The 72,089-nt window shown below is 39.2% G+C and overlaps 3 protein-coding genes across 6 annotated transcripts; 1 reads left to right on the top strand and 2 right to left on the bottom strand.

Annotated features, from left to right (window-relative positions):
• The first annotated feature begins 46,825 nt into the window (after positions 1-46,825).
• Akip1 (A-kinase interacting protein 1) lies at positions 46,826-56,180 on the top strand. Of its 4 annotated transcripts, none has more exons than XM_026409608.2 (6): positions 46,826-46,959; positions 47,175-47,402; positions 47,852-47,932; positions 50,781-50,885; positions 52,504-52,584; positions 54,756-56,180. In XM_026409608.2, the coding sequence occupies exons 2-6, from the start codon at positions 47,181-47,183 to the stop codon at positions 54,897-54,899; spliced, it is 633 nt and encodes a 210-aa protein (XP_026265393.1). In that variant the 5' UTR covers positions 46,826-46,959; positions 47,175-47,180; the 3' UTR covers positions 54,900-56,180. The 4 variants fall into 4 exon arrangements, with proteins under 4 accessions (XP_026265393.1, XP_026265392.1, XP_026265391.1 ...); XM_026409607.2 differs by having other exon boundaries at positions 46,826-46,964; XM_026409606.2 differs by lacking the exon at positions 46,826-46,959 and having other exon boundaries at positions 47,026-47,402.
• An 89-nt stretch (positions 56,181-56,269) lies between these two features.
• Positions 56,270-65,311, bottom strand: C4H11orf16 (chromosome 4 C11orf16 homolog). Its single transcript, XM_026409610.1, has 5 exons — positions 65,136-65,311; positions 63,501-63,657; positions 61,733-61,967; positions 60,277-60,918; positions 56,270-56,490 (listed from the first exon to the last, which is right to left on the bottom strand). The coding sequence occupies exons 1-5, from the start codon at positions 65,300-65,302 to the stop codon at positions 56,288-56,290; spliced, it is 1,404 nt and encodes a 467-aa protein (XP_026265395.1). The 5' UTR covers positions 65,303-65,311; the 3' UTR covers positions 56,270-56,287.
• A 3,417-nt stretch (positions 65,312-68,728) lies between these two features.
• Positions 68,729-69,554, bottom strand: Ascl3 (achaete-scute family bHLH transcription factor 3). The gene has a single exon (XM_026409611.2). The coding sequence runs from the start codon at positions 69,545-69,547 to the stop codon at positions 69,002-69,004; it is 546 nt and encodes a 181-aa protein (XP_026265396.1). The 5' UTR covers positions 69,548-69,554; the 3' UTR covers positions 68,729-69,001.
• Between the last annotated feature and the right edge of the window lie 2,535 nt (positions 69,555-72,089).

Below are 72,089 nucleotides of genomic sequence, written 5' to 3'. Positions count from 1 at the left end.
CCAGCCCTGGTGATAAACCACAGAAAATAATGCTGACTCACTAGGACAGAAAAGGGAACTGAAACACCCGGATTCCAGGTATGGCTATGGTGCAAACTAGTTGTGTGCCTTTAGACAAGTCTTTTGCCTCTCTGAGCTCAGTTTCCCCTTCCATAAACAGAAAGGTTGAAAAGTCTTTTAAAAATATATATTCCTGATTCTTACATGCCCAACAAAATCCAATGTTTCCTTCAAAGTTCTTTCTAGCTCAGTGCTTTCTCCATAGAGGCACAAGGAAGAATCAGTATATGCAGTTCTTTTTTATTATTATTATTTTCAGTTATATATAAACACAATCCATTTATTTTATTTATTTATTTTTATGTGGTGCTGAGGATCAAACCCAGTGCCTCATATGTGTTAGGTCTACCACTGAGCCACAACCCCAGCACCGCACCACCTCCCCGCCCCACCGCAGGACCAGTTCTTGATGAGACTTTCACCAAGTCAGAGCCTCATATCCTGAGATCCACCCCTAACCCTCCAGGGACTAGTAACAGTGACAACTACATGGGAACTACATAGGCGATTTAAATGTAAACAGAGCTGAGAATGTAATACTGCTCCCAAATTGAATTTCTTGCACAAATCTAAACCTGGAATATACAAAGATGTTATTTTTATCAACTAATTCTCTTTTTAACTAATTTTGATCCTGAGCCAATTATGCAAGTTTTAAAAATGGTTCACCTGAAACAAGATATAAGGTGGCCTCTGCCCATCTCCCATGACTCTTGCAGCAATTACTATACAAACACTGTGGTCCTAAAATACTACTCAAAACACCGATGTAGGTCTGGAGTTGTGACTCAGTGGTAGAGCACTTGCCTAGCATGTGTGATGCACTGGGTTCGATTCTCAGCACCACATAAAAATAAATAAATAAATAAATGTCCATCAACAACTAATAAAATATTTTTTAAAAACCACACAGATGTAGGGGGAAAACTGCAAAACAGAACACTTACAACTGATCTTCACACTGAGGATTTAAATGAATGTTTTGATCTTAAGTCCTGCTTTTCCATGCTTTTTCCATGCTAACCCTAACCCTCTGATGTCCACTAAGAAGCAAAAAACTTTGATTTTCCTCCCATATAAGTACACAATTTTTTGTTGATTTGTTTTGCATATTAGGGATTAAACCCAGCACCTCACACATGCTAGGCAAGTATTTTACCACTGAGCTACACCTCTAGCTCCCCCTCCCCCCTCCTTTTTTGGAGGGACTGGAGCCAGGGGGTCACTGAGCTATATCTCCAATCCTTTTTGTTTTTCTTTTGAAATAGGGACTTGCTAAATTGCTGAGGCTGTCCTCAAACTTGCTATTCTCCTTCTGAGCCTCCTATACCTAAACCTAGGATGTATAGTGTTTGCCATCCAAGTACACAATTTTTGAAAGAACTTCCATTCCCCTTAGACTCCCAGTATACAGAAGCCTTTGGATTTAAGCACTGAGAATCCATTCCAGACTCAACAGAAAAGAACAGACTCAGGAAAAGCTTTTCCAGGCACTCTTTCCTACCAACCACTGAGGAGCACCCCCTAATGCAAGGGGATATCATGCTAACTAGAGTTCCCAGAAACATTAAATATACTCTAATGTGACTAATAGAAAAATAACTGACTAGGCCCTGTTTACTCACTAGAAAATACATCTATTTAAGTTGAACCCCTTTATCACAGCACCAGGGCAGACACCAAAGTGATGTAAAACAGCCCCTTGCCAATAGCAGCATTTGAATTGGGAGTTACCCAACCCCCATATTAAAAAGTAATTTCCCACCTCATTTCTTAACTTCACCTACTCACTGATTTATCAAACCCCTAATATTATGTTCACTGAGGAAAAGTAATAAGAGGATAAACAGATGCTCATAAGCACTAGCTCAGTGCTTTCTCCATAGAGGCACAAGGAAGAAACAGTATAGTGCTTCCCAGCAGGTCAGTCTTCTCTGACAAAACCTCTCAGGACACCAACCCTCATTAGAAACTGTCTCTGTGCAGCTCTAATTAGCCTCTCCCAAAAGGAAAAATAGGGAGAAGGGAGGAAATTCACAAATATCTACACTCAAACTTGCCCTAGCTAAATTAATATCCAAGACCCTAATTTCACATCAGAAAAAGTCAAAAAGCTAGCCAGGCACAATGGCACATACCTGTAATTCCAGCAACTTGGGAAGCTGAGACAGGAGGATCACAAGTTCAAGACCAGCCTCAGCAAATTAGTGAGGCCCTAAGCAACTCAGGGAGACCTTGTCTCAAAATTTTTAAAAATTAAAAATTAAAAAAAAAAAAGGGGGCTGGGGTCAGATGCAGTGGCACATGCCTATAATCCCAGTGGCTCCAGAGGCTGACACAGGAGGAGCACAAGTTCAAAGCCAGCCTCAGCAAAAGCAAGGCACTAAGCAACTCAGTGAAACCCTGTCTCCAAATAAAATACAAAATAGGGCTGGGGATGTGGGTCAGTGGTCGAGTGCCTCTGAGTTCAATCCTCAGTAACCCGCCCCCCCAAAAAAGCTGGTGGTAAAACACCAGTATCGCACCCCCTGCCCCACAAAAAAGACAAAAAGTCACCAAAATTGACCCTTGCCCACTCAAAGTAATTTCCAGAACACAAACAGGGATATACCTCCAGCATATTCTAATCACTATGGTCCTTTATCACAAGAGGCCCAGAAAAGCAGGTTTACCTCTTATGCCATTAACAAAGGGTTAAGCAGATTGTTTCTATCATATTTGAGTGGGGATCCTAAATTCCAGTTTAAACACATGATTCCCACACTTCTAGAAAGGCCTTAATTGGGATAGTCTGTTACTTTCAGTGCAATCTTGCAAAGGCTGGATGCTTGTTAAGCCCTTAAAAGACTTGGGTAGAATTCTTTTGATGATAATTTTTTTAAAAGATCATCTCCAGAGTTTATATATGTCCCACGATTACTTATGCTGGTGGTGGGAGGAGAACATTTTATTCCAAAAGGCTCCTTCCAAACTGAAAGCTCTAATTGCCAACATATCTGATATTGACTTCCTGTATAAAACAAAACACAAAGCAACAAGTATACGATGTAATCATAGGTCTAAAAAGCAAAGCTTACAAAGAAAAACAGAGAAGGCTCAGCTTGTTTAGCCCAGAAGGGATGGGTACAGATGAGACAATCTGTACATTTCCTAGCTGCCACTGGGGTCCAGGAAAGACATGTTCACTGTGAACATCTATGCACAAGAAGAGGAATAAGAAAGCAGTAAAGGTGGGCTGGGGCTGTGGCTTAGTGGCCTACCATGCATGAGGCACTGGATTCTATCCTCAGCACCACATAAAAATAAAAAACAAATGAAATAAAGGCATTCTGTCCATCTACAACTACAATTTTTTTAAGCAGTAAAGGTAAGAAACAGTAAAAGAAAACAGGCCACCTACAAGGAGATGAATTGTGATCATATATGTAGAAACCTTAGATAGCATTGCCCAGGGAGGTTGTGAAATTGCTTGAAGGAGCTCAAATCTCTTGAGAAAGATTTAAGGATATACGGATATGTCCTTAAAATAGTAAAAAGTTCTACACTAGGAGATTATATCTAAGTAACAAAGGGATATTCCAGTCCTATTTTCTAAGATTTTAATTGTTTTAAAAAACCTAAATGACTTCTGTAATAAATTATAAAAATGACAAAGGCTTACCACATAAAAACATTAACTGTGTAAGCAATGCATCAAAAATGCAACCAAATAGGGCTGCAGTTGTGGCTCAGTGGTAGAATGCTTGTGTAGCACGTATGAGGCACTGGGTTCAACCCTCAGCACTAGATAAAAATAAATAAAGGTATTGTGTTCATCTAGAACTAAAAATATTTTTTTAAATGCAACCAAATATTTATGACATTTAAAAAACAGCATTGACAAAGATTCTTTCTGTGATACACCCCCCACCCCTCCAATCTCAAAACGAAGCTTGAGAGCATTCTCACATAAACTTTGACCAAAAGCTCATCAACCAAGTGCTGCCACTCTCTGGAGGAAACCCTAGACAGTTTTCCTTTCTGATCTACAATCAGCAAACAGAGGCTACAGATAAAACAAAATGACTTTTAGGGGATATGTGATACAAAATGGCAGAAGAAACCCAGGGGCTAATTCTGGCATGAATTCCAATGTCCAGTCCTAAGGGATTACCATGGTCTAGAAGTATAAAAGTATAAAAGGAGATCTCCTACTCAGGTAGGAGATCCCTCAGACATTAAATTCCAGAACCCTCTAAATAAATGGCTTTTGAACTTCAAAATCCCTACACTAAGAGAGGTCAGGTTGTTCACAGGTCCAGGACCGAAACTGAATCATGTCCTTAAGAGTTGCTGGTGATCATTTCAAAACCCCATTCAACAGGCAGTCCTCCAGGGGTAGGGACTCCTGATAGTAAAAACAGTTCTCCTGAAGGAGAACTAAAAGCACACCTTGGTTTTGCATTTTTGCAAAAAAAAAAAAAAAAAGAACTTTGACATTAGTTAAAATAAACTTTTCTGGTTGACAAATTTTAGTTTTCTGCCTGTCAGCTACACTTTTCTGTGCAACCTCCTGTTACCTGACATTCCTCTTCAGAGCACAAACAAGAGGAAAAGGACTAGAGGTTGCACAAGGAACAGCAAGAAATCCAGATTGTATTCAAAGTGGCAGACAATTCTAATAAAATGGTTCCACCCATAGCTGCCCTTCCTGTGCCCATTATCTGCAGAGAATCAAAGGTCTGAGCTATAAATTTGGGTATTCAACAGTTCTGTAAGCTCCCCAGCCACATACATAAAGGACAAAAGTCACTGGTAAGAAATGTGGAGAGGCAGAGAGAGCTTTGCACATCTCTAAATCCTGGCATTCATATTCCTTCTAAATTCCCACACAGTAATTCTCCAAACGCCTCCTACTGTCCCCCCATTAAAAAAAAAAGTGGGCTGGGGATATGGCTCAAGCGGTAATGCGGTCGACTGGCATGCGTGGGACGCTGGGTTCAATCCTCAGCACCACATAAAATAAAATAAAGATGTTGTATCCACCAAAAAACTGAAAAATAAACATTAAGAATTTCTCTCTCTCTCTCTCTCTCTCTCTCTCTCTCTCTCTCTCTGTCTCTTTCTCTGTCTTCTCTCTCTCTCTTAAAAAAAAGTAAAATAAATGCACATTTTCTTTAATTGGCCTCGGTAAGAAAGAAAAGGTAATCTCAAATCATTTTTATTTTGCCAACTTTTAAAATTCAGCATTTTTAAGAAAAAAGAGAATATTATATGTGTGTTGGTGGGAATGCATCTCAAATAAAATGTTTAGGCAAAAAAAGGCTCTTAAACAAATTATAGCATTGATCTACCTCACAGTATAGTTGTTAAAAAAATAATAATAATAAATAAATAACTTTTACCAAAGCATTGTGAAACATGTGGAGAGCATAAAGGGCAAGCCACCAGTCATGTTGTTCCACATACACATTCCTTTTCAATGTTTGCCGGCTAAGATACAGCGCTGTGGTCACTGCAACTAGTTCTTACCCAGTGAACCACACTACTTACTGCAGGGTACTGTAAATGAGGCAGAAACTGAAACACTCAAACATCTTGGCTATACTCCCTTTTATAACTTCCCAATTAAGAACTAGGACTTGCATGTGATTGTGAAGTGCATATCACATTCCTGTACACAGATGTCACATTAATCTTCTAAAAACACTGCTTTGCTCATCACTCATTTTCTCAAAAATCTTTAAAAGCTAACCAATGTCCATGGGATAGAGTTCCAACCCCTGAGCCAGAATTCAAGCTGACCACAGTAGGCTTCAGCTGAACCTCCCACTGCTCACTAGAAAGGCAGCTGTAGAAGCACAAGCGTCAGGCAACCAGGCACAAGAATTCCAGCTCTGCCACTTACTACAGGTCATCTTAAGAAGGCTACTTATCTTTCTGATATTCTTTCTTTAAAACAAAAACTCCCTCATCTTTAAAACATGAGGAACAATACCTGCTTCACTGCAGTAAAGGATGAAAGAGAATGGCATATGGCAGAGAATCAATACCCTGTTATTTATCCCTAGTTCTCATCCAAACAGCCAACTCTCTGCTCTGTTGAAACTCTCCCCAGCAACTCTTCACTAGTTTCGCCACCACACTTCCAAGCCCAGTTGAAAGCTCCTTTCTTCTTTGAAACCACCCTGCCTCATCATCATTTTCTCCTTGAATTTCTATCATTCTAATATTCTAAGCCATTCAACCAGAAATTCTCTTATATGTCAGTCTTCTTTCCCTAACAGGTCCACAAACTCAAAAGCAAGGATTTTACTAAATTTTTAAGTCCATCACAATCTAAGTGTTGGGGGAAAAAATATTTTGAAGATAAAAACTGCCTTGGAGTTGTCTACCAAAAATGGGTGCCCTTCTGGTCCAATTAGGGGACAACACTTCCCATACACATCTGAATTTCTTTCAATATCTCGGGGGAGTTTTTCCAAAGATAATATTTACTGGGTAAATAAAAAGGAAAGCTAAACTTGTGTGAGTCACCTGGTAAGTCTCTGCCAGCCCAGCAGAATCCAGGAAGCCTTTGCTTCACTTCATGTGTCCAATAGGCTCTTGAAGTCTTGCTTGGTTTTTCCTTAATTCAGCATGGGAGACAGACTATGGTAATTCAGTCTCTATCTTTGATCAGCTTTCTAGAACCTAGATTATTTCTGATCCTTTATAAACCCCTATTTTAGGGCAGGAAGATTGATGAAGGGATTACCTTTTGAAAACTATCACTTATAAAATACAAAACAAAGCAATAATGCAGTTTGTTGGATTTTATCATTGTGGCCCTATCCTAAAATGGTCTGTTGAAGTGTGTGCACATAACAGGTAGCTCAAAACTGTCTTGGAGATGGGATGATGACCTCTTCATTACTAAGACCCTGCTGTCCAACAGCAGAAATACCTGAAATGGAGGGGGGGTGTTCAAGAGTCAGGCTGAGTAAGCATCACAGGCTTACTCATTGAAGAAGTTATTTTATTCATACTTAAGTAATTATAAACTACATTCATACAAAAATCTCAGGAAAATGTAATAATTCCTCTTCAGAAACACTTGAAAACATCCAGTCTCTTGAACTCTATTCAGTTACTGTATTATTGGACAAGGCAGCATTAAACACTGGCTAAAATGTGTTCCTTCAGTCCTGGGTCACTGTTTTAAAAAACAACTTTAATACTTTGTGCACATTAGAACAAGGGCAAAAATGAAAAGTATTCATCCGCAAATAAACACATTTTAAATGGTTGAAGGGATAGAGTGAAAAGTTAATGTTCCTTTGTTTGAGTTCAGTGCAGAGTCTGTGTGTGTGTTCTCTAAGAGTCTGCACACGAGCACAAAACGACTCCAGGTAAGAGCAGCTTGGGTGCGTAGAGGGAATACGATTGAAGGCTGAGCCCACTCCCAGACTGCCCGCCGCTCATCCTCCGTTCGGCTCCCAGCAGCTTCCCACTGTCCCAGATCCTCGCCGCGAGGTTCCCCACCCCCCACCGCGCGGCCCCAGCCTGGCGGAAGATGGCTGGCCACGACCACCCGGAGGGCAGTCCCCACCACCCCTGGGAGCCACCCACGGCTGCTCCACTCTGCGCTTTCCACTGCCCCCATGCAAATACTCACGGAGTTGGAACCTACCAGGACAAGGAATCAGGAATAGCGGGAAAAGGGCTAGGAGTGCAGGGGTGGGGCAGGGCGCGGCCGAACCAGAGCCTGCGCCCCCTCGGAGGGCCACCCACCCCCGAGCAAAGGCACCAGGGCCAGAAGGCGACCTCTGGGTGGAGGGCCAGAGGCACTCACCTCTGCACTCCCCAGCCAGGCCGCGCGCTCAGCACAGCGCTGGGCTCCTGGAGAACCGCGCGTGGCCGGGAGGAGGAGCCGCTCCCGCAGAGAGGGCGGGCGGCGGGCAAGCATCCGCGCCCTGGGCTGCGGCCCGGCTGCAGCCGGAGAGGGGAGGGGGCGTGGAGATGTGTGCCTCCACCCAAGACAGAGAGGGTGGGCTGCTGGAGCCTGGCGGAGGGGTGTGCTCCTAGGCACTGGGGGGGAGCGAGGAAGCCGCGCAGAGACTGCGCGAGGGAAGGTGGGAGATAGGGGTGGGGAGGGGGCGGGGGAGGCCAGGATGGGAAGTTGGCCCTCAAACTGAACAGCCCTCACCTCCGCACCATCCGACCAAGAATTGTCTGGGTCTGGAGCAAAGCACAAGCGGGTCTAAAACTTTATGTCATTTTCTCATACACACGTGACCCCCCTGCAGTCCAGATGGTTTCAATCACTGGAGGAAAAAAGCGGCTCTTCTGGTATGCAAGAAAAGCCGGAGCTGGGAGAGTCTGGGAAAATGCTGCCTGTCTTCATACAAACTGATGAGTTCTTTCCGTTCTTTCAGATCTCGGCCTCGGGAAGCCCTACAAAACCAAATGGCAAGAAGTTACCTTGGGTACTGCAGCAGTAGCGAACTCAAAAAGCATTAAGGTTCCTAGATTCCTGGTCTGAGCCAAAAGCTCAAAGGGCATTTTCAGAATTTAAAATGTTCCATGGGCTTATAAAACCAAAAACTTGAAAACGGTGTCATTTAATAATAAAGCAATGAAATACTAGCAATGAGAATATGTGCCTTATTAGTGGAATTCTGAAGGAAAATGTTAACCCATTATGACAATCGGCTTGAAAAACAATAAATCACTGAAAAATCCAAACCCCTATATACTTGGTGAGATGTAACCCAGTTTCTCCTCCTATATAGTGATATTTATAAATAAACCTTGGTACTGAAATGTACAAATCTGCAGAGCAATAATGAAAATTGACTTTCGAAGTTTAGAATTTCAAAATTTACAATTTTACATGGACCAGGAACCAAAAGCAAAGCTGTGGCACATGCCTGTAGTCCTAGCTGCTTGGTTGGCTGAGACAGGAGGATCACAAGTTCAAAGTCAGCCTCAGCAATTTTGTGAAGTTCTAAGCAACTCAGGGAGATCCTGTCTTTAAATAAAATAAAATTTAAAAAAGAAAAGCAAAGCTGTTTCAAAACCCAAACCAATTCAATTGTCATATATCCTAAAGAGCTATTTACTCAGCTGCAGACAAGCATCAAAAACAATAAGGAGTTTAAGGTTCAGCCAGCAAATAACTTAACCTGTTCATGATCAAACACAAATAGTGGCAAGAACCACTATTTGATTTCATAAAGTCTATTGTGTCTTTGCCAAAAAAATAAAAAATAAAGGATATTATACATGAATTACTAGTATTAACTCTTTGGCTACCTAACATTGATGTCAGAGGATATTATATGCAGTTATATGCAGTGTGACTCAGTTATCTACGTGTGGAAAATAAACTGATTCCTGGTAAACTGAATTGGTTCTAAATTAAGAAAACCCATGATTCCAGCTATTGTTGAAGCACACTGGAAAACACAGGAGACAATTTGAAACTAAGCGAGTCAGAACAGGTTTTATTCTAACTCAAAATTTAACACTTTCTACTGTAGTTCACCCACATTCTTGAACTCCTTAGGAAAACTGGGTCATATTTAGATAGATTTAACTCTCCAACCTTCTACAATCACAAATTATGGTGGTTATAATCCCAACACAGAAGGAAAGAATTCATGGATGTGAAAACAAGCCACAGATTTTAACAGAGCTCCAGGTAAATTCCACCTGCAGCTTACAAAGCGCTTTACAAAGCTTTTGTTTTGTTTTGTTTTGTTTTGTTTTGTTTTGTTTTGTTTATGGAGACCGAAGGGAGGCATACATAGCATGCTAAGCACAAGCTCTACACTGAACTAGTTTCTTAAGTTTCCATTTTTAAAACTTCTGTTAAAGTCCTGTTTTTCTTGTGACATCTGTAAAGAAAGACTATTCAACAGAAGGCATCAAGATTTTTCACTATTCAGACCCAGAAGAGTAATTATTTTCATCTCTGAAAGCTATTGCTACTTCCTCTTCTGTGTGATGAAATAATGTAAGAAGGCAATAATGAGATACAAATAATTAGTTTTGTCTGCCAATTCTATTTGCAAATTATGCATGGGACTTTTTAATTGCTAAAAAAAACCTTTATTAAATCTACTCTTGATGTTAATTTTCTAAATAATAATCTAATAATCTTTTGTAAATATAGTCTTGTGTCTAAGACCCCACTTTATGAATATTAGTTAATGTTAATACTAGCCAAATATTTATTAGAGACACTGACATCTAAAATATTTTAATGCCATTTTGAGTGGCATTAACTTAGTAATTTGCATTAACCTTATGTTCACATCATTTAATCAACAAGGCCAACTATGTGTGTATACAATGCTAAGAAAGATTGTAAACTCTTTAAGGACACAATCCTGTTCTATCTTGCTAATAATTACATGCTATATTTCCAGCATAATGCCCAGCATGAAATAAATGCACAATAAATACCTTGTCTGAAAAAAAATGAAAGATAAATAAGCCAAGTACAGAGGCACATTCTCTCCTGAGAATGGTTTCTCAGGAGGCTAATAGAATTGCTTGAGCCTAGGAGTTCCAGGCCAGCCTGGGCAACATAGGAAGAATCTGTCTCAAAAATGGAAAAAAAAAAAAAAGTAGTTAGAAAAATAAATAAAAACACTCTCCATTTAAGTTACAATCCTGTAGAAGCATGTAACTTGTAAACAACAGAATGAAAAAATAATAGCTATAGGGAAGATACTAGCAACAAAAAAGCAAGAGAGATAATTAGCATTAGCCAGCTGTGGACTTTAATCAGAATATATATGCAGAAATATACACAGACTATTGAAAATATGAAGCACTTGGAGGAGGAATTTAGTATATTTAATGCCTAATTTAGGAACTTCAGAGATACACTTTCCCATGTCCCCATTATTCAGTACCCGCAACACAAAGCCAAGACAAGATTTGAGCATAAACATCCTGACTCTAATTTGGATAGCATGAATACTGTTCCTTTCATCCTCTCTCCTCCACCCCCAAGCCATTTCCTCTGTACTGTCTTCTGTCAGTCTAATGAAAGTTTCCTAAGCTTTAGAAGCAGTAGCTTTGGTTCTCTTTGTATAGAGAAGTACAATGCACCCTGATTACACGGTAATATTCCATACAGATGCCTGGCAACACATCTAGCTAAGGGTCTGTTTAATATTTAACTTTGAGGGACTTAAAATTATTATATACCAAAATAGAACTCGACATTACGGAGATGGGCTTTACTTCCTTTTGCTATTTTAAATACCGCACTTAAGCATAGTGAGTTGTTTGGGTTTTCAGGATCATGGATTTTGCTTTGGCATGGTTTTTTGTTTGTTTTTTTCTCTTGAGGGCTAGAAGGGTTGATTTTCTAGCAAGACTTTAAGGTTTGAAGCTTTAGTACCCTCAAAACAATTATTTCCTCTTAGGTATTCTGCCTGTATTATTATTATATATAGTTATTAAAGGGGGCAACAGGAAATTATTTATGCCTCATGATCTAAACCTCAAGGTTTCTCTAAGGCAGGCACTGGGAGAGGTGGTTGGCCTAGATGACCTTTAAGTTTTCTAGGCCATATGTTTCCAAACATCCTTTCCTTTTTTATTTTTTTAAATAAAAACATTGTTTTATTGAAACAGATAAATGTAAATGCTAAAGATTGAATCATCCCAAAACATTTTTTGAAAAATAATTACTGATCACTAATTTATAACCTCAACAAACACTAATTTTTTAAAAATTTTTTTATAGTAGATGGACACAATTCCTTTATTTCATTTTTATGTGGTGCTGAGGATCGAACCCAATGCCTCACACGTGCTAGGCAAGTACTCTACCAACTGAGCTATATCCCAAGCCCTCAACAAATACTTTTAACCTAATTCTGCTTTTCAATCTCCCCTGATTAGAGTAGAACTTCATTTCTAAAGCAGCCCATATTCATTCTTGAGGCTTTATCATAAGCTTTAAGACTTTGAGCCAGTTTAGGCATCAAATACCTCTGATCTGTAATCTCCGTGAGCCCAGCACAATCAGAAATACCTGTCAAAGGCATAGTGCAAAGGGATGGCCTTGTCATCCTTTTGGTTTTTGTACTTTCTTCTTTTCCAAGCTCCTCAAAAGGCAAATAGGGCTTACATTCACTCGGATGCAACTAAAGCAACAGTATGAATCCCCATGACTAGTTTTTATAACCAATAAAGAAAGCATAATAGCATATACAAAATCACTGGTTCCTAAATCAGAATCAAAGAAGTTGTCAGAAACACCGATTCTTGGGTCCACTCGGAGACCTACTAAATTAGAACCTCCAGTGTTAAGAAATGCTCGACTAAATTCTAAGATCTTTAAGTTATTGGTTCTACATGGGGTGATTTTTCTTACAGGAAAGTCCCACCACCACCACACATTCCCACAGGCCTTCCAAAAGGAATCGAGCAGATATTATGTGAATTGAAATGTAATGCACTTCTTCACAATAAATAACTTACTTGGGCAAACTATCTTCATGGTCTACCTCTAAGACAAAAAAAAAAAAAATCCACAAGCTAATTTTTAAACTTAATTCCTACCAAATTAAGTCTAAGTGAAGTTAGACTAAACTTGAATGGATCACTAGATCACTAAGAAATCAGTAATATTTTTATAGAATATAATAGCATTAACAGATCACTGAAACTATCAATTACATTTCTACTTTTTGTAATCCATAATAATTTACTAGATGTAGACTGATCATTATGTAATCCCAGCTATTCAGGAGGCTGAGGAGGAGGATTATAAATTCAAGACAGCCTGCACAACTTAGTGAGATCCTGCCTCAAAATAAAAATTAAAAAGACAGGGTTGGGCTGGAGTTGTGGATCAGAGGTAGAATACTTGCCTAGCATGCATGAGGCACTGGGTTCAATCCTCAGCACCACATAAAAATAAAAAATAAAGATATTATGTCCACCTACAACTAAAAAATATTAAAAAAAAAAACAGGGCTGGGGGTGCAGGTCAGTAACAGAGCACTTATGAAGCCCTGGGTTTAATTCCTAGTACCACTAAAAAAAATTAAAAAAAAAAAAACTTGACTAAATGCATATCTAATTAAAAGTCACTTAATTTTTTAAATTGCAAGGGCTAGGAAACCCAGAACTCAAAATTTTATATATAAATTTTGACATTGTGACTTAAAAATTTTCATATACTTTATAGGGAAGATAAATACCTGATTATAAACTTCAAAAACGATATTTAAAATAAATATAGAGAAAAATAATTCCTTCCTCTCACACTTGCCTTCCAGTTCCCCTCTCTTGAGGCAATCACTGCAGTTTCTTGAGTATTCATCCAGAGATGTCCAATGGGAATGCAAAATTGTTTATATATGTAGAATTCATTTGGGGGAAGAAAGGACCATAGCTTTTAACAGAGTCCCAAAGAAGTTCATAATTTCAAACCAGTTAAAATCCTTAGCCTTAGCCTTGCTCTAGAACTTAGAGGATTTGTACTCTACTCAATCTATTGGTAGGATTAAGAGAATTGCAACCTGGAGTTTGCTTTTTAGTGTTACTATGTTCAATTCCAAACAAAAAAAACACATCAGCAAATAATGTTGGTTAACATGCAGATGTGGTTATATAATACCACATCTGTTTTATTTCTGTCTTATTTTTATCCCTTCAAAGAATAGTTCTTTCTGTTACTGTATTGACTGACAATGAAAATCTGCAGAAAAGTTCTAGTATATACACAAATACAACAGATATTTTTCTCTTCCAACCTGAAAATTTTCTGTTGAGAAAGGTAAGATATTACTTAGATTTGCACTAAATTGAGTAAAAAATTAACTTAATACGCCTTAACTACATTAATTAATCAATTAACATAATTTACATGGTTATTAATAAGAATGTTAAGAGAAGAACCATAACCTTTAAGATATATATTCATCTTATCTAGTAAATCTCATTTGGAGTTCAGTGATTATTCTTTTTATTTTATTTTATTGTAGTTTTAGATGGACAGCATGCCTTTATTTTATTTGCTTATTTTTGTATGCAGTGCCAAGGATTAAACCCAGTGCCTCATCCATGCCAGGCAAGCGCTCTGCCACTGAGCCCCAGCCCCAGCCCTCAGTGATTATTCTTAAGGGTTATTCAGATTTTAATATAAAATTAAAAATAAGTTTCTTAAATTATGTATGGTATAGCTGAATTGTCTTACTTAACTCCTTTTTCATAGTAGAATTTATTTTCTTGCCTGGATTTCATGAAAGCCTTTCAATCTCCCCTTCCAAATTATACAAAAAAAAAAAAAAAAACAGTAGATAAAATCAAAGCTCTCTTTCTGTAATCATCTCTCAAAAAAGTTCAGTCAAACCTAAGTCTGTTTATTTGTTTTTGTTCTATAATGCTTGTGATTGTATTCTAAGTACTGGACTATTTATTAATAATTTAAAAGAAAGCGTCAGGGCAACTTGACTGATGATACTGGGTAGTTGACGGACGATGTCAGGAGAGAGCAGCCTCTAGAAAGGCTTCCTAAACTTGGACCATTTTTGTCTGTCTTGCTGAGTGGTCTTTTCTCTTAGGAGCTAAAGGTAATTTTTTTTTTTCTTTTTACTGGATTGAACCAAGGGGCACTTTACCACTTAGCTACATCCCCAGTTTTTGTTTGTTTTTCATTTTGAGACAGTCTCACTGAATTATTGAGTTTGTGATCCTCCTGCCCTGAACCACCAGAGTCACCGGGATTACAGCCATGAACCACCACTACAAGCATGAAGATAATTCTTGATTGGAAGAATTTAAAGTCTAAAAATGTACTAACTTGAAAGACTAGTTATCAACATTTGTTCCAATATTATCAGTCTATCTCCAGATTAAAAAATATTTTACACTTATCCCTGAATTCACTGACTCTACCCAACAAACAACCAAGAAATCAGAATTGTAAAAATGTAGTATCTTCTTCTTATTCTTCATATTACTGGCAAAAAAAAAACTACACTACCCTCTCTCAAAACACCATGGTTGTATTTATAGCCATTCATTACTTTATTTATTCATTCAATAAAAATTTATTAAATATCTCCAAAAAGTGGTTCTGAAAAATAAAAAATAAATAAACTGTATAAGCAAATTAAAATCTAGCAAGGAAGATATGTATATAAACCAGTCAGAATAAAATAAATGACACAAAACATTAAAGAAGAAGAAATGTGAGAATTTGCTGAAGTAACAGAGATTCTTAATAGAATTAAGGGAAAAGAACTTTAAATGAGTTAGAATTTTTATCTTAGTAAGTAGAAAATAAGGGGAGATAATTCAAAACCAAAGGAATTGCCTAAGCTATTAAAGTGACAAACTAGAAGAACAGCTACTTTGACTGGTCCTCATTTGACTAAAGTAACAGGTTGAAAAGGTAGACTAGATGGAAAACAGTTTGATGGTTTCTCAAAAATGTAAACACAGAACTACCATATGACCCAGCAATTCTACTACCAGGTACATACTAAAAAGAATTGAAAACAGGTTGTTCAAACAAATATTTGTATACAAACTTTCTTACACAACAGCAAAAAAAAAAAAAAAGAAAAACCCCAAATGTCTATCAATGGATTAATGGATAAACAAAACATGGTATATTTACACAATGAAATATTTTTTTGTTTTGTTTTGGTTTTTTGTGTTTGTTTTTTTTTTTTTGAGAGAGAATTTTTTAAATATATTTATTTTTTAGTTTTTTTCGGTGGACACATCTTTATTTTATTTTTATGTGGTTTTGAGGATCGAACTCAGTGCCCCGCACATGACAGGCAAGCATGCTACCACTTCAGCCACATCTCCAGCCCCCACAATAAAATCTTATTGGCAATAAAAAGAAATAGTCTATAGATAAATACTATAATGTGGAAGAACCTTGAAAACCTAACTTAAATGAAAGAGGTCAGGCACAAAAAGTTTTATACTACTTGATTCCATTCATTTAAACTATCCAAAATAGATAAATCTAGAGAGACAAAAAGCAAATTAGTGATTGACAGGGATTCAGGGGAGAGAGAAGTCAGAATAACTACTTAACACGCACCTTCATCTATTTTATATTGCTATAACAGTATACCTGAGGCTAGGAAATTTATAAAGACATTTATTTATCATAGTTCTGGAAACTGGGAACTCTAATATCAAGGTAATATTAGACTTCTAATATCTGCTGAAGGCGTTTGTGCAGTGTCATCCCACAAGAGAGTATGAGAGTACAACTGAGCAAGCAAGCAGGGGCCAAGCTCACTGTACAACATTCAAAATCCTCTCTATTACTATTTGAAATATTCACTTCACTGTTCTTACAGAAAATTTGTCACTTTCCCAGCTCAACTTATGGAAGGCACTGTCCTTTCCCCAATGTATAGACTATATACTTGTTACTTTTGTAAAAAATTTAATTGGCTGTGGGTTGGGGTTATAGCTCAGGAAGAGAGTACTTAATCCCCAGAGAGTACTTAATCCCCAGTACTTCAAAAAAGGCAAAAAAAAATCATTTGGCTACAAATAAGTAGATTTATTTCTGTGTTCTCTATTCTATTTGATTGGTCTACGCATTTGTTTTTATGCCAGTGCTATGCTGTTTTGGGTACTATAGATTTGTGGTATGTTTTATAATTAAGTATTGTAATGACCTCTAAATTTGTTCTTCTGGTTCAGAACAGTTTTGGCTATTTATTGTGGTTCCTTATAAATTTTGTGATTATTTTTTTCTAGTTCTGTGAAGAATGTCATTGGTATTTTGATAAGAAGTACACTGAATCTGTAGACTGCTTTGGATAGTATGGACATTTAAAAAAATATTTACTTATTTTTTAGTTGTAGTTGGACACAATGTCTTTATTTTATTTATTTATTTTTATGTGGTGCTGAGGATCGAACCCAGGGCCTCACACATGCTAGGCAAGTGCTCTACCTCTGAGCCACAACCCCAGCCCTGGACATTTTTTTATTTGTTCTTTTTAGATATACATGACAGTAGAGTATATTTTAACATACTATATATATATGGAGTATAACTTATTCTAATTAGGATCCCATTCTTGTGGTTGTACATGATGTGGAATTATACTGGTCACATATTCATATATGAACATAGAAAATTTATGTCTGATTCATTTCTACCATCTTTCCTATTCCATCCTCCCTCCCTTCCCTTCATTCCCCTTTGAGTATAAACATCTTTAAGAATATGAATTCTTCCAATCCATAAATATGGAATGTCTTTCCTTGTGTGTGTGTGTGTGTGTATGTGTGTGTGTGTCCTCTTCAATTTCTTTTATGGTGATTGAAATTTTCATTATAGAGATCATTCACTTTGTTGGTTAAATTAATTCACAGGTATTTTAATTTCTTTTGTAGCTATTGTGAGTCGGATTGCTTTCTTGATTTCCTTCTCAGCAATTTTGTTATTGGTTCATTAAAAAGCCACTAGTTTTTGTATGTTGACTTTATCCCCTGTGATCTTACCGAGTTAGTTTATTAGCTCTAACAGTATTTTAGTGGTATCTTAAGTTTTCCTATATACATAAAATCATGTTGTAAATAGAGATATTGTGCCCTCCCTCCTGTTTTCTTATTTGGATGCCCTTTTTTGTTCCTTCTTTTGTCTTATTGCTATAGCTAAGACTTCCATACTACATTGAACAATAGTGGTAAAAGTGAACACACCCTAGCTGAGAGTGGTGATGCACGCCTGTAATTCCCATGACTTGGAAGTGCAAAGGCCAGACTGCACAACTTAGTGAGACCCTGTCTCAAAATTTAAAAACTAAAATAAAAGAGCTGGGGATATAACTCAGAGTAGAGTGCTCCCTAGGCTCAAAACCCAGTTTAACCAAAAAAAAAAAAAAAAAATCCTTGTCTTGTTCCTGATCTTAGAGGAGACAATTTCAGTTTTTCTTCATTCAGTATAATGTAAGATATGATCTAGGATATGGATATGTCATATGTAGCCTTTTGAGATACATTTCTCCTATACCTAATTGTTTTAGAGGTGTTACCATGAAGGGATGTTGAATTTAAAAATATATATATATTTTTTTAGTTGTAGATTGACACAATACCTTTATTTAATTTATATAAGTGGTACTAAGGATCGAATCCAGTGCCTCATATATGCTAGGCAAGCACTCTACCACTGAGCCACAACCCTAGCCCCCCAAGGATGTTGAATTTATCAAACACTTTTAAGGAGACTGACATGATGTGCACTTGAGGAAAATAACTCTGGTACATTGTATAGAGTACTTTTAACTGTTACACATTAAAAAATATTAAAGGAAAATCATACTTTCTTCTAATTCCTTTTCACATTCCATAAACAATAAAATATTCATTCTCTGGGAGGAAAAAAAATCATCTGAAATGCTTTTCAAAATGCAATGTTCTAGTCTAAGATATCTCCAAAGATCCTGAGTCAGAATCACTAGAGGTGGGATCTAGGCACATATAAATGAAAAAAAAAATTATATGGGAAATTCTAGACTAAAGATTAGAGGCAAGGAGGAAATGCTAAGTTAAGAGATTGCCAAATTCACATAAATAGTACAATAAAATAAGGGAATGGGGGTATAGCTCAGTTGGTAGTGTTTGTCTCGCAAGCCCAAGGCCCTGGGTTCAATCCGTAGCACCAAAAAATAAAATAATTATTCTTCTTACAAATAAAATGATAAATGCTTAGGGAGTTTCTGTTAACACAGTAAATTATGAAAAGGTACTCACCTTAACATTGATTGTCAACAGTTATGACTGAAAACTTAAACATCAGTAAAATGGGGGTAGCAGTTGGCTGACATTCTACTGCTAGGTGATACGTACCCCAATATTTCTTTTATACTAGAAAACATGGTTGATACCAGAGACAGAGGACAGAGCCATCCTGTTTCCTATATCACATCTAACTTTCACTTTTTCTCTTTTTTTTGCACTCCAGTAGAATAACTGGCATTCCATACTGTCCTTAGTTCCATCTTTTTTCATCAACTTTCAATTAATCAAGACTTAACAGCCAAGATACTTAAAAGTTCAAAAAGCCAAGTTACAAATATATTGGAAACTTAGTTGCTTGAGGAGGAAGGGTGTATGTGTGGTTTTTACTATCAATGTTATATTTACTATATATAATTACTAAGAGCTTCTTATTTCCAGCATAGATACTCCAATATTGTAAAAGCAATAATCCTTTGATAACAACCATTCAATTTGTGTGGCAAAAACCCATCTTCATCTCAACAGAAAGTGATCTCTAATAAACAGTAGTACTCAAGCTGACTGACAGAAAAAGTACCTTCATCACTTCTGAAATCTTGCCATAAGGTATAAGAGAAACTAACAGGCTTCACTGCAAACCTCCTCCATACTCCTCAACAATCCTTTTTTCTAACTTCATTTTTTAAATTTATTTTTTATAATTGAGGTTTGAACCCAGTGCCTCACACAAGCTAGGCAAGCATTCTTCCACTGGGCCACAACCCCAGCCCTCAACAATTTTTTTTTAAGTGCCTTTTTAATTTATTTTTTTAAATTCTTTTTTTATTTTTAGTGTCTTTTTTTTAAGGGGGGGGGGAGAGAGAGAGAGAGAGAGAGAGAGAGAGAGAGAGAGAATTTTTTAATATTTATTTTCGGTGAACACAACATCTTTGTTTGTATGTGGTGCTAGGGATCGAACCAGGGCCGCACGCATGCCAGGCGAGCGAGCTACCGCTTGAGCCTCAACAATTTTTTAATTCTTAGAGATTTCGGTTCTTTTCTTGTTCCTCACAGGTGATGTTCCAAGCCTCTCTATTCTAAAAGTTTCTAACTACTTGCCGCCTGGGGGCAATTGAACTTAAGGTCGCTTGTGTGAATTTCCAGGGACTCCAAATAAAACACAGACACACACTTTACCTTTAAATAAGCTTCAGGAAGGCTTCTCCGCTCTTGGCCTCAGGCTCCCCAAATGGAAGAGCAAAAGAAAGTCTTGAGAGGGGAGGGGAGGGAGAGAGAGAGAGAGAGAGAGAGAGAGAGAGAGAGAAAGTATGTTAGTTCAAAAGTGGGCTTTTACTGGTGGGACCCTTGTTCTTAGAAAGTTCCATCCAAAAAAGGCCAGAAGGGGCAGAGTTATAAGGGACACAAGAGTGTAATTCAACCCAAGGGGCATCACCTTCATCTGAAGACACGCCCTCAACTTCCTGAACCAGGACAATGCCCAGATCACTATGAAATGTAGTGATGGTCAAAACCTCTCACTTCAGGATGGAAGGCGATAGTCATTCAGAGTGGCTCCCTACAACTACTCACTGTTGGAATGTAACCCTGCCTTTGCCACTAAGAAAAGAGAGGTGTAAACTCCTTCAACTCTCCTCTACCTGCCAGAATGTATCTTTCCATGCCTACTCCTTTTGAAGAATGATCTCTATTTGTTGATTCTCCTGTTTCTGGCATTTCATATCTTCCTCTTTCTTGTTCTACCCCCTTATTTTGTGAGCACCTCCTCTTATGGTCTTCTGAGAAAGGATGTATAGGAGGTAATTCTTTTTGTTCCTTTGAAAGGCAGAAAATTATTTCATTCTATTGTCCCACTGTATTTGATAGTTGGGTTGGGTAAAAAAGTATAAGTAAATTAAAAAATGTCAAGATTTTAGAAGGCATTGCTCTACTGGTCACAGACTCATATACTTTCTAATATTGCAGCTGGGGAATATATTCCTCAGTAATTATTATTATTATTATTATATACATATATAAAATTTTACATACAATTTTTTTTGTCTTGGGAAGCTTTATAGGCTCTGAAATTTCATGATGATGAGCCTTGGCATGGGTACTTTTTCAAACACTGTCCTAATGCACTTGGTGGGCCCTTTTAATCTGGAGGCTCATAACCTTTAGAGACAGATAAGTAGATAGATATGACTTACTTGATTGATCTATCCACCTCACTGTCTTTTTATTCTACTTTATGGGAAATTTTGTAAATTTTATTTCTGGGCTGGGGTTGAGGCCCTGGGTTTGATCCTCAGCACCACATAAAAATAAAGATATTATGTCCAACTGCAACTAAAAAATAAATACATTTTTTAAAAAATTTACTTCTGATTTTTCAACTCTCTACTCTATTTTTTATTTCAACTATTATACTTGGAAATTTCTGGCTCTTTTTTCTTTTTTCTATAACATCTTGAGCTTTTTGCTTGTCTTTCTTTAGGCTCCTAGTCACTATCAACTCCTTTTCCTATTTCTTTCTTTCTTTCTTTCTTTTTTGTGGGGGGGGGTGGTATTGGAGATTGAACTTGAGGACTCAAGGGCATTCTACCCCTGAACAACACCCCTAACTCCCAAATCCTCCTTTCTTTTTTTTTTTTTTTTAATCTTTTATAGCGAGACAGGGTCTAAGTTGTCCAGACTGGCCTCCAATTTGTGATACTCCTGCCTCGACCTCCCAGGTAGCTGGGATTATAGGTGTGTGCCACCACATTTGGCTCACCTCCATTTTTTAAGGAAAAGCTAGTTTATGGACTGTAGTAGGTTCCTTCTCCTATTTTTATGACCCCTCTTTTTCAGTGTCTCTGTCATTACTACCTCTTTTTCTGCAAAACCTTTAAGTGGAAGATTTTTTTCTTGGTGTTTTTCTACATACAGTCTCTCCCTAGTCATCTTATCTGCTTACATGGTTTTAATTAAATATACTGATATTATCAAACTATTATAATCTACTATTGGTAGCTCCACTTTTCTCTTTTAAGTTCTAGACCTGAACTTCTGATTACTTTCTCTGATTTCTTTCTGATCCTCAGCAGAATAGATTCTTCCCTCTCTTGGCACCCAAGGTTCAGTTTAAACCCTGTAATACTTGTTCACAAGAATTGTTTACCATGACCCAATCTGTAGATTGCTTACTGTGAGCCTCTTGAAGACATGGAATAGTCATCTGTTGGCCTGAGCTTCATCCTCAACATCTAGCAAATGACTGTTAACTCCATAATAGGTGTTGAATTATAGTAACTTTAAATGAATTTACAGTATAAATATTTGACAATGTAATTTCTAACTAAGTATAAAATGTAACCAGAACCCTAAATCAGTAGTACATAAGTTTCAAAATTCATCTGTGGTTATGTTAATCTTAAAAGAGTATGATTTTTAAACCAAACTTTCCCAATCTTATCCAAAGCACATTCTTCATAGTCTTTTGCATATGTGTAAACTCAGAATTTGAAAAGCTAATTCAGTTTTAAATCATCTCCTCATCCAAACAGGTACCTGAACAGTTTCCACAGAATACAGAACACATTTTTTTTGTTGTTGTTTGGGATAAACATAAAACCAAAAAAATGACCAAAAAAAAAAAATCTCTTTAGAATGTATCACCCATATAAAAATGCTGATAATGGGTAACCCACTGACATGCCAACTCTGTGATAATTTTTTCCAGAAATATTAACTGATCAAAGAGTAGGGAAAAGAAAGATATCCCTGTGTTCTACCACAGTATTGCTGCTAAGGGCCCTATAAGGCTGAATCAAGAATTCTCGTTTATATGCAGGGATTAGACGTTTCGGGTTTTTGTTTACTTTAGTTTTGGTTCGATTTTCTTTTCTAAAGTAAGCCTTAATGCCAAATCTTACATTTTTTTTCTTTTTCCTGTTGAACTGATGCTATGTTAAGATATAAGCACAAACATCTCTTAAGTGTTTTAAATCCATCCAATTGTTTGAGAAGGCATACGTGCTGGGCCACTGCAGCCAAAACATTAGAGCTAGGAATTTTGATGAAGATAATAATTGCTTACAGACCAGCCTGTTTTAACTTGCTCAACAAAGAACAATCTTATACCATATTCTCATCACAGGCTTTTTTACTGTATAATCACTACTATAATGAGCACTTTAAAAAGGGAGATTATCTGAAGGTTAAGTTGTACGGAAGTTGTCAATTAGATTCCATCATCTTCAAAATTTCACTTACTCAAACTTTATATTAATAAAAAATTTTGGCTGACTTAAGCTTTGTTCTAACAAACCATTTGTTTAGTGTATGTAGCATTAGTCTAAGAACGAAGGTACCTAGTTCTTCTCCAGTGCTGACTGGAATGTTTCTGTATCCTTGGGTAAGTCAAGAATTACCTCATACCTTAGTTAACCTCTAGAACAATCCTGAGTTCCATCTCACATCTGAAAGCCATATTCAGGCTCTGTGCCTAGGCTGGGAAAGTCTCCCTCACTCCTTCTCTCATTCAGTTACTTTCATTATTTGTAGAGCTTCTAATTCAATATTCAACCAATGTTTACTAAGAGCTTCCTCCATGACAGGCACTGCAGGGAGGGTGGGGATGAGCTCATTTCCTAAGAGGACACTGGTTTACTAACTTACAGAAAGGACTGTCTCAGTCAATCTGCTGGTTTCATCCTGACTCTGGATTTCCTGTTCTTTGTTCCTCTAGAATATGTAGCTGGAAGTCCTAAAAATTGTTAGATTCACAGGACTGAGTTAAAGCAGTCACTCAGTGATTGGAATTATAGGGCCAGGCAATCTAGAAGTCAACATGATTCTGAGACAGAGATAAGTCCTAAAACAGACCAAAGTCACCTATTCATAAGGCCAAGATAACCCTTTTTTGTGTGGTACTAGTGGTGACCTTGGGTTTGCTGAATCTTTTGCCCTTTTAACTATAGTCTCAAAGGCAGAACTCTCAAGGCCTCATTCAGCAAGATCTTGACCTCTGACCCTTAAAGCAGGGAACCATTCATGTTGTAAGCCTTCGGTATCCGTGTGTGAAAGACACAATATCTTCCAACTAAGTCTGAAACCTCATGAAGAGTGGGATGGTGGGTGAGAAGTGAGATAGCTATATTGTAAAGAGATTCTAAAGGGACAGGTTCTAATGGTAGACCTAAAATGTGAGAGTCTAAATTGTGGACATTTACTCACTCAACTCTACCTACCTATCTCATTGGTATTTGTGTGACAATCTCCTCTACTTTTTGTCTCTAACCTGTTGCTTTCCCAGTTCCTTGTCATTCAGAGGTCACTTGGCTCTGATCCAAAGGCTTGTTCTGATCCTGGGTCATTGATATGCTCCTAATCCGAAACCCTTAACTGGCTCCAGAAGCCCTGGCTGATGCCTGATCACAGACTAAGTTCATTCTCTTGCCACCGGTTTCCATGCCTTTCATTTCCATCTTGTTAGAGCTCTGGTCCTGTTTCCCCTGACGCTGCTGCCTACAGTTCTAAGGCTGGCCAGAATCATGGAATCTTTTTTAGATCATTCTGGAAGGACAAAATTATTTGTTTATTTAACGATATTACACAAAGAATATATAAATTTGCTCACAACTAATTGTAGTATATGCATCTATTTAAATTTTTACATATGTCACGTTTCCCATCATTTTTTAAAATAATATCTTTATTTATTTTTATGTGGTGCTGAGGATCGAACCCAGTACCTCACACATGCGAGGCAAGCGCTCTACCACTGAGCTACAGCCCCAGCCCCTCCCATCTTTAAATTAGTATATTTTCCACTACATTTTCTCAAAGATACATTTATACTTATTAACATGCGATCTGGGATTAACATAAAGCTATAATACACTTTTGCATTCCTAACTGTATAATGGTATTAAAAGCATCTAGAAACAAATTGGTTCCATAAAAGGAGTGAAAATTTTGAGTAATTTATTTTACAAATATAGTATCAACACCCCTTCACAAAGTATTTCAGAAATGTTACATAAAAGAAAATATTATAAGTGAATTAAGTAGAAGATACTCTTCTGAAGAAATCCAATGGTGGGTTCTTCCTCCTGGTGAAACAGGATTTTGGAATTGTGGACAACTACCCCATAATTGCCAGGTTATGTATCTTCAGATATAGCTGCAGTGAGATTCCTGAAAGACCTGAACAGCCTTATGAGAAAGGAATATTCTTCTGAATACATTTTATTGGACTATCTCACTTTAAGGCTCGAACTTTTCTACTAGCAAATTACTAAAACAAAGTAATTTATGACAAGCATAAATTAAAGACAAGCATTTTGATTGTTCTAACATAAAGAGTAATTGGGGAATGTTACATAAATGTATTTCTACAATTTGAAAGAGTTAAAGGAGATCCCTCATCTCAATTCCTGGGAGATGCTGTTATCCTGGAAAGGGTAAACAGAAGAAAATAGTTCCCTGAAGTTGTGCCAGGGCTGCATGTCAACTGCCTGGCAGGAAATGCTTTTGGAGGACCTAGATAAACAGACTATCATCTTTTTTAGGAAAACATTCTCTTCAACTTCTTACAAAACAAATGTACTGAATTTAACCAGCATCATAAACACACTAAGTAGAACAGGGATCTGAAAATGTTTAAAGGTTGGTACCTGTAGGGTCTGTGACAATTAAACTGTCTGCACCTACTTCAAATTCACATGAACCTAACTGCTCAACAAGCTAGTATCAATGTTGCTTACTGAAATTTTGTAGTAAACCTTTCTACTAGTTTTCATCATGATTTTAGTGAAACTTTTTCTTATGAGAAATTCTCATTTAGCAACAGCTCTTAAATTCTTTAATATTATAGAATGGTAATTCTTTCTTACATTTATATAACAGTAAATTTTTCAAAATATTTTATAGCCATTATCTTAATTTTTCCCTACAATCTCATTGCATAAGGGCCAGGATTGACACTTAGGCATAATAAATAATTTGTTTAAAAAATAAATAAATAAATAAATAGATAAATAATTTGTTTGTAGTCAAAGATTGTTAGGTCTAGAACCAATTAGTCCCAAACATTTTCTAGAAAATTTCCCTTTGTCTCCACTTTGTATCAGAAAATAGATCTGAAAATCACACTACCATCTTTACTAAATTAATCCTCTACCTCATCTCATTTTAAATGTCTTTAACTGTGAAAGGAAGATGGCAATCTAAGTGCCTAGTGAGAAGGCCTCCTACCGACCAAAGAATCTGTCTACTCAGCCTTTTTGCATCTCCTTTTTATCTCCACCTGCCAACAGTTTTATTCAGCTTCAATCCCAACCCCCCATCTTTTCTTCTTCCTTTCTCACATAGGAAGCAGCCTCTGCTCCACCCAACTTATGCTCAATCTTGCCCAGTCACAATGGGGAGCAAACTTCCATGACAAAGTGCTATGAAAGATAACATATCTGCCTACCTGATTTGCCTCATCCAATGATCAAGGCACTCAAATAACAACTGGATCCCATCTCAACATCAGGGTCCCTCCCTGGGATCCACAGTTACCAGCCATTACTTTAAATATCCAACCAATGTGCCCTTCCTCCCCAATAGTACATACTTGCCTTAGTTACTATAGGGATTGAAAGGAAAAAATAAAGAAACTTTGTGTAAAGATGCTTTTATGCTCTCTTCACAAAATTCAGAAGAAGAGAGAATTCTGGGAAGATGGTGGAACCACCAGAAATCTATTCCCTAGTCAGAAATTGCACAAGCAGAATCTATCTGATGTAATTATTTTGAAACTCTAGGGTCTATTGAGGGCATGCAACTTCCAGGGAAAGGCTTGGACAGTAAATTTCAGTCAATCACAACTCTCAGAACCATAGGAGATATCCATCCCCCATCCCCATGGCAGGTAGCATGTGTTCCTGAAGCAATGTTCATGCAGCTTGCAGGATCCAGTTTGCGCAAAAAGGACTTAGTCCTCCAAATATCAGCATCTGTGCTATGACTGCTGACTGCACCTTCTGATCACTGAGGTGCAGACATGAGGCAGTGCTATCATTTGGATCTGGAATATCACTCAAAGGCCCATGTTAAAGGCTTAGTCCCCATCTTGGCACTATTGGGAGACAGTAGAAACTTTAAGAGGTGGAAGGTCTTCCAGTCATGTGGATGTGTCTTTAAAGAGGACCATAGACCCCAATCTCTTTCTCTCTTTCATGATCTGGTCATGAGGTAAAGAGCTTTGCTCCTCCACACATTTCTTAGCATGATGTGCTACCTTGCCAGAGGCCCCAAAGCAACAGGGCCAACCTACCATGGACTGAAATCTTCAAAACTGTGAGCCAAAATAAACTTTTCCTCTTTATAAGCTGCTAATCCCAGGTATTTTGTTACAGCAATAAGAAGTTAACACAGGAGGGCAAGAATAAATTTGCAACATGAAAGTCTAAAAATAAAACATACGCAAAATTTTCAAAAAAATTTGACAATGATGTCTTGGTTATAATACAAAGGCAAATGCAACAGAAGAAAAAATAAACTGGATTTTAAGAAATTAAAATTTCAGGCATCAAAAGACTATCAGCCAGGTATGTGGCACATGCCTATATTCCCAGCAATTTGGGAGACTGAGGCAGGAGGATCACAACTTCAAAGTCAGAGTCAGGAGAATCACAGCCTCTGGGACAGGAGTCCCCTGTGTTTCTCCTTTGCAAACAAAGCAATACAACTTCTTCCTTTTCTTAAAACCATGTCCTTATTATTGGATTGGCTTTGGGGACAAGGACCAAGGTTTCAGTAAAAAATTTGGTATCCCAGGTAGGACCCAGAGCAGCTCCCTCTCCAGCTTTCTTGGGCAGCTCTGACTCTCCAAGGAACCCCATTTCCCTGTGAGGATGCAAGGTGGTTGGCAAACTTGTTGAAAGCCAACTGCAGAAGAGTTAGGAGATGGGTGAATTTGCCTTGGGTCAAACTGGAGAAACTATTCCTGTGAGTAAAGGTAAGGACTGAGGGACCATCCCAACAGCTGCTGAAGTTCCTTTTGCTTTCGGGGAATCCCACCTTCTCTCTCTGAATGTCACTGAGAGAAAAAAACAATTGAACTCATGAAAGTCACGACACCCTTGGCCTTCTATAGGTCCCCTGGTGTGCACGCGGAGACCTTTGATTCCACACATCTGGTTCGTCTTCATGGGAGTATCTGGACCCACTTTGTGGGGACTTCTGTGGCACCACTGGTGTAGGAGTCATGGTTAAGTGGGACTTGAGAACCTAGGGATATTTATTCCCTTTTGGTCTGTTCTAGAGTCTCATCTGTTGGCGTTGGGTTTGGGAATTCCTTTTAGTTGTCTGTCTGTTTTTGTTTTATTTGTATCTGTTAATGCCCCTTTTAAAACATGTCTAATACTGCATTGATCATATAGATAGTGTTATTCTGGAATTCGGGACCCCCAAAAGACCACCAGAGACCAAGATCGATGTAAGCAGCGAAAAGGTGTTTATTGTGAGCTAGCTTGGTCCTCCATGCGCACACAGCAACTGGTGACGCTGAGAGGCCCTGAGCCCAGGGTTTGCAGAAGTTTTATACACTCTTTGGGGAAGGCAGGGACTTCACATACATCATAGAATCATAAAACAACTCTAAAACATGATTAGCACATTCACTGGTGGGAACAAGTTGGATAAGGGTGATTGGTTAGTACAAGAGGGGGATTCGTTTGAACTGATTGGTTTAAGCCATGAGGGGAGTACGTACTGAGCTATACGGTTTCCCAACATGTTACCACCACCATAAACTACGTACATACTGAGCTATATGGTTTCCCAACATGTTACCACCACCATAAACTACTGGGAGGGTCATCTGGCATTCCAGGTATTTTCCCTGTCTCTTGCTAATTGGTGGTTGCTAGAGGGTTGCACATACCTCACCTAGCCTGACTGAGTCAGGAACACCAGGTGCTGCAGATCTCTCCTGTTATTTGTAGATAAACAACTCAGCAGGGTGGGTATGTGTCTAGGAGTGCTCCTTGGGTCTTTCCAAGGACAAGGGTCACGCCCTCTTCCTTGGACAGGCTTTGCTCTGAGGTAGAGGCTGGTTTCTCAATAGTGTCTCAGGAAAGATCTCAGCTGGTCAATTTAAGGTTCTTGTCTGTTGGCCATGGTGTTGGGGCTCTTGTTACCTCTCTTTCTTTTTTGTACAGTCTTGCATTTGGAGGTTTACTGCAAGGTAACTAATAAGTGCTCTCCTTTATACATTGTATCTAACATAGAAGGGCCACACTGTCACTTGTCTTATATCTTTTTGCTTTGACTAAATCTATTTCTGATCAGTAACACTGTTTCCTAAATTTATAAGAGATTTAAGGCTATCCTTTGATTTTTTGCTAGTACTGCTAACCCATGCAGACCTGCGATTATTGTTATGGAACACTATGGGTTCTAAACTGTACTTTAAAAGTTAAACTTAGTTAAATGTTGGGGGTTGGAGTTGGGGCTCAGCGATAGAGTGCTCACCTAGTACATGTGAGAGGCCCTAGGTTTGATCCTCAGCACCACATAAAAATAAATAAATAAAATAAAGTTATTGTGTCCAACTGCAACTAAAAAATAAATATTTTAAAAAATATATTCCATTAAAAAAAAAGTTAAACTTAGTTAAATGTAAAGCTTAGAGGAGAGCACATTATCAATTTGATGTTCTCCAAACTAAAATTATCTGTAGCAATAGTCTCAGGTTTGTATAGAAATAACAAATTTGGGTGGCATGTATTCATGTCATTTGATGTTTTATAGCTGAATACAGTAACATTGTCAATAAGTTATGCATATATTTTTGTGTTACTCTTCACACTTGAATAGGAATTTAAATGTATTTTTGGAAGTTAGTAAGGACAGCCTGATCTGTCTAAGGGTGACACTGTAAAACATGGAAGCATTTTGCCACAAAAAGAAAGTTACAAGCTCTCTTAGCCTTTGTTTGATTTATGTTTCAGATATAATGTTGTGTTTTGTTATTTGTCAAGAGCCCCACCTTACCTGAGATAAGGCTCTGCCTCCCACCTTACTCCTTGTTAGAATGGCTCCAAAATAGATTAGATTTCAGCTTATTTAAAGTTGTGTTCAATTGTTGTAAATATTACTGTGATCTCAAAATAAACAGAAGATATAATGTATAATTAAGTAAATTTGAAGATTATAAAAATCATTTTTCTTGGGGCTAGAATTGTGGCTCAGCGGTAGAGTGCTCGCTTAGCCTACACAGGGCCTTGGGTTCGATCCTGAGTACCACATAAAAATAAATGAATGGGGCAGGTCGGAAGATGGCGGCGGGGAGTGAGTGAGCCGCTCTGTGCTCCGCGCCACCGCCACCGCAGCATATGTTGCTGCTTCTTAAAAGAAGAAGTAAAGATCATTAAAGGAGATCTGTCGACAAGGATTCAGCACCGTGTCAAGAAAAGGGCCTAGATGGAGTGAATCCGCCACGACTTCAGCGCGAGCAGTAAGGCTGCAGCCCCCGAGCTGCCCGGCTCCCTGGGCCCCTTCTCACTCCCCTCTCCGCCTCTCCGCTTCGCTTCTCCCCCGCCATCTCTCCTCCCACGCTCACTCCCTAAATCTAGATCTCAATCTCTTTCCCCCACCCCACCCGCTCTCTCTCGTGCCCAGTACCCGGCCCGCGCGGCCCCGAGGCGCTGCCTCCCCTCCCCCAGCCCGCACCCCCTCCACGGGGGTCCCAAAGGCCACAGCTTGGCCGCTGCCACCGCCGCCGCTGCCGCCACCGCTTTCCGCGGAGCACCTTAGAACAGACTCTTAACCGTGAGAGTGAGCTGCTTAGTAAAATGGAACAGCTGATAAGATGAGTGACAATTTAAAATCTAAATGATCCAACATGGCGGCGGACGCGGAGAGATCAAGTCTCTAACCCCTTCAGCTGCACGGGCATAGGGAGAAGTAAACTGTCAAAATACTGTTCGCTCAGGACCACTAGGCACGGTTGAGCTGAAGTGGACCCCGGGCGAACAGTCTAGCCTTCTCAGAACACACCGAGCCCGAATTGGCTGCATTCTAGCTCCGGTTCACCTGCTTCATGTGACTCAGCACTAATGATCCCACTGAAATAACTAGTCGGCCCACCTGAACTCAAAGAGGTAAAAGCCAACTGAGCACCACAGCCAGACCCAGGGAATCAGGAGTGACGCAGGACTAGCGGCGCAGAACTCCCAGCTATCCCTATCACCAGTGCTGACAACAGGTCCCTTGCACCAGCTATCAGGGGAGTTGCTGCTACCTGAGGGCAAACAAATTCGCTGGGGGCCCTCAGCCCCAAGCCCTACAAACTTAGGGTCTGAGGGAGGCAAACAGAAAGGGTGTGCCCAGGCACCCATGAAAACAGGGCTCCCAGGAGCAGCAGACCTGACGTGTAGTCAGTATTGTGGTGAGTATCACAGGTGAGCGGGGCCTGGCTTGAGGAACCACAAGAGAAGGCCCTAGGCACTCAGAATTGGAGACCCGCACAGTCTGGGAAGAAGAGCTGAGGCACAGTGATTGGTTCCCACCTATCAAGAAGAGAAGCCTGGCCCAGTTGGCATAGCTCCACCAACTGGAAGAGAAGTTAATCGAGCTATATGACTGCATGTATTATTATTATTATTTTTTTTTAATGATTATTATTAGTATTTTTTTAATTTTTTTTTAATTTTATTTTCACTTTTTGTTGTTGATGTAGTTGTTGTTCTTTAACGTTCTTATTAATGGTTTCAATTTTTTAATTCTTTTTATTTTATTAGTATTACTATTATTTTTTAAACTTTAATTTCCATTTTTTTACTATCATTATAAAATTTTTTCTTTTTTTTTGGTTTTAAATTTTTATTTTTTGCGTTTCTTCTTTCTTTCTTTTCACTTTTTTTTTCTTTTGTCTTCTCACTTCTTTTCAATTTTCCTATTCCCCCTTCCTTGAATTCTACCTGCCTACACTCATTCTCTTTAGTGACTTTTTCCCTCCCCTTCTAATATCTCTCCTCCCCAGTGCCTGCAAGCTAGGCAAACCTGCAACCCACGGGTGGGTCAGGTCCAGCAAACTGCCGAGTGACAGAACAGCTACACGTGTCTGCAGGGAATGCGGACAGGACCCACAAGTAGGACAGGGCCGGTGGCTTGCTGAGGGGCGGAACCGACCCCTCCCCCAGTGCCTGCAAGCTAGGCGAACCTTCGACCCATCGGGAGGTTAGGCCCAGCAACCTGCGGAGTGACAGAGGTGCCCTCGTGCCTGCTGGGTAGGCAGACCTTTGACCGACCAGCAGAGCAGACCTAGGGCCTGCCAGCGTGGTAGACGGATCACACCAATTGGAGGAGGATCACAGCCACTACCTGCCCTGCAAGGGTGATTTTTCAACTATACAAGAGCAATATAAATAAATAGAGAGAAAATTTCAAAACACAACAGTTTTACCAAGCAGAAAGAAACGCCAGCAGTATGAAAAGACAAGGAAAGAAAGGATCACAGGCAATGCAGGTCAACTCAACTTTAGAAGAGGTAATAGGTGCAACAGATGGAATGTCAGATAGAGAGGTCAGGATATACATGCTTCAGATGATCTGGAGTCTCAAGGAAGACATGAGACAGCAAAATCAGATAATAAAAGATCACATTGACAAACAAATCCAGGAAGTAAAAGATCAATTTCACAGGGAGATAGAGGTAATAAAAAACAAACAAATAGAAATCCTAGAAATGCAGGAAACAATAAACCAACTCAAAAACTCAATTGAGAATACTACCAGCAGAGAAGACAAAGTATTTCAACTGGAAAAGAACATAGACAGCTCAGCAAATCTGCTAAGAAACCATGAGCAGAACATCCAAGAATTATGGGACAATATCAAAAGACCAAATTTAAGAGTCATTGGGATACAGGAAGGCACAGAGCTCCATTCCAAAGGAATAAACAGCCTATTCAGTGAAATAATACGAGAAAACTTCCCAGACTTGAAGAATGAGACAGAATCCCAAATCCTAGAAGCCTACAGGACGCCGAATGTGCAAAATCATAAGAGATCCACACCGAGACACATTATAATGAAGATGTCCAACATACAGAATAAGGAGAAAATTTTAAAAGCTGCAAGAGAAAGAAAGCAGATTACATTTAGGGGTAAACCAATCAGGATAACAGCTGATCTCTCAACACAGACTCTGAAAGCTAGAAGATCCTGGAATAACATATTTCAAACACTTTAAAAAAAAGGGTTCCAACCAAGAATCGTGTATCCGGCGAAATTAAGCTTCAGGATAGAAGATGAAATTAAAACCTTCCACGATAAACAAAAGTTAAAAGAATTCGCAGCTAGAAAACCATCTCTTCAAAAAATCCTTGGCGGGCTGGAGATGTGGCTCAGCGGTAGCGCGCTCGCCTGGCATGCGTGCGGCCCGGGTTCGATCCTCAGCACCACATACCAACAAAGATGTTGTGTCTGCCGAGAACTAAAAAATGAATGTTAAAAATTCTCTCTCTCTCTCTCTCTCTCTCTCTAAAAAAAAAAAAAAAAAAAAAAATCCTTGGCAAAACATTACAGGAAGAGGAAATGGAAAATAACATTGAAAACCAACTATGGGAGGTAGGACAGTAAAGGGGGGAAAGTAGTCAAAGAGGATAACAAATCAGGTTTAGTAACATTAGTAAACAAATATGGCTAGAAGAACAAACCATATCTCAATAATAACCCTAAATGTTAATGGCTTAAACTCACCAATTAAGAGACACAGGCTAGTAGAATGGATCACAAAACAAGACCCAACAATATGCTGCCTACAGGAGACGCATCTGATAGGAAAAGATATTCATAGACTGAAGGTGAAAGGTTGGGAAAAATCATACCACTCATATGGACTGAGGAAACAAGCAGGAGTGTCCATACTCATATCTAATAAAATAGATTTCAAGCCAAAGTTAATCAAAAGGGATAAAGAAGGACACTTCATACTGCTCAAGGGAACCATACACCAACAAGACATAACAATCATAAATATATATGCCCCAAATAATGGTGCAGCTGTGTTCATCAAGCAATATCTTCTCAAGTTCAAGAGTCTAATAGACCACCATACAATAATCATGGGAGACTTCAACTCACCTCTCTCACCACTCGACAGATCTACCAAACAAAAGTTAAATAAGGAAACTATAGAACTCAACAACACAATTAACAACCTAGACTTAATTGACATATATAGACTATACCACCCAACATCAAGTAGTTATACTTTTTTCTCAGCAGCACATGGAACCTTCTCAAAAATAGACCATATATTATGTCACAGGGCAACTCTTAGACAATATAAAGGGGTAGAGATAATACCATGCATCTTATCTGATCATAATGGAATGAAACTGAAAATCAATGATAAAAGAAGGAAGGAAAAATCAAGCATCACTTGGAGAATGAACAATAGGTTGCTGAATGATCACTGGGTTTTAGAAGACATCAAGGAGGAAATTAAAAACTTCCTAGAGTTAAATGAAAACACAGACACAACATATCGGAATCTATGGGACACATTGAAAGCAGTTCTAAGAGGAAAATTCATTGCTTGGAGTTCATTCCTCAAAAAAAGAAAAAACCAACAAATAAATGATCTCATACTTCATCTCAAAAACCTAGAAAAAGAAGAGCAAAACAACAGCAAAAGAAGTAGAAGGCAAGAAATAATTAAAATCAGAGCTGAAATTAATGAAATTGAAACAAAAGAAACAATTGAAAAAATTGACAAAACTAAAAGTTGGTTCTTTGAAAAAATAAATAAAATTGACAGACCCTTAGCCATGCTAACGAAGAGAAGAAGAGAGAGAACCCAAATTACTAGCATACGGGATGAAAAAGGCAATATCACAACAGACACTTCAGAAATACAGAAGATAATCAGAAATTATTTTGAATCCTTATACTCCAATAAAATAGAAGATAGTGAAGGCACAGATAAATTCTTTAAGTCTTATGATCTGCCCAGATTGAGTCAGAAGGATATAGACAACCTAAACAGACCAATAACAATAGAAGAAATAGAAGAAACCATCAAAAGATTACCAACTAAGAAAAGCCCAGGACCGGATGGGTATACAGCAGAGTTTTACAAAACCTTTAAAGAGGAACTAACACCAATACTTTTCAAGCTATTTCAGGAAATAGAAAAAGAGGGAGAACTTCCAAATTCATTCTACGAGGCCAACATCACCCTGATTCCGAAACCAGACAAAGACACTTCAAAGAAAGAAAACTACAGACCAATATCTCTAATGAACCTTGACGCAAAAATCCTCAATAAAATTCTGGCGAATCGGATTCAAATATATATCAAAAAAATTATACACCATGATCAAGTAGGATTCATCCCTGGGATGCAAGGCTGGTTCAATATACGGAAATCAATAAATGTTATTCACCACATCAATAGACTTAAAAATAAGAACCATATGATCATCTCGATAGATGCAGAAAAAGCATTCGACAAAGTACAGTATCCCTTTATGTTCAAAACTCTAGAAAAATTAGGGATAACTGGATCATACCTCAACATTGTAAAAGCAATCTATGATAAGCCACAGGCCAGCATCATTCTGAATGGAGAAAAATTGAAGGCATTCCCTCTAAGATCTGGTACAAGACAGGGATGCCCTCTCTCACCACTTCTGTTCAACATAGTCCTCGAAACACTGGCCAGAGCAATTAGACAGACGAAAGAAATTAAAGGCATAAAAATAGGAAAAGAAGAACTTAAATTATCACTATTTGCAGATGATATGATTCTATACCTAGCAGACCCAAAAGGGTCCACAAAGAAGCTATTAGAGCTAATAAATGAATTCAGCAAAGTGGCAGGATATAAGATCAACACGCATAAATCAAAGGCATTCCTGTATATCAGCGACAAACACTCTGAAACGGAAATGAGGACAACTACTCCATTCACAATATCCCCCCAAAAAATAAAATACTTGGGAATCAACCTAACAAAAGAGGTGAAAGATTTATACAATGAAAATTACAGATCCCTAAAGAAAGATATAGAAGAAGACCTTAGAAGATGGAAAAATATACCCTGCTCATGGATAGGCAGAACTAACATCATCAAAATGGCGATATTACCAAAAGTTCTCTATAAGTTCAATGCAATGCCAATCAAAATCCCAACAGCATTTCTTGTAGAAATAGATAAAAGAATCATGAAATTCATATGGAATAATAAAAGACCCAGAATAGCAAAAACAATACTAAGCAGGAAGTGTGAATCAGGCGGTATAGCGATACCAGACTTCAAACTATACTACAGAGCAATAGTAACAAAAACAGCATGGTACTGGTACCAAAACAGGCGGGTGGACCAATGGTACAGAATAGAGGACACAGTAACCAATCCACAAAACTACAACTATCTTATATTTGATAAAGGGGCTAAAAGCATGCAATGGAGGAAGGATAGCATCTTCAACAAATGGTGCTGGGAAAACTGGAAATCCATTTGCATCAAAATGAATCTGAATCCCTATCTCTCGCCATGCACAAAAGTTAACTCAAAATGGATCAAGGAGCTTGATATTAAATCAGAGACACGGCATCTGATAGAAGTAAAAGTTGGTTATGATCTACATACTGTGGGATCAGGCTCCAAATTCCTCAATAGGACACCCATAGCGCAAGAGTTAACAACTAGAATCAACAAATGGGACTTACTCAAACTAAAAAGTTTTTTCTCAGCAAAAGAAACAATAAGAGAGATAAACAGGGAGCCTACATCCTGGGAACAAATCTTTACTCCACACACTTCAGATAGAGCCCTAATAACCAGAATATATAAAGAACTCAAAAAATTAGACAATAAGATAACAAATAACCCAATCAATAAATGGGCAAAGGACCTGAACAGACACTTCTCAGAGGAGGACATACAATCAATCAATAAGTACATGAAAAAATGCTCACCATCGCTAGCAGTCAGAGAAATGCAAATCAAAACTACCCTAAGATACCATCTCACTCCAGTAAGATTGGCAACCATTAGGAAGTCAAACAACAATAAGTGCTGGAGAGGATGCGGGGAAAAGGGCACTCTTGTTCATTGCTGGTGGGACTGCAAATTGGTGCAGCCAATTTGGAAAGCAGTATGGAGATTTCTTGGAAAGCTGGGAATGGAACCACCATTTGACCCAGCTATTCCCCTTCTAGGTCTATTCCCTAAAGACCTAACAAGAGCATGCTACAGGGACACTGCTACATCGATGTTCATAGCAGCACAATTCACGATAGCAAGATTGTGGAATCAGCCTAGATGCCCTTCAATAGATGAATGGATAAAAAAAATGTGGCATCTATACACAATGGAGTATTACTCTGCATTAAAAAATGACAAAATCATAGAATTTGGAGGGAAATGGATGGCACTAGAGTAGATTATGCTAAGTGAAGCTAGTCAATCTTTAAAAAACAAATACCCAATGACTCCTTTGATATAAGGGGAGTCAACAAGGACAGGGTAGGGACGAAGAGCTTGAGAAGATTTACATTAACAGGGGTGAGAGGTGGGAGGGAAAGGAAGTGAGAAGGGAAATCACATGGAAATGGAAGGCGATCCTCAGGGTTATACAAAATGACATATAAGAGGAAAGGAGGGGTAAGACAGGATAATACAAATGGAAGAAATGATTTACAGTAGAAGGGGTAAGGGGAGGGGAGGGGAGGGGAGGGGAGGGGAGGGGGGATAGTAGAGAATAAGACAGACAGCAGAATACATCAGACACTGGAAAGGCAATATGTCAATCAATGGAAGGGTAACTGATGTGATACAGCAATCTTTATACGGTGTAAAATTGGGAGTTCATAACCCACTTGAATCAAACTGTGAAATATGATGTATTAAGCACTATGTAATGTTTTGAACGACCAACAATAAAAAAAAATTAATAAAATATCGAAAAAAAAATAAATGAATGGAATAAAGGTATTGTGTCCAACTAAAAAAAATTAATATTAAAAATAAAAATAAATAAATAAATAAAAATCATTTTTCTTGGTTCTTAGCTATTGTGCAAATTAATCTTTTTTTTGCTCTGTTAATTTCATTTTGTATTTTCCTTGTAAACTTGTTGCCTGTTAGTGTTTTGCAGAAATTTTGCATCTAACAAAACAACTTGAGTTAATTTGAGATAATAAACCATCACCAATAGGACAGATAGTATATAATGCAGACTTCCAGTACTAACACTAACCCCAATTAAATGAAAGAGATAACTGTAAAAGTATAGATATTGAAGTTATAGCCCGTTACTTCCACTATAAGACTGGCAACACTGGCCTGCTGGGTGTTTAAAACCAAAAATTTGGAGACCAAAGTCAAGGAAGTAAAAGGGCAAAGGACAAAGCAGCCAACATTTTGGCTCTTGCCCTCTAAGGTCAGCCAGGACCTAGAGAAGGATAGGACCCCTCTCTGGGCCCTGTAACTCTGGTGGATTAACTGATCTGCCAATCCAGGAGATCAAGAGGACCCTGCCGAACAGGAAGCCAACCAGTACATATTCTGCAAACAGGAGGGTCACTGGAGATAGAAATGTCCCTGATGTTTCCAAAGGAAACCAAGTGGGCTGGGGATGTGGCTCAAGCGGTAGCACGCTCGCTTGGCATGTGTGAGGCCCGGTTCGATCCTCAGCACCACATACCAACAAAGATGTTGTGTCTGCTGAAAACTAAAAAAAAAAAAAATATTAAAAAAAATTCTCTCTCTCTATTCACCACCTATTTAAACAAAAAAGAAAACTAGAGATCAAAATACCTCATGAATGTATACATTAAATTCCTCAATAAAATATTAATAAACCAAATCCAGCAACATGTAAGAAGGATTATACATCATGTAATGGGATTTATCTCTCTTTTTATCTTGGTCAGTCTAATAAAAGTGTCAATTAAAAAAATCTTTTGAGGGCTGGGATTTGCTTAACATCTAAACATCAATATACTATAATAAAAGACAAAAAATACATTATCACATCAATAGATACACAAAAAAAGTACTTAATAAAATCCAACTATCATTCATAATTAAAAAAAAAAAAACTAACTCTGAACTAGGAATAGAAGGGAACTTCCTCAATCTACCAAAAGAGATTAAAGAGACTCTACAAAAAAACAAAAAACAAAAACCTAAAAACAAACAAACCCTAATATCATTCTTTCCCTGTACAATTGGGAAGAAGAAAAGGATGCTCCCCTTTGCCACTTCTTTCTATTTTTTTAAAAGGTGTCATATTTAATATTTATTCTTTTAGTTTTCGGCAGACACAACATCTTTGTTTGTATGTGGTGCTGAGGATCAAACCCAGGCCGCACGCATGGCAGGTGAGTGCGCTACCGCTTGAGCCACATCCCCAGCCCTATCTTTTTTTTAATATTTTATTTTTTAGTTGTAGTTGGATACAATAACTTTATTTTACTTATTTATCTTTTTATGTGGTGCTGAAGATTGAACCCAGGGCCTCATACATGCTAGGCACTGAGTGCCCTACCCCTGAGCCACAACCCCAGCCCTCCTCTTCCTCTTCTTCTTCCTCCTCCTCCTCCTCCTCCTCTTCCTCCTCCTCCTCCTCCTCTTCTTCTTCTTCTTAATATCTTTTAGTTGGAGATGGACACAATATCTTTATTTATTTATATTTATATGGTGCTGAGGATTTAACCCAGTGTTTCACAGATGCTAGGTGAGTGCTCTATCACTGAGTTACAACCTCAGTCTCCTTTCTTTCTTTCTTTCTTTCTTTCTTTCTTTCTTTCTTTCTTTCCTTTTCTTTTCTTTTCTTTTCTTTCTTTCTTTCTTTCTTTCTTTTCTTTCTTTCTTTCTTTCTTTCTTTTTCTTTTACTTTTTGCAGCACTGGGGATAGAACTTATTACTTTTAAATTTTATATTTTTAAAATTTTGAAAAAGGGTCTCACTAAATTGCCCAGGCTAGCCACAAACTTCTGATCCTCCTGCCTCTATCTACTGCTGGGATTACAGGCATGTGCCACTGCATCCAGCTCCTTGAACACTGTAGTGGTGGTTCTAAGCAGTTCAATCAAGTGAGAAAAAGAAATCTGATTGAAAGAAGAAGAAGAAGAAAAAAGGCTAGTCTTCCTTTATCCACAGATGATCTTATCCTGTAAGTAAAAACCCCTAAAACTTCAACAACAATAAAATACTAGAACTGGATAATGAGTTCAGTAAGGTCACAGGATATATTATCAATATGAAAAAGTTAATTATATTTCTATATATTAGCAGTAAGTAATCTAAAAATGAAATTGAGAAAACAATTCCATTCACAACAGCATGAAAATAATAAATTTGTTAATAGAAATGCAAGACACACACTAATCATTATACAATATTGCTGAGAGGAACTAAAGAAAATTGAAACAAATGGACAAATATTCTATGATCATGAATTCAAATATTCAATATTATTAAGATTGCAATTCTTCTGGAACCAACTATAAATTCAGTGCAAACTCTACCAAAACTCCAATAATCATTTCACAGAAGTTTACAAATATTTCGGAAATACAAATACTCTAGCAGATGAAAAAAAATTTGAAAGTGAAAAACATAGCTGACGTACTTATACTTCCCAATTTCCAAACTTACTATAAAACTACAATAATCAATACAATGTAGTATGGCTTGAAGACAGACATATAGAACAAAATTAAAAGTCCAGAAATTAATTCTTAAACTTATGGTCAAATTACTTTTGACAAAGGATAGTCTTTTAGAAAAATAGTGAGACAATTGGACAACTTCATAAAAAGAGATGAATTTAGACCCTTGCTTTTTAATATACTTATAAATTAACACAAAATGACATATTCTTTTTGTTTTATGTATTGGGGACTGAACACAGGGACTTAACACATGGTAGGCAAGCACTCTACCACTTTTTATTTGGAGACAGGGTCTCATTAAGTTGCCCCAATTGGCCTGGAACCTGTAATCCTCCTGCCTCGACTTCCCAACTTGATAGGATTATAAGCATGTCGCAACTGCCCAACAAAATGACATACATTTTAAAAATTAAAATATAAAACTTAGGAGAAAACAGGAAAAAAATTTTTATGACCTTGGGTTAGGTAAAGATTTCATAGATATGACACCAAAAGCACACTCAAAAGAAAAACATTAGTTGGACTTCATCAAAATTTAAATGTTTATGTTTCAAAAGAGATTGTTAAGAAAACAAAAGACATGACAAAGACTGGGAAAAAAATACTTATAAATCATACATCTGATAAAGGATCCTTGTCCAGAATTTGAACCCAAACTGGATTGAAAAACAGCAAAAGCTCTGCATAGACATTACACAAAAGAAATAGGAATGGCTGATAACTACAAGAAAAGGTATTCAATATTATTAGTCATTAATAATAAAGGACAGCTGGGCATGGTGGCACACACCTGTAATCCCAGCAGCTTGGGATGCTGAAACATGAGGATCACGAGTTCAAAGCCAGCCTCAACAATGGTGAGGTGCTAAGCAACTCAGTGAGACCCTGTGTTTAAATAAAATACCAAAAAAAAAAAAAATTGGGCTGGGGATGTGGCTCAGTGGTTGAGTGCCCCAGAGTTCAATCCCCTATACCCCCAATAAATAAATAAATAAATAAATAAATAAATAAATAAATAAAGGACAATAATAAGTATCAGGAAGGATGAGGAAAAAGTAAAACCTTCATACGTAATTTGTGGGAATATAAAATAATGCAGCTACTTTGGAAAATAACTTGGCAGTTTTTTAAAATGTTAAACATAAATTTATTATATCCCTATCCATTTTACTCTTAGGCATCTACACACACACACACACACAAAATTACCAGCCAAAAAAAAAAAAAAGCATCTACACAAGAGAAATGAAAACACATATACATAAAGTCTTGTATGCATTATCAGAATAGCCCCAAGCTGGAAAAAATTTAAATGGTCAACTGGTGAATGGATAACAAAATGAAATATTATTCAGCTATAAAAAAGGAATGAAATACTGATAGATGCTACAATATGAATAAACTCAAAAAACATTATGCTAGATAAAAAAGTCAGGTGATAGAGATCATATATCATATATTCCATTTATATGAATTGTTCAGAAATGGCAAAATTATAGAAGCAGAGAGCAGAGTACTGTTTGCCTGCATCTAGAGGTAGGTACTGAGATCAGGTCACATATGGTGGGTAATAAGCATCTTTTTCAGGAAATGAACTTTCCAAAACTGAACTGTAGTGGCATTGGCACAACTCTTAAATTTAGCAAAAATTATTGAGTTTTAGGATATGTATATTATACTTCAAAAGTAGTTTTTAAAAAACTGAATGGATTTGTTCAACTCTTCATGTCTTCCATATATTATTCTTTTAATCTCTGCATTTCAAAAATGATAAAACTTTAATCACTCCTGCTCTGCAACCAATTTTTTAACTTATTGTTAATTTTTAACAGATTGTGAAAGCTAATTCTCATGAATTGGATTTAGTTTATTTAATCTTTATAATCAAGATGACACTTTCGATAATGGGTTTCTTTCATTCCTCAATAACCCAGTAAGTTGACGTAACCAGGGAAACTGAATGACCTAATGACTCAAACTTCATACTACTTTTCAAAACTATAATAATTCTAAAGCCTCTAAGTCGACTGAAGAAGCAAAAATACTGTCAAATAAGATGATTTGTACATTCCCTGGTATGTACAGTGTTAAGTCATTGTTTTAATTCTGACATGATATCTGCTTCTGCATCTTGGGTTTTTAACCATTTTGTCCCCTTTCACATGGACTTATTTTTCCTCCTAAAAAAGTTCCAAACAAATATATTACCAATCTTTTTCTTCAGAGCTTAAGAATAAAGATTTTTTCCCAATTCATCTATATACATAAAACATATAGACAATGAAGAGAAATAACTTAAATAACGTTTATCTGTGCTCTGTAGAGAATTTACCCTTGTAAAGAGAGAGATCATGCAGATTCATATTTCTCTGTAGTCCCAGAACATTCCCAATTAGTTATCTTCCCTCCATTTATTTTCCCAAGACTCACCAGTGGCTTTTAGGAGTACCTGGCCTGGGCTGTATCTGACTCACAGGGGTCCTGATAGTAGGTCATATCCCATCACTATTCCCAATCAAACTTAAAAAAAAAGAGAAAAAGATCTTGATTTGTGGTTTATAGGATGGACTTGAAATTATAAATATAAACATATAAATATATTTGCAAGTAGAAAAATAAAAATAAGTGCAAAGATTTAATTTAGTATCAGTTTTAGGCTTTACTTTCTTTAAAAAAAAAAAAAACTTTATTTTATTTATTTATTTGTTTTTATGTGATGCTGAGGCTCAAACCCAGCACACTGCACATGCTAGGCAAGCACTGTACCGCTGAGCCACAACCCTAGCTCTCTAGGCTTCAATTTCATTCCAACCACTTTCTTTCCTATATATTTCTTTTTTTATATATATTTATTGTTTTTTAGTTTAGTTAGACACATTATGTTTATTTCATTATTATGTGGTGCTAAGGATCGAACCCAGGGCCTCACATGTGCTAGGCGAGCGCTCTACTGCTGAGCCACAATCCCACACAATCCCAGCCCTCTTTCCTATATATTTCTAAATGTTAAATTCTGAGGAAATGTAGTTATAATTGAATAGTCATTACATTCAGTTTTTTAAAGAGAGAGAGAGAGAGAGAGAGAGAGAATTTTAATATTTATTTTTCAGTTCTCAGTGGATACAACATCTTTGTTGGTATGCTGAGGATCGAACCAGGCCGCACACATGCCAGGCGAGCACGCTACCGCTTGAGCCACATCCCCAGCCCAGAGCCACATCCCCAGCCCTCATTACATTCATTAAAGAACATGTAGGCAGATTTTTTTTTTTAGTCAGCTCTTCTTTGGCCTAACAAGGGTATATTTAAATTAAAAATTAAATCAGAGTAATTTTTAAAAGTGTGTATTGAATACCCACTCCTTAGCAAACCTTGGAATATTTGGACCCAATAAGGAACAGTCACACACCTTCAAGCTGTTTATAGGCTATTGGGAATGAACCATAACTATACATAATTTAAATTAGATTGGGATAAGTATCACAATGTTCCAAAAGATAAAACAACAACAACAAAAAAGCAACTGGAAAAGTTTTCAGAGTTGACCGAACACAAAGAAAATGCCTTAATGGTAATGAATGGCATACCCTGGAGAAGAGTAGTAATAGAATACAGAGAAGAGATATAGAATACAAATGAGGTGAGGTGTGGCTGTAGTATTGGGTAAGTGAGGGCATATTGAGAAACCAGGCTGAAGTTTGATTAAAATTGTAATAGTGGCTAATATTTATTGAGCATTTACTATGTGCCAAGTACTATTAAAGCACTATACATGTGTCAACTTGGTTGATCCTCAAAACAACCTTATGAGAAATGTACTATTATTATTCCCATTTTATAGATGACAATATTGAGGTATAGAATAGTTAAGTAACCTACTCATGGTTACATAGTAACAGCCAAAAGTTACAGAGCCAGGATCTTTAAATGAATACATAATAAAGACCAAATTCTGTTTCACCCTCAAACACACTATTGTAAGAGAAGTTCATGGGTACCTTAGCTACCTCTTTTCTCATGAATTCCTATGCCAGTTTTCAAGGTCTAGCTCAAATACTGCCTTTACTGCAAAGCCTTTCTCTATCAGCTGAATACAGTTTCTTTCTAAGATTCATAGCACTTTATCTGTATCAGTCTCATGGCATGTCATAATACTTTGTTTCTGGTGTTACAGACTTTATGTGCATCATCTCTGCTTTCTTATTCTCCTTTAGTCTGATTCACTTTCTACTTTCCACAACTCCCAGGACAGTGCCTAGCATATAATAACACTAGCTAAATTTATGGAATGCCTATTCTTTCCAAGGCATTGTTAAGCATTTTAAAGGAATTATCTCATAAAAACCTTACAGCAACCCAATTCAATAGCTATTTTAGTCTGCTACTGTGTCAGATAAAATATAGATGCACCTTAAACTCACTGAAAAAAATAGATATAGTTCCTGCCCTCAAGAAAAGGACAGTCTAGGGGTTGCTATATCTTTTAAGGTATAAAGATGAGGAAAAATGGGCTGGGGTTGTGGCTCAGAGGTAGAGCACTTGCCTAGCACATGCAAGGCCCTGGGTTTGATCCTCAGCACCACATAAAAATTTTTAAAAAACAATTTTTTTAATATAAACAATGACTTTTTAAAATATTTAATTTTTTTGGTGTAGATGGACACAATACAATGCATTTTATTTTTATGCGGTGCTGAGGATAGAACCCAGGCCCTGCTGGTCCTAGGAGAGCACTCTACCACTGAGCCACAACCCCAGCCCCCAAAATAATTATTAAATAAATATTCAAAAAGAAAGAAAGAAAAAGATGAGGAAAAGTGAGACTCAATGAAGTAATTTGCCCAGAACCACAGCAAAAAAAAAAAAAAAAAAAAAAAAAAAGTGGCAGAGTCAGTATTCAAACCAGCTGCCCAGACTGGATATTCAGGAGACTGTGCATATAATCACTGTGCTCTAAAGAAGGCACCTGATAAACATGGGAAGAAAGTTTTGGAATGTTCCTAAATAGAAAAAACAATTCAGGGAAAATTCAAGATTTCATTTTTTGGGGGGTGGGGGGTACCGAGGATTGAACTCAGGGGCACTCAACCACTAAGCCACATCCCCAGCCCTAATTTTTTTTTTTTTTTTATTTAGAGACTCTCACTGAGTTCTTCTGTGCCTCACTTTTATTGAGACTGGCATTGAACTCGAGATCCTCCTGCCTTAGCATTCCGAGCCACTGGGATTATAGGTGTGCATCACCACTGGCTGCAGGGTTTCTTTCACTGTTCTTTTTAAAGGGGAAAGCAGGAAGTGAGCAAAATCAACAGTAGAGATGGAGGTTGTACTAATATCCTGATACTCACCTGGCAGTAGCTCATCACTGCTAATCAAGCCCATCTGTTGAGTGAGACTAGCTGAAGACTGAGAATTTCCTTGTGTCCTTTAAAATGACTCCCCCCCACCACCACTGATCAGTGTCCTTAAAGTGGGCCTTCTAGAGCATCAGTAGTTTGCTGCTTATAGGGTGGGGTAGCTGAGTCACTATTTAGCACTGAGTCCTTGGATTAATCTACCTTAGAAGAGTGGAAAGGTAACAAAGCACACAGTTCCTTACCTAAAAAAATGGTGCAATTATTCATTTTTTTCTTTTTAGTTAAATAATGATTTTATCGCTTGAATACATACACAAATTTATGCCACCAAGGCAGAGGCTGTGATGACTCATTTCCAAAATGGTCCTGGGGATTGAACCCAGGGCTTCAAGCACACTAGGTAAGCACTCTACAGTCCCAGCCCTATAATTATTCTTGAAAGGTGGATTCAAAATTCAAGAGAAAGGGACCTCCAAAAATGTACGAATTCATTTTTCCCTTGGAGGAGTGAGGAAGCAGCGGTGAGGGGATTGAGAGACCCTACGGCTCTCCAGGCGCCCCCTGCCCGGTGAGACGGGAACACCGATCTTCCGGCTGAGATCTAAGTGTTCCAGAGCCGACAGGCCCGCCTCCCTCCGGCCTCTGTCGGAGCTGACAGACTGCGGGTCTGACAGAACTGCAGTCTCCAAAAGCCATTTTGGCACCCTTATTATTTGGCCTAGACTAAGCACGTCCTTAAAAAAAAAAAAAAAGTGTTTTTAGAGATACCTTAAAAAATATATAGACCAGTAGAAAGAGGTGCAGGAAGCACTTTAGTCCCAACAATGTTTTAGCCCAACCGGAGACCACCTCACATTACACCAGGTTCACCAAGTTAAGCTGCGAAGTTCTCTTAGGGGCCTTGGCTGCCGGCTCCACCCAGGACCCCACGTCCCGCAGCAGCCAGCCCTACGCCCCGCCCCTGCACCTCGCCCCGGAACGCTGCAGTTATCCAGGCAACCAGAGCTCGGGGACCCGGACGGGACGCGAAGGCGCGTCGGCCCAGGCGGCGCACCCCGCCGCCTCGCCTCTCCCTGCCTTCCGCCAATGGTCTGCTGCGCCGGCGCCTGGCGCTCCAGGCCCGCCTCCCTCTCTGGCGGAACGCGTGCGCACTGAGAAGCGGGTCTGGTGAGGGGGTCTCTGCCGTGGGGAGGGGATGCGGAAATGGGGGGGACCTGCGCGCGCAGCCTCGCCCTCTGGCTGGGCGCCCGCTGAGTGCGCGTTGGGGGCGGAAGGGGTTCGGTGACCGCCGGGGAGGTCGAGGCCGGGGCTCCCACCCAGAACTGAAGCAGCGTCGCGGCAGCCCGACTGAACCTCTGTGTATATATGCCTGCCCAGGGAGACATGGACAACTGTTTCGTCGCGGCGACGCTGACCGGGGTGGACCGACGTTCCCTGCAGCGCTCAGCTAGGCTGGGTCAAGAAGTGCTGGAGCGGGCCAAGAGGCGGGCGGTGGACTGGCATTCACACGAGCGCCCCAGAGGCAGCTTGGGGATTCTTTCCCGGGAGGGGTCCTACCAAGAAAGACTACTGGCAGCGGCCCCCCAGCCTTTTCTTCCTGTAGAGGTGAGGACCTGGTGCTGGGCGACCAGCCAGTGATTCTATAGGCGGTGGCCTGCTGGCATCCATGGGCACACCCCTCAGAAGGGCCTGAGGGATTCTGCCCGTGTCGGAAAGATGGAAACTATCAGGACAATGAATGGAAAAATCCTTTGAAAAGTCTCCTTTTGACAGATTCTTGTTGGGTAGTTGTAGAACAATGATAGTGCTTGGCCCTGGTTGATTAAATAAACAAAAAATTCTCACATAGACACTATATGATATTAGAGGAAAGATAGCAAACTTATTTTTTTAGGTCCTGAATAAATTGCATTTCTATTTTATTGAGTTGAAATTCTTTCTCAGTTAGATCCTTCTTACTGATTTCCAAAAATGAAAAGACTATTTCCAAAATGGTTTCATTTTGTATCAGGGAATCCTAGGCCTCACTTGTGACTTGCCATTTATTCAAATAGAGAGAAGAAAGGCACCCAACCCTTAGTGCATCCTTCAGAACAATGGCTGAATTCATGGACTATACTTCAAGTCAGTGTGGGGTAAGTTGATGTGAACCAAAGCCATGCCCCTGATCATCAATGGATGATCACAATGTGGATGTTTCTGGAATTTAGGGAGACTCGGATACTCCTGAATCTTCTGTTCACCAGGCATGCACCCAAGGTAGAAGTCATCCAGCAAATATTTATTGAATTCCTAACTCGTTAATTGTTGAGGATACAATAGTGAACAAACTAGAAAAGGTCTCTGCCCTCATTGAGTTTTCAGTCTAGTGTGTATGGGGATATCTGTTGGATTCTAAAACAGGTCAAATTGCAGGATGTTGCTGTTGTTTTTCAATATTGAACTGAAGATTACAAAAAAAAATAGGATCACTCTAAACTGTAACTGGGCCTCTTTTTTTCAGTTTTCATTAAAATATTATGGACACAGGCCTGTAACTCAAATACTCTGTAATCCCAGCTATTTGGGAGGCTGATGCAGGAGAAATGCAATTTGGATGCCAGCCTGGGCAGCTTAGTGAGACCCTGTCTCAAAAATAAAAAAGGACTGGGGGTATAGCTCAGAAGATACAATCCCCAGTATCACATACACACAACAGCAAAACATGTTGAAACACAAACTGAAACACAGTTGCATTAGATCTTTACCTGTAATGTTTGTTTCAAATCCCTGGTGATCAGACTTTATGTCCCAATGGGTCCATAAGCAGTTGTTGGTGATAAAAGTGGTTATATAGGACCGATGGAATTTCCTGGTCAGGGGTGTGTGATTTAGTGTCAGGAACTACTTCCCAAGAATCATACCCATGTTCTACCACTGTAATGTCTTTGGCCAGTTAGTCTCTCTCAGTCTTTCCTAAACATATGACAAGAACAATGATACGCTGGAGAAAGTACTTCAGGACCTGAAGCTATTTTAGTTTCCCATCATGAAATTAAGAATTCTAAAATCCTTTCCAGCCTTTACAGTTTATTTCTTTGGTTTCCACTGAGAGGAACAGCAGCAAATTTATCACAAACTCTAGGATGCAGGATTTAGGTGAAGTTTTGGTACCATTCATTGAAATGAGTGAACAAATGTTTTAAAGTCCCTCATCTGGGGCTGGGGTTGTGGCTCAGTGGTAGAGCACTTGCCTAGCATGTGTGAGGCACTGGATTTGATTCTTAGCATCACATAGAAATAAATGAATAAAATAAGGGTCAATCATCAACTAAAAGTAATTTTTTTTTAAGTTCCTCTTCTGAAACCCATGTACTTAGGCCATTTTAAAAGTACTTTTTAGGGACTATTGAAGGCAGGCTAGCCAACATTGAGGGAAATCACCTGCAAGGAGGGTACTCTCTATCTTCTTGGATTAACACCAAACTCTACTGTCTTCTAGCCTTAACATTTTATGAATCTTTTTTGACTCTGAGGATATTTATCTGTAAGGGAAAAGGAAGAGGATTCCTTGTTTTATTGCTTTTTTCATTTCATATGTTAAGATAAAAAAAATAAACTCTTAATCTTTCTACATCTTTTATAAAAATCATTGTGGAGGCTGGGGTTGTGGCTCACCTAGCATGTGCGAGGCGCTGGTTCGATCCTCAGCACCACATAAAAATAAATAAATAGGGCTGGGGATGTGGCTCAAGCGGTAGCACGCTCTCCTGGCATGCGTGCGGCCCGGGTTCGATCCTCAACACCACATACCAACAAAGATGTTGTGTCTGCCGAGAACTAAAAAATAAATATTAAAAGAAAAAAATTTTTAAAATAAATAAATAAATAAATAAAATAAAGGTATTGTGTCCAACTGCAACTAAACGTATTAAAAAAAAAAAATCATTGTGACCAGAATAAGTATTCCAACCAATGTGATGTTACTCAGTATATTTTCATGTTCTCATTTGTACTGAAGTGGTTGTAGAAAAATCCATAACTTTTTAGCTCTATTGTGAAGTGATAAATGCTTGCCTTCATGGTTTGATAAAAAAGAATATAATTTGTCTTTGGTTTGAGGTTTAGCAAATTGGTATTTTTCATATTGGTTTTCAGTTCATGGTTCAGTTCAAATCTGTTTAGAATGGGTCCAACAGAACCCTTTGGTTTTCTAGAGGTGTAGGATAGTATTATGGATATGCCTCCACAATTTTGAAGCAGCCCCTACAAGGTATTAGATCCATGTTCTGAGTGCTTTCCCTGGCTTATTCTTCTAGTAATGTGCTTTGGATACTGTCCCTACAGTATGTTCAAAACAAGCAGGCTTGTGATGTCTTCATCATTAGTCATAATCAAGGGCAAATCTGAGGTTAACTTTGAGGGAGGGAAGTAAATAGACAAGAAAAATGTAACTGTTTTCAGATCCTTTGGATTATTATTAAACTGGAGACCTCTCCTTCCACTCCCCTGCATGGGAACCCTAAGGAGAAAGGTTGTATAGCTCTTGGGTTTATGTTTCATTTCCTGCTATATTTCTAAACCTCAAGCAAATGTACCCTTCTTTTCCCATGTCCTTGTCTAAGACTTAGTAAATGGGGAACTGTTCATCAGAACTTGTCAGGGGAGGAAAGGAAAGGGCATGTGTATTTGACATTGAGGCAAAGATGTGAAAAATTATTTAACCTGGCAGAGAACATGGTCCTGCCCAACTTTAATTGGCCAGAGTTCTTGCCCTACTGAGGCAGCAGATGGCAGCAAAGTAATGCCAAATGCAGTTTTCTTCTCTGTAGCCACTTTACATGGCCTAAGGCTTCAGAGGCCTCTCAAAAAGAGGTGATTTACTTTTGCTCTCTTGCCTTCCTCCTTAACCATACTTTGCCCAAGCATTGGAGGTTTTCTTTATTTACTGAAAAATTGACCAGACTATTTAATTACCCAACATCTTTCACATTACTTCTCTAGAAATATTATTCATCTGTGGCAGAGGAAGGAGGGGCAACCCATGTCTATCGTTATCACAGAGGGAAGTCGGAGCTAGACATGTACTCTTACAGAAGGCATGGTCAGGTATGTGTCTTCAAAACTGTCCTGAATATGTTCTCAGTCTCTCAAGATGTGAGACCTGTTTGGGGGAGTTCCTACTAAACTCTTATTATTGGATGCCTGTGTGACTCAGCATTATAGTGCTCAACAGAAAAATATCAACTTGCAGCCTTAGAGAACTTACAGTGTTGAGCATGAAATAGGAATTTGTCTAATCCAAAAGACTGATTTCACTGTAGGCTCTTTAGTTGAACCAGCAATCCTGGGCTGGAGGATTGCTGAATATGCTCAAAGAAAAGAGCTTCACATGTCCTTTTCTGCATCAAGAGATAGAAAAGATATTTTTAATAATTACATATCTTATAAAGGTAATGATAGTTATCATGTTTTTGGTAATTTTTTAAAAGGAAGTGCAGCCAGGTTCTTTGGCTCACACCTGTAATCTCAATGACTCAGGAGGCTGAGGCACGAAGATCACAAGTTTGAGGCCAGCCTCCTGAACTTAGGGAGACCTTGCCTTAAAATAAAAAAAACAAAAAGGGCTAGGAATATAGCTCAGTGTTATAGTGCCCCTGGATTCAATCCCTGTGTCTCTCCTACCTCCCCCGACCAAAAAAAAAAAAAAAAAGTGTAAGGGAATGGGGGTCTCAAAATCCTTTTTTGTTTTGTTTTGTTTTTAAGACAGGGTCTCCCTATGTTGTGCATGCTGGTCTTGAATTCCTGGGTTCAAGTGATACTTTTTCTAAAGATAGTAACAGTTACAGGCCTCTCACTCACTACCGACCTGTTCACATGTCAAATTTTGGGGAAGCCAAATGTTCTACTTGTTAAATGGGAGGTGGTGGTGGTAGTTTTCAAGGGGAGAATAGGCATTTTGTTTTTCTTGAATTCCTCTAGTTGTACCCAAAAATGTTAAGTCCGATCCTAATCCTCACGTCAGATCCTGACTTCTCTGGCATGTGGGTCACCTTGGGGTATCAGAGCAAAGAGTTTTAGGAAAAGTATAGGCAGTGAGCGCAGGGATATGAAGCAGGGCTGAGCACAGACTGGAGGCATCTTTGTTTTTTCCTGGGATGTGGAGAGCTGTAGGAGTTTGCATCCTGGATGCCCTTTGGGGGCCTCATCAGAGCACCTTAAGTGAACCTGACCTTTAGTTGTTACCTGTTGGGTAGTCATTTCTCTATATATGTAAAATTTAAGTTGTGACTGTAAGGGAATTGGCTGTGTCAGCCTGTTCCCTTCTAGTACCCACACTCCTAGAAGCAAAGAGAATACTTTCTGAGCACTGGCTGAGTGTTATCACTTGTGCACTTTCAGTCCTCCCTAAAATCCAAATAGCCCCATGTTATAGTCTAGGAAACTAAAGCTTATTAAAAGAGGTTTATCTATCTGACTTAGTAAATAGCTGGAAATAGTATTTAAATTCAGGCCTTTCTGACTCCAAAGCCCATATAAGGATAAAAAGTAATCATGGTAAGCATCTGACTAAAAATAACTCAGACTTCACTAAAAAGAGCCTTAATAACTTCAATGATAACTTAGAAAAAGTGTACAGAAGAATTCTCCTAATAAGACAGGAGAAAATTTCTCTTTATAATACAGAAGTCAAAGTTTGGGCACTGATCAATATTTGTCTCTTCAGAAAAATGACAGAGAAAAGACATCCTTCAGTTCAGGAAGCATCTATGAAACATTAGCACATGCTTCAGAGTCATCCCAGCCGGTGAGTACAGAGCTGCTAGTGTGCTGCACTTCACAACCATTACAATTCCATGAACCATTTGACCTGTTAACTATAGGGCTGTTTGTATTGAATCTGTAGTATTTTCAAGTTGTGATGATTTTACACTCAAGGAAGGTGAACAAAATTTTGGTTCAGTGTAAAGTTGTGTTTTATTGGTATCCTTCTTTCAAAATTTCAGACATGCTTTTTGTGCCTGAATTCATAGCTGTGGTTGGAAAGAATGTGAAGTATTCACATCTCCTTTCCTAAGGCTCAGCTGGGCTGGCACTGGGTTCTGCTGGAATTTCACCATCTGTTCAAGCAGCAGGAGGGCCTGACCTTGCTTGCTTTTATAAAGTGCAACTGTTGCTAAAACTCTGAAACATATACATTTGGTGAGATATCAGGTTCCAAAACATTTTAAAGCATGTTTCCATTTTCCATTTTCTCTAAAAAATGTATAATGATGAGTTTTTCATTTTTAGGGTAAATTACTCATTAGTGGGCTGGGGATGTGGCTCAAGCGGTAGCACCCTCGCCTGGCATGCGTGCAGCCCGGGTTTGATCCTCAGCACCACATACAAACAAAGATGTTGTGTCTGCCGAAAACTAAAAAATAAATATTTTTTTTTAAATTTTTTTTTAAGAGAGGAGAGAGAGAGAGAGAGGAGAGAGAATTTTTCAATATTTATTTTCTAGCTCTCGGCAGACACAACATTCTTGTTGGTATGTGGTGCTGAGGATCGAACCCGGGCCGCACGCATGCCAGGCGAGCGCGCTACCGCTTGAGCCACATCCCCAGCCCAAAAATAAATATTTTTTAAAAAATTACTCAGTTTATGAGCCTCAAAGAATCTTTTGGAACTTGGAAGGGCTGGAATTCTGAGGAAAGGAACTTCAGCATGTTGCTACAATAAATTTCTTTTTGTTTATATTCAGTTTGCTGGGAGCCATGATTTGGAATATACTAGCATTAGTAGCAACTAAGAATATTCTGTTTCTAGTACAAATATAAATCATTAGGCTTAAATGCCTCCATCATTGCTGATTTTAGATGATGCTAATCTTCCTGATGTTCCTCAGTGTTGGAGTCACAGATATAGTCTTACCCCAGTGTTAATCTTAATTACAGAGCATCTTTGACTTTTTTGCAATTCTGATACAGCTGTTTTCTGAAACCTTTTATTTATATTTGACAACTGGTAAATAATTAGGGCATTGTCATATATATTCACATTTGTTAAATAATAGACCTCCAGTTTTGCAGTAACTGGGAATACAAGGAGAACAAAACAACTTTTATAAAGTCAGTTTCAAATCTATCTGAAGGCCAAGGCAGGGAGAGTTTCATAAATATTATTTATTCTTGCTGGTGGATTTTCTGGCCAGTGGTTTCATTTTTCTTGGTGTGTCTCCTTTGAATATTCACCAAACATAAATGAGCATCATAGCTGACACTTTGCTGTTACTGGCTCTTTTCTGGTTTGTGACTTCTATCTTTTTGCCTTCTTTACTGAAAATATTTTCTGCCTGCACACCTGCCATGATCCACTTTCCAACCATGTGTGAAGTTTATTTCATAAAATGATTTGCACTCAGATCAGCTGTAAACTCATTAACTCCAGCTTCCAGTGTAGAACCATTCCTCCAGCTACTTGCTGCTTCAGTGACAAAATGACATCCATTCATATTGTTTTTAGCTTTAGGAGAAAAGAAGTGCTTCATCTTCTTGATAACAAACTTAGCAAAACACAATAAAAAAGAATGTTTCCCATTATCCTAGGGACCTTGTCATTACTGTCAATCTCTGCTCACAAGTGCAAAACAATAACCATTAGTCTGTCCCTCTGCCTAATTCTTACCCCAACCAGAGTGTTCTTTTGTAATCCTTCATATTTCTATAACACTTTAACATTTACAAAGTGTTTTCTGCTTATTTGTGAGGTGGATATTATCACAAATTTAGAAATAAGGAAACAAGCTTAAGGAAAGGCTGAGGTTTATCTAAATGACATTGCTATTGTATGACCAAACTGAGCCATGAAAACAGAACCTCTATCTCCTCCATCAGTCCTTTATTCCATCATACCTCTGGCACAAAGGTAGCCTAGTGGAGGTGCTGTGTTGGCATTGAGATATAAATTCTTTATGGTGTCTTCTTTTCCTTTTAGGCTGAGAACATCTCAAAGGACCTCTACATAGAAGTATATCCAGGGACCTATTCTGTCACTGTGGGCTCAACTGCCTTGACCAAGAAGACTCATGTAGTAGCAGTTGATTCAGGACAAAGTGTGGACTTGGTCTTCCCTGTATGATGTTGGCCTTCACTGCTATCACATCACTCTTTTTTAAGTTGCAAGGAGAATAAAGTCACCATATGATTTTCTTAATAACTACACATTAATCCTGCTTTTAGTGCTGACTGTAGAGGCCAGCCTTCTTGGGAACTGGAATCTGTCTCTTTCAGTCCCATTTTAACTTGAGAGTCCCCCATCCTCCTTTGCCTAAAAGTAATAATGTGATGATGCTGTCTGAATAGTTTTTACTACTAGCTTTCCAAGTAAAGTCTAATTATGATAATAAAGGGAAAGATTTGGAAACAGAGAATTCATTTTATTGCTATTAAAAAGAGGTCAGTGTTCCCCATGTACAACTGTAGGTTTTATGAAAAGACAGCAGAGATGCTGTGGAGACATTTGCCCAAAGCAGGTCTACTATGGGTCTTCCAAAGTGGCCTCTGTGGAAGTGGCATTCTCAAGCAGTGCCACCAGACAGAGCCACTGGCTCCTGTGCCCCTTATGAGTGGTGCCTTCCTGCTGCTCATCTGCAGGGAAGTCTTAATGGGGTGAAGATGCTACTGCTTACTTGATTCTCACCTGCAGCCTGTGTTCTACCTTCCATTGAAGAAGGTCTTGTCAGCCACTCTTTATAACTCTTTGTTAGGTATTTACCATCATAATCCTTTGATTTTCTGTTAAAGAGAAAAAGAGAAAGAAAAATCCTGAGTCTCATGCTAAAATTCTAAGGATCAAGGGCTGGGGTTATAGTGCGGTGGTAGAGCACTTGCTTTGCACACATGAAGCACTGGATTCAAACCTCAGCACCACATAAAAATAAAAATAAAGCTATTGTGTACATCTACAACTAAAAAAAATATTTTTTTAAATATTTTTAAAATTTTAAGGATCAAAAATCACTGGATTTAAATCCAAGAATCATTTGGATTTAAATTTTTAAAAAGTATTGATATATCCCAAGACTTTAATCTATCACACCAACAGCCTATTGAATCATATCATTTTGAACATAGCTAATCTTTCCTCAGGAAAAATGCTACATATTATCTGACTATTTTTAAAAACAAAGTTTTAAATAGATCTATAATAGCATTCCTGCAAGTAAAGACTCACCCAAACAGAAGGCCTACTAAAGCAGACCTGTGTCTAATGTCATGGGATAGCATTATTTAAATGGAGAGCCTTCCTTGTACCTCCCCTCCCACAAGAAACTGATGATGAGTTTCATGGTTTCTATAAGCCTTCTGAAATTATATACAAAATTATGAATACAATTTTCTGGAAAAGGGAGCCCTGGGTTTTATAACTCACACAGTGATTGTGACTCCAGATAGATTGAACTATGTAAGGAGCCCCTGAAATGACCCTTCTCAGCCATTCTGCGTTACCTAGACCCCCCAGGGCTTTTAGTTTGAATTCTTGGGAATTCTTGTCCCTTGGATGTGTCCCTGACTTAGTTTTCTATGTTCAGCTTCCTCTGGCAGGGTCTGCAGTGGCTTCACATTGGTTGCTTTCAGGGTCAGCTCCTTGGTAGTCCCCACTACTGCAGTTTGTACTCTCTGCTGTTTGTTGTCCTTCTCTTCTTTCCAGATGTTGCAACCTCTTGTTCCTAAATCCAAAATAATTAGATATGGTGAATATGCTACAATTTTGATGAGATTGGTCTTTATGACAAGTGGAACTACATTAAGGGTCACTGAACTTAAGCATCTGTAAGCTGCTAGTATTGTACTGTATCTTTAAAGAGAAATAAACTTTGTTAATCATTTCTGGCCATTTTTTTTTGGGAAAGGTCATTATCTAATACCCAAATTTGGAGTTGGGAGGGAAGAAGTTACCAGAGTTTTTTTAAACAGCCAATAGAGGAAACAAATTAACCAGTTGCCTCTAATTGAAGAAGCTTCTACTCCTTCACTAATCAATAACATTGATTACAAAGGAAAGATAGTAGGCTGATGGTTTTAAAAAACAAGTTTTAAGAAGTTGAATAGGGGCTGGGGATGTGGCTCAAGCTGTCTTTCTCCCTTCTGCTAGTGATGGTCTAAATTTGGGGGCCAACAGAGGTGAGGCAAGAACCTCACCCCCCCCCACTGGCTCCAAGGTTAAATTTGGGGGCCAACAGAGGTGAGGCAAGAACCTCACCCCCCCACTGGTGCATAGGCCTACTCCACAGGTATGGCTATATACTGGACCGGTAGTCAGTGACGGGTATGATTCGATTGCAGTGGTATCAACCTAAGCCAGGAGGCTGACGCAATAATGTCAGTTTTCCCATGACGGGTAAGAACCATATGTGAATTGGACATACCTAACAGGCACGGTCCCTAGCCACATTGCCTGTTGTTTAATTAAACAGAAGGGGGCAGATGCTAGGAGCCACAGCAAAAGTATTGATACATGGCTCTTTTGGTTTAGGTGACTGCCAGCGAACCATTGAGGATATGATTATGTTAAGCTTTACATTTCATATGGAAATTGGACTCCTGCTGTTCACCTCGGCCTGTTACGGGACTCGGGTTACTCATGTCACTCATGTAATGGGAGAGTTCCCATTGGTTGGGGAAGGATAGTAGGAGGGAACTTCCGAGGGAGGTCCAAGTGCCCTGTTCCGGTGACACACGTGGGTCGACCGGCTTGCTAGTAAGACGCACAGGGATCGCTTAGCGGCTTTTTTAAATAAAGCTTTGTTTCCCGATTGAGCAGTTCGTGTTTCTGTGTCTAGCCGGGTTGCTGGCGGCTCGTGCAGCCGGGTTGCAGCATTTCTAGCATGCGTGCGGCCTGGGTTCGATCCTCAGCACCATATACAAACAAAGATGTTGTGTCTGCCGATAACTAAAAAATAAGTATTACTAAAAATAAAAAAAAAAAAGAAGTTGAATAATGGGCTGGGGTAGTGGCTCAATGGTAGAGTGCTTGCCTAGCACATGTGAGGCACTGGGTTCAATTCTCAGCACCACATAAATAAATAAAGGTATCGTGTTTATCGACAATTTATAAAAAAAAAAAAAGTTAAATGAGACAAAAATCAAATGGGACTTGTGTGGAACAGAAGAACAATCTAAAAAGGGAGGAATACTTAATTTTTTTAATATTGCAGATTGAATCCTGTTTCAGTCTTAAGGGAAGCGAGCACCATGAGGGATGGCAACCCACAATCTGCCTCCCTAGGATTTCTGGGATCAGTGACCTCTTGCTGCCTTTGCTGAAAGAAACTAAGAGGTTTCATAAGAGGTAGAGCTGAAGACCATCAAGCTTTAGTATTTGACCGCACTGAGATCAAATACTGTCAGATCAAGTACTGATATCTAGTACTGACTAAATACCAATCATTTAGGAGAAGCAAAGCAGCACATTTTCTTTAAAGGAAACAAAGTCTGGAGGGGAGAATAAAGCTGTAGTTTGTCATTGTTTCCAGCCGTGGTCCATACATGGTTTGATACACTTCAACTTTTCTACTTAGCTGACAGTCAGTATTGCATCTGTGACAAGGGCTGGGGATGGCCCCCTTCTCCAGGCCCCATCTCAGGCCTGCTGTCCAAAGATTAGGGAACATGCCTGATGATGCTCAGGGTTCAGACCTGGAATTAACTTTCCCTGAGGCATAGCAAAAGAAACAGTACTTAAAAAGATAGTATATTTATCTTCTTTACAGTCAATTATTAGAATTGGGGGGTAATGGATTGAATCTGTTTAAAGTGGGGAGAGAGACTAAATATAGGTTTTAAGTGACTTTGGGCAGTGGAGATAAGAGTGGTGAATGTGTAGAGCCAGGGGAAATTTGGATTTTAATTTGGAACCATTCTAGAGATTGCCATGGAGCAAGCCACAGCCGCAGAATGCAGACATGGTAACTGGGGCCTGACTACCATGTAGCCTCTGGTCGCCCTTTTATTGTTCCCTTCTCTTGTGCCAGGCCTGGTGCTATCTCAATTGTTCCCATCAACTTTTCTGTTGGATAAGTACAGATTTTGTTTCTCTAGGCTGTGCTGAAGCAAGAGACAGTAGAAGCTATGGAAAAGTTTGTACGAAAACAATTTTGGCACCATTCTTTTTATGTTATCACTCATTGGGAGGGCAGATCTTAGAAAGAGCTGTTTCCAAGTATCTGTTGCTAAGGCTTACCATTGTGAGAACAGAGTGATCCATTTCATAGAAGTTCAAGGCCTTTCCCCTCCACCTTATATTTTCAATACACAGTTTCCTCTTGGAGAGAGGAGGAAGATCTCAGCTGACCATAAGTGAATTGTTATGCTTCTGTTTCCCTATCAGAGGTGGGGAAAAGATCCCACACCTTGGAAACCTGAGAAAGCTGCAGCCCCCATAAAATACAACTACAGCTGACTGATATACACTCCCACCTATGCCCAAAACCAGGGGTTCAGAGGAGTCACCCAAGAAAGTTTCTTTTTGAAAAAATAATTTCTCAACTTTCTGGAGGTAAAAACTTATAAAGCCCTTACCCCTGGGGCAAGAGTGACATCCTCATGGGCTGAGCAGTCCTTCTAGCTGAGCTATCCTAGAAATAAGGCAATGGCTCCAAATAAGGACTCCCTGTGGATCCCATTGTGGGAGTGGCTAGAGACCCCTAAGCCCTTAGCAGTGATGTTCTTTAGTGCTCACAGTATGCCTGCCCCAGATGCCTCTGCAATGAATATTAAATCAGTGTCTCCAGGGCTCCAAGAATCTAGCCTAAGGCTGGGCTTATCCAGGCCCCCTTCTTCACACAGCTCTGCCAATTGACCTAAGCTTCTGTTCTTTCTAGGCCCTATTAGGAATTTAGATAGAATGGGTCTGGAGCAGATTAATAATATGCTGCTTCTCAAATCCATCAAGCCATGTCATAGTCCTCAGTTCGAAGTAAAGAAGCTTGGGAATGGCGGCATGACAATTTAGCATGGTTTCCTCTATTAGTTGTAAAGAATTGCATGAAGTAGTGCTTTGTCCTTCCCATTTTGACTTACTATGGGGCTCATCTGGAGAATGTGGCCTGATGACCAATGTTTTTAAGGACCTTTTTTTTCTGCTTCTCATGGCCTCAACTCAAATCTCAACACCTGGAGGCATTTTTAACTGTTCAACTAGAGAAAAATCAAGGCCTCCAGGGGAAAAAAACGAGGGAGCAAACATGGACAATGGCAGTTTCCTCTCAAAAGAGATTGGTAAAGAAAGAAAAAAATATCAAACCTTAGCACAAAGGATAGCCCATCCTTCCTCTCTCAGTTTAAATGGAACCCTATAACTTCTCTCTTCTCATAGTCTCCCCTTCCACTTGGCTGGTCTCCAAAGTATTACTCCCAAGCCCAACAGAGTGGACAGGTGCATCCAATTGCTAAGACACACATGGATGGGGAGCCCCAGACCTATCTTGGAAGACAACGCAGTGCCTTTGGTTTACCTGGTTTCCCAGGACGTGGTTCAGATCCATTCCTCCTCCAATACCTCCACTCAGGCTGGCAGGGGCCACTCTGCCTCCAACACTTCTCAGGAAGGATGGGGTCAGTGTTGACTGCGCTGTTCACCATCAGTCTCTGGGGAAGGCCCATCTCCAGCTCATTCTCTGACTCTTCACAAGAAGAAGAGGAGGAGGAAGAAACAGCCATGGGAGCATGCACTGCTACTGCCTCCTCTTTAGAACCCTCCAGAGGCAAAAGTTGTGCTGTGGGCATCAGTACTGACTCCAGGAATTCCCTGGCTGTGATCTCTGAAGTCCTAGTTAGAGGCCACCAGGTGGGGTCCATCAAGGAACAGCAGCAGAAGCAGCCCTGGCACAGCAGCCGGCAGCAGGCATGGGGTTGGCAGGGAGGGCACAGGAAAGGAGCATCCAGAGGAGGCAGGTTGGTGGTGCATCCAGTGACTGGCCCCAACAGAGAGCAGCAAGGGGCCCAGAGGAGGGGACTGAGGTCCTCCCTGGTGCAAGGCCAGTGCAGCCTCTCCACAGCCTTCTTCCAGGCAGCAGGGGGCACCCACCTGACCCCACCTTGAGGCACTTTAGCTGTCTTGCCATTCCAGAAGTGAACAGTGATTTCTTCCTTTGATGCTAAATAACAGAAAAAAGCAACATTTTGTTACAATTACCTCTTCTTTGGGTTAGAATTATAATAAGAGTTCTCCCATCCACAAAGGCAAAGCCTCAGTTGAATTCTCTGCTCTGTTGCCTGGATCCTCACACACCCTTCTCTGAGATCCTGTACAAGTGTTGGCCCCTGAGAAATCTGCAGCCCTCATAAAATACAACCTCAGCTGACTGATATACACTCCCACCCATGCCAAAAACCAGAGTTCAGAGGAGTTATTCAAGAAAGCTTCTCTTTGAAAAAATAATTCCTCAACTTTCTGGGGGTAAAAACTTACAAAGCCCTTACCCGTGAGGCAAGAGTGACATCCTCATGGGCCACTGATCACCACTTCCTTATAGACTTGTAGGCTTCAGTCCTAGACCCTAGAGGACCTGGTGAGGGATGAATGGTGACTCCTGGTGTGAATCCAGGATAATCCCACCACACTGTGGTTCAGCTAATGGTAGTTGGGAGTTTTTTCCTTAAAATATGAAAGTTATGAACATGCATCTGTTGCTACCCCCAAGTTAAGCAGCAAGTGATGGCATAAAGATTCTTTTTTTAAAAATATTTTTTAGTTGTAGTTGGATACCATACCTTTATTTTATTTATTTATTTTTATGTGGTGCTGAGAATCGAACCCAGTGCCTCACACATGCTAGGCGAGTACTCTACTGCTGAGCCCCAGCCCCAGCCCCAAGATTCTTTCTTTAATGGCTTTCAGTCTATATGCTCTGGCTTTATCCCCAGCCTGGCTCCTTCTGGGGACTGATGGGTCAGAGAAGCTTCCCTTACCTCTCTGAGGATCTTTTGTCTCCAAGCCTAAGAGAACAGTGCCAGGACCATACCGCTGTCGGTCTGCCTCCCAGGGTGCCAGCACCTTGTCCCCAGGTTGCAGTGAATAGTCTCTGGATGGTGAGAGTTGAATGACATCTTCTTCTAAGACCACACTCTGCTTCTGGGGTGGCAGGTTTGGGCACATTACAAGGGGAACTTCATATTCCACAAGCAGGATCCCCTGCTTTTCTAGCTATGGGAAAGACAACAGAGTAAGATTTCGCATTAGAAAGTACAATAGGGAGCACCCAGATTCCCTACAATGACCCAGAACCAGGCCAAGGTTCTTCCTTACCAAGAGTAAGGACCCTTCAAATAAAGGTCAGGACTGGGGCAGTGCTGCTTAGAAATGAAAGAAGTGGAGACAGGGAGGGTAATGGGACTATTGTTCTCTCTACTTCCTGCAATGGGCAACCCTTATTTATTACCACATTCTGTCTTTCTCTTTCTGTTCTCTTATTTTTCTTTCCTCCAACCAAATATTTGGTCTACAATTCCCAGGAGTAACCTGGGTTCTCTGGACTTTTCTCTCCTTCCAATACTGCCAAATGTGTTCCAGAGTCTAAAACCAACTGGGGATAGTTCATCATTGATTTATGAGGCCCACATGGGCTAGGTGTGATTGTGGCCAGAGGGCAGTCCCCAACCTGCCAGCAGCAGGAGGGAAGGTTTAAGTAAATAAATAGTATACAACAGAAAAAGTACTTCAGCTAATTCAAAATAGAAGTTGGTTTGAGTATTATAAATAATTTTAAACCAATCACAAAACAGGACCTGTATAGTAGCAAAATTCTGCTAATATTTATTTGAATTGATCTACTAGTTGCTTGAAAATAGTAAAATGACTTCTGATTGGAAATCCTATAATTCATATTTTTTGAGAATTCACATTATCCTCCTTTCATCAGTTTACAAAGTCTGACTTTGAAAAGTCCCAAAGCGGTAAGAAGCCCCTGAAGTAAAGTCCAGATCAGGTTCCTAGTGTGCCAGGAATGAGCCTCTGTGTGCAGGAACAGGAACCCACGTGTGCATAAAGGCATGTTTTTCTCTAGGCAAGTGCTAACAATTCAATACACTGATTTTCCTGAGCAAAGTACTTTAAATGTACATTTTCTTTACTGTTATGTGTTGAATTGTGTTTCCCTTTCTCCAAAATTCATATGTTTAAGTCCAAGCCCCTACCATCACATAATATGCCTTTTTTGGGGAAGGGATATGATTATTGCAGGTTAAAAATTAGTTAAGATGAGGTCATAATGATCATGGAAGGTCCGCAACCAATGTGACTGATGTTCTTATAAAAGAGGGAAATTTGGACAGAAACATGCTCAGGGAAAGCGCCATATGAAGTTGAAGGCTGAGATCAGTGTGATGCAAGCCAAGGAATACCAAAGACTACTAGCAAACACTGAAGCTAGGAGAGGGGCAGGAAACAGATTATTCCTTAGAGCCCCTAGAAAGAACCAAATGCTGCCAATACCTGGACTTCAAGAAATGTGAGACAACTGACTTCTATTATTTAAGCTGCTCAGTTTATGTGCACACAGCTCTAGCAAACTAATATGCTCACTGATACTCTATGTTCACTTCTACAGTCTGGCTATGGGAGACCTGTGCTTATCTAAGAAACTGAACTGCTGGACACACTTAGTAGCTAAGACTAATCAGATAGAATAGGATCACCTAGAGGAGTGTACTAGGGGGATGCTAGGAGTCAGGGACTTGCCTCTGGAGCTGCCTTTATTTGAGCCAGGTAATAAAAGCCATCTGGTTCCCTTCTAGCCAGGACCCAAGTGTCAGTGGCACCTCCAACTCTTCCCAGCCAGCCAGGCCCCTGCCATGCTGGGTCAGCAATGTGGAGATACTGGTGATAAGAAGAATACCTGGAAAAAAGCAAATTTAGGGGGGTGAACAACAACCTCCAAAACATTAAGGACCACTTTTCACAGATTTGAGGAGTGCCAAGGTGTGTGAATTCACATTAGAGTATGTGGAATGGTAATCCATGTGGAATGTGGCTATCTATGACTTCTAGTAAGATAAGGTAAGCTTTTTGTGAAGGGAACCATAATTTTTAAATTGGAAATAGTTACAAGATAACCAAAACATAATTATCCTTGATATATTCAAATTAATTAATGTTTGTTCTGAAACTAAAAAAAAAAAAAAAAAAAAAAAAAGACCAGAAAAGGGTAAATGAAATGAGGTAAACCCTAAAGCTATATATGAGATTTCAGAATGAGGAAAGGAAGTGTAGACTGCAATGCCAAAGGAGCAAAGTTGTAAAGCACTTGGCATTAGGGGCTCAGAAGGATGAATTAGTGCAAGAGCAGAGGCAGCACAGAGGAGCTGCCTAAGGTGCTGTGGTGTAGAAAAGGAGAGGCCAGTTCTGGGGAATTGGGTGGGCAGGGCCACCTGGTATGGGGGAGCTGTTGCCTGAGGGTTAAGGTTTTTAAAGAAACTGTTTTGTAGACAACATTGAACACAAAGATGCTTAATTTGGACTTAAACAGGATGGTAGAAATAGGTGAATCGAAAAAGGGAGCACTAAAAGTCTGTTTCTAACCCAGGCAGACTAATAATGTTCAGTAGCATGGACTGATCCCTGGAATTTACACAATTTGTAACTGCTATAGGCTGAGGTTGCTTGGCCCCTTTGTAGTCACACTTTAAACAAATGACTGAGGATATTATTCAGAAAAATCCTGAACAGTTGAGGATTTTCAATTGTCTTATAAGCCCCTTAGCTGTGTGCTCAGTTAATCTCTGCACTTCAGTTACTGCTCAGCAGATAAACACGGAAAGTGCCTTGCATATAAGTAGCTCAATGTATGTTAGTGTTTTCCTCCTTCCTCCAACCCAGAGGTGGGACTTCTGGGAGTAAACCTGTTTTTTCCTTCACAAAACCTAACCCTGATGACAATTGAAATTCATATAGGATGAATACTGAGGGGATCTGGGGAGAACCTACATATACCACCTTAGTTGTTGGTTTTAGAAATTCTAAGTCTCATTGCCACGGCAAGTCTTATAGTTGATGGCAAAATGAGTTAGAAACTTTGGAACTGGTCATCGCTGAAAGCCTTCTCTCACAGATGCCAATTGTGAAAGCCACAATTAGAGTAAGAAACCACTAAGGTAAAGCCCAGGGAAGGACAAAAGCCAGGCAACCTGGGTCACTGGTAGTACCACTTAGGCCAGGGTAATATAGACTTATACCCCACACAACAGGCCAAACAGTAAAGAACCCTGTCAGCCTACACAGAAAGCAAGTGCTCTCCTCATGAGACTCCATCTAGAACTAAGAACAAAGGGAAAAGAGAACAACCACCACTCCCTCCAGAGTTGCTGATGCTGGTACCTTGTGAGAGCATGATGCCTGGGGATGTAGGGTGCTCGGAGGGCAAAGGGGCAGGTGAAGGAGAGATCCCAGAATGGAGCAGCACAGTTCCAGCCAGGGGTCTTCAGTGTTGTGGCCACACTGCAGTATTTGGGCAAAGGCATTCCGAGCTGGGTAGAGGATTGCATGGCCTTCCGAGAGACCACCTGGAACAAGCACCAGTGTTACTAGAGCTACAGCCCACAGCCCAGCAAAGGGCACCTGGGCCGGGTGGGGTGGGGGAACTCACCTCCAGATTAGCTATCTCAGGGACAGCTGCATCCTTGTCCCTCCCTTACCCACAAGACACCCAGTTCTTCTTTGGATCATCTGTCTCAGAAACCTCAGCTCAGGAGACAGGAGGGGTTGTAAGAGCAGGAATTGTGGTTTTAGAGAAACCAGCTTTAAATCCTTAGGCTGGGTGCTCACTTAACCTCGGCAGACACGAAAAGCAGCTGACTATAAGCTCAGTATGTTTTTTCTCTTTTTTCTCCCCAGTGGCAGGGATAAGCCCACTCTTCTCTTCACAAACTCCAACCCTGATGACAAACTACCCCAACCCCAGCCCCAAACTCCCCTCCTAACCTGGCTACCTGTTGGAGCTGAGTTCTCAGGGTCAGAGCCACAGTTGCCACTCAGGACTCAAGATCAAACTTAGCTGCTTCAGCCCACCAGAGCCCTGTTAGAATCCGTCCTGCCCTTTATAGTTTTAACTCCAAAGAGACTTACTCACAGCTTGAAACCCAGCCTCTGCCTCAGTCTCAGATACCTTCTGACAGTTGGGGCCCAGTGCTTTAGCCCAACTGACTCTTGGTTGCCCAGCAGGTTGCCATGGATGCATCTGCAAGGAATGCTGTAGGCCAGTGAGAGCACTGAGCATGTGCAGAGGGATGAAGGAAGGCCATAGGAGACAGGGAAGAGGAAAGAAGGCCTATTCTCAATCTTTGTCTTTGAGGATAGGGAAAAGAGAGGAGGAGTGAAAGACATTGTGACCCCAATTTCCAAAAGCTCGGGCTTCACTATTGCCAGAAAAGTCAGTCACTCACAGTGGGAAGCCCCCATGGATCCAGGGGAGTCATGTGAGGAGGGAGCTGACCCCTAAAGAGACTCAGTGCTTTTGATCTAACTCTACCCTAAACAGAAAGGAGGCTGGGGTGGGGGAAGCCACTGGCTGGCCTAAGGACTCCAAGAATTTTTCAAGGTTTAAAACAAAACAACCAAAGGTGTGGTTATGCTTGAAACAGACAGGACTTTACTGAAGAGCAGAGGTGTGGTAACCATTAGGAATACAGGGAGTGGACACTGGTGACCAAAGGAACAGAAGTCTAGATTCTGCTCTTGTTTGAATATCCAAGGAAGAGGCTGGTATTTTGAGGAATCTCACAGTTACTGTGCACTGATGGTGTTTGGCCCTGTGTTGAGTAGCTAAAAAATATGTAGGGAATTTGTGGATATCTCCCCTATATCCATTCCCTCCTTCCATGGGTTCTTGTTTCCGTCTGCAGATCCCTATACACAGAGAAGTAGACTGTACTCCCAGCTCCAGGTGTGTCAGCACATTCATGTTCCTGGTCACAGGGGTTCATTAGGCATGGTATGTTCCTCTCCAATCAGAAGGGATCTCAAGTCTTTTTTTCTGGGAATCCTGGGTTATAGACTTTTTCTTTCTTCCTGTGTACAAATAAGAAGGCATATGATAGCCTTTTGGGGACACCAAAGCTATTTCCAGGAAAAGTCAGAATAGACCTATAAAAAATAGGTCCTTGGTGACAATGTTGAGTCCTTCAGTTATATGAGCCTATAAAGTCCCTTTCTTGGTTATTCCAACCTAGACTGGGTTTTTTCTTGCTTGTAACCCAAATTATCTTAAGCGATGATTGCACACAACACATAATTTTGTAGTTACAAGAATAACTGTAGCCCAGGCCCATATACTTTAAAGGCTGAATTACTTGGCACATAGAGTCTAAAAAAGACTGATGAAGGCTGCCATTGAGGGGAGTCCTGAATAAGACAATGGAATTTCAATGGTGGAGGGGGAAAGGAGAATAATCTAGATTAGGTAGGAGGCAAGAACAAAGCAAAGAATACACTTGAAAGACTGTGGTTTGCTTTAACTTTCAAGAAATCTTCAATTTTTTTTAAAGTTGTCAATAGACCTTTATATATTTATATGTGGTGCTGAGAATTGAACCCAGTGCCTCACACCTGCTAGGCAAGTGCTCTACCACTGTGCTACAACCCCAGCCCTGTGGTTTGCTTCTGACAGGGTATGTGTCCTGTCCCATTTGGGATGGGAATAGACTGTAATGAGCTTTGAAAAGCAAATGGATACATTTAAACAAGAATTTAAAAAGAAGCCATCAAACAGTTGGAACAACAAAGTAACCTGAAACTCTGTAAGACATCAGAGTGAGGGTAGAACCAGTTGGAAACACAAGCCTATGAGGCCAGAGAAGCCATAGTTAACAAAGATTCCGATGCAAGGTGACAGGATTGGAATAGAAAAATAGTAACAACATATATTTATTGATACCTACCTGAGTTGAGGCTCTTTATAAGGAAAATACAATGAATATGATTGTTATCTATCTACTGAAAATACAGAGATAAGTGCATAATGATAAAAGGAGAGGAACTACAAGAGAAGTTTGTATACAAAATGAAGGTGCAACTAATGGCAGGGAATGGAAGTTGAGAAAGAATTCAGACATGACAGTGAACATGAGTGTAACAGTGTGAGGGAAGTCTTGACTGTGCTTGGTGACAGATGGGACCTGGGAGTTAAGAGGGAAAGAAGCTGGGTTGGGGTTGTGGCTCAGTAGTAGAGCGCTAGTTTGCCTAGCATATGTGAGGTACTGGGTTTGATCCTTAGTACCACATAAAAAGAAATAAAGGTATTGTGTCTATTTACAACTAAAAAATAATAATTTTAAAAAAAAAGAGGGATGGAAGCACTGAAGCTAGCCTTGAGTAGAAATGGAGACATTTTGAAGGCAATCTCTAAGATACAGGCCAGGGACTCTCCTTCCCAAGGGTGAAGGAAAGGCCTGGCAGCTGAAAGTTTTATGGGCTGGAGGATGGTAATACTATGGACAAAACAAGATAAAAATAATAATGATGATAGAAAACAATGGTTATGGATATGTACTCAGTGTTAGGCACAGTTAATCCTCATAATAAACACAGGGGTGTTGCTGTTATTATCCACACACTGCAGATGAAGAACCAAGATCTAGAATGAAAGCAGGAGTGAAATTTGAAACTGAGGCAGTTAGTGACCAGAGTCTGCCTTCTGAAGCTCTGTACTAAGCTGCCTAAGGAAGTCTAAGTGCAGGAAAAAGATAAATCTGAAATCTTTTCAAAGGACAAAAAGTTTTATAGACTACTTTTGTTTTTACCCTGAGATGTTTTCTCATTGTGACTTCTTGTCAACACCAAAAAAATAAGAACCACCAAACATCTGACAAATCAAGGCAGATTCATTATGACAGGTTAGCACAAAGTAGCTGCAAAATACACCTCTAGCACTGAGTAGTCACTCGTCACTTTTCATGCTTTTGTGAGAGCTTCTGACACCTGAGAAGTGGGCCAAGTGTGTGAGAAGGGCAGGGTGAAAAGTACAGAGGTTCCTGGGAAATCCATTCTGCTCTACTAGAGCTCTTGAAAGAAATGAGCAAAGCATTTTATCAGTCTACATAAGATAATGTATTATTAATACCCAGCATAGGTTAGCATGGGAACTGTATCTGCCCACACAGAAATTACATACAGAAAAAAAACTATTGAAGGATGCTGTCGGAGATCTTATTTTGTGAAATTATCTGTCTCTATTTTGAAATGCTGATTCAAACAATTCTAAAAATAGGGTCAGCATGGTGACTGGTGGTTGCCATTAGGGAGGAGCCTTTCCTGGCATTATTCTTGGTCTCGGGTTTATCAGGGCACAAAAGTGACTGCAGGTAATTAATGTACTTGATTGCGGCTCTAAGGGTTTCCACTTTGCTGAGTCGTTTCTCCAGATACTCCTCTGGCAGATGATGTCGCAGTTGGGCATAGCCTTCGTTGACACACTTTACCCGTTGCCTTTCCCGCTCATTCCGTTTCCGGATAAAGGCTGGCCCATAGGAGTATTCACACCTTCTGTAATTTGGATAAGGCATTGGGAATGTGAAGGAGCAGGGTTCACCATAATTTTCCATGATCAGGGAGTCACTGGAAAATGGCAGCAATGGCAGCTCTTCAGAGTAAGGAGATGGCACTGGGGCCTCAGGACACAGGTGGAAAGTGACCATGGGGTCCAGATAGAAGGACCTGGGCAGCGGCAAGTGGGCAGAATCAGAGAAGACAGGAAATTTGTCTGGTGAATTAGAGTAGCTTCTATTGTCCGTCATTTTGTCTTTAACCTAGAAATATAACCATGTTTATTATTTGGCCAGATTAAAAACAGAGCAAGGTTTGTATTCTTAGAGATCAGTGTTTTGAAGTCTTATATTCAGATTACTAGTTTCTAAGCTCATTTGGGAAAGCACTAAAAAAAAAAAAAAAAAAAAGAAAGGAAGAAAAACTAAAAATGAGATAGATGTAGACCTATTCAGGAAGAGGGAATATGCTGGTGTGGGACCCCTTGGAGTATAATACTTTATCCTTGTGCTCCATGGGATGCAGTGGGAGGGGACACAAAATCTGAATATAGCTGCACTTCACTCAATTAAGTTCTGTGTTTTAAATGTGTGAGGGAGTTTCTTTAAAAAAATTTATAGTAAATATTTAATAACAAATGATTCCTTTCTTATTTTTATTTTGTTTTGCCCTTGGAATATCAGGTATTACTTAAGAAGCCTATGCCTGTGAGGATGCATGATCATTAACTAGTTTGTAATTTTTCCCAACATGTATTTGAATATTGTGGTTTCAGTGTTTCCTAAACTTCAGTTATTTGCACATACCATAGTGATAAAAAGTACATCTGTGTTTCACTTGTACTATTACTTATTTTTTAAAAAAACACTTAACATTTTTTTACTCAATCAGATTTAATTATTTATTGCAGTACTGGAGGATTGAATCCAGGGCCTCCCACATGCAAGGCAAGTACTCTACCACTAAGCTAAATCTTCAGCCCCTCAAAAGGATTTATTTTTACTTTTTTTTGAGAATTTTAATATTTATTTTTAGTTTTCAGCGGACACAACATTTTTGTTTGTATGTGGTGCTGAGGATCCAACCTCGGCCGAATGCCTGCCAGGTGAGTGCACTACCGCTTGAGCCACATCCCCAGCCCAAGGATTTATTTTTAAAAGAAACTTCATAACCCTACTGTAAATGTGAAATTGGTATAATTCACAATAAATAGCATTTAACAATACAAATATTAAATTCAGGCTAGATATTATTCTTGTTGTATGAGGGAGATTAGAAGGCATTCTAGTGATATGGAAGACATGTTTGCACCAGATTAAGACTATAATTTGAGGTCACAAGGATTGAAAGGGAATTGGAATGGGAACAACTTTCTCACCAGTGAGTCAATATTATTTAGTGTGTTTTTTTTTTTTTGGTAGCATCAAAAATCCTCACTTACTAATCACAGTTATAATCCCATCTACTTTCTCCTCAATGCTGGGGAATTAAACTCAGGGCTTTGTGCTGAAGAAGCAAGCTCTCTACCATTAAGCTATACCCTAAATCCCTACTTCATTTTACAACATCTATTGATTTTTTTACATTTAACTATAATATGGTAGCCATTAGAGGTTTTTAAGGGGCATTGTAGTTTAACTAGTTAACTAGGAGGCAGGCAGATGCTGTCTCAAAAAAAATTTTTAAATACTTTTTAGTTGTAAATGGATCTTTTATTTTATTTATTTATATGTGGTGCAAATGCTCTACCACTGAGCCACAACTCCAGCCCTTTTTTGTTTTTTTAAAGGCGGCGCTGGGAATGTAGCTCAGAGGAGAGCACTTGTCTAGAATATGCAAGGTTCTGGATGGGGGAGAAGGATGAGTGAGAAGGGTTATAAGTCATGGTGAAAAAGGCTGGAAAAGGAGTCAATGCCAGGAAACACTCTTTCTACAAAAGGGAGTGAGGGAGGATGAGATAAGTGAGATATATTCAATTAAAAATTGAAACAGAGGAACAGGAAATGAAAGAGTCCAAATTACTGACCAAATGACCTCAAATAACTAACATAAAACAAAAATCTCTGGAAGATTAACAACTAGCCAAGATTCTGTCAAATAGAAAAGGTTGCTGAGAGAAACTAGTTGGGAAATTCCTAAGCTAGGAATCTAGAGGGCAAGATGAACATGTATGGCAGAAGCTACAGAATGATGGCAAATGGATGTGGAGACTGCACAACTACAGTTCTAACAACACTCTTTTATTACTTTTTTAAAGATTTTTTTTAATGTGGACACAATTTCTTTATTTATTTATTTTTATGTGGTGCTGAGGACTGAACCCAGTGCCTCACACCGCTGAGCTATAATCTCAGCCCTAACATTCTTATTTTTGTGTACAGCTAACAAACCAGAATTTATTAACTATAACAGGCTCCCCCCAAAAGTAAAGCAGATATCAAAGTTAATTATGCAAAATTACATTTTTGGATATGATTTTACTCTGAAGCATAACTGAAATAACATCTTAAATCTTGATTCAGATGAAATCTGAGTAATTGGTATATACTACAGGTAATTAAAAGTTTCTAGGGCTGGGGATGTGGCTCAAGTGGTAGCACACTCGCCTGGCATGTGTGTAGCCCGGGTTCGATCCTCAGCACCACACACAAACAAAGATGTTGTGTCCACCAAAAACTAAAAAATAAATATTAAAAAATTCTCTCTCTCTCTTTAAAAAAAAGTTTCTAGGTTGTTGTGTAATTCTTAGAAAAAAAGTATCTGGGGACATATTGATAAAGAAGCTTTTCTTTT

This window comes from Urocitellus parryii, chromosome 4 (assembly GCF_045843805.1).
Source record: "Urocitellus parryii isolate mUroPar1 chromosome 4, mUroPar1.hap1, whole genome shotgun sequence".
Classification (NCBI taxonomy): Eukaryota; Metazoa; Chordata; class Mammalia; order Rodentia; family Sciuridae; genus Urocitellus; species Urocitellus parryii.
The sequence above is the reverse complement of the archived record's forward strand: the minus strand, read 5'-3'. Positions and strand labels throughout refer to the sequence as shown.

Excerpts from the sequence above, each read along its gene's own strand:
- Akip1 (XM_026409606.2), top strand. The coding sequence starts at position 47,163 with ATGCCTGCCCAGGGAGACATGGACAACTGTTTCGTCGCGGCGACGCTG. Across the intron at positions 50,886-52,503 it reads CTTACAGAAGGCATGGTCAG|AAAAATGACAGAGAAAAGAC; the intron begins GTATGTGTCTTC and ends TTGTCTCTTCAG. Across the intron at positions 52,585-54,755 it reads CTTCAGAGTCATCCCAGCCG|GCTGAGAACATCTCAAAGGA; the intron begins GTGAGTACAGAG and ends TTTTCCTTTTAG.
- C4H11orf16 (XM_026409610.1), bottom strand. The coding sequence starts at position 65,302 with ATGCAATCCTCTACCCAGCTCGGAATGCCTTTGCCCAAATACTGCAGT. Across the intron at positions 60,919-61,732 it reads GACAAAAGATCCTCAGAGAG|CATCAAAGGAAGAAATCACT; the intron begins GTAAGGGAAGCT and ends TCTGTTATTTAG. Across the intron at positions 56,491-60,276 it reads ACCACGTCCTGGGAAACCAG|GAACAAGAGGTTGCAACATC; the intron begins GTAAACCAAAGG and ends TTTTGGATTTAG.
- Ascl3 (XM_026409611.2), bottom strand. The coding sequence starts at position 69,547 with ATGACGGACAATAGAAGCTACTCTAATTCACCAGACAAATTTCCTGTC.